Here is a 71501-nt window from a genome sequence, read left to right as displayed (position 1 = left end):
TCACTTTACAGCTGGATGAGCAGCGCGGCAGCGACTACCTACCTGGCCCTGTGATTGACTGTGCAGCTGCTGAGCGCGCTTCACTGTATCTGCGCTGCGTTTATTGCTTCTTTCACCTTCACCGTAATTGAGTTCCCTTCCCCATGCCAAATATGCACTGTCAAAAGGGCAGGTGTGTATGTCGAAGGAATCTGTAAGAGGTGTGTGTGTGTGAGAGAGAGCAGCAAGTTGACTGACAGGCAACATAACTCAATTCAGGAATTCTGGGGGAATCTGATGTCCGTTCTTCTGCATGCTTTGTGGGCGAGACTGTTTACCAGGTCTCACAACTTCTGGAACCCAAATGGAGTTGTGTGTTTGAACTGCAGACTTCTGTGTGCTCACTCAGTTTGTGTAAACAGTTGTAAATTAAGAAAAACTTTCAAAAACTATTTTAAATCAAAAAGAGCAATGTGTAAGCCTTCTACAGTGAAATAACCACAAAACTGTCTAATGTCCCAATCATGCTGGAAGGAAAATTATACTGAAACAGATTTCATTCTCAACCGGTTGTCATTTTTTTTCTCCTTTCAAAAAACAAAAGAGACATAGTTGCTGTTTACAATCACCGGGTTTGTGGGGTTGCCTAGCCTGCACCAAGCTAACGCAGCAGTGCAGGCGTTTGTAATTCGAAACCGCCAGGCATAAATCTCCAGAGCTGTTTAAAGAACTGCAGCCAGTAAACTGGAGCGACCCAGAAGTTATTTCTTGTACCCCTAAGAGCCACAACATCACTTTGTTTTACTCTAATATCGGGGATGAACAGGCTAGGAGCTAATGTTGAGCTAACATTGCTAATGATAAATTACAAACAAATCTCTAAAGCTACTTTTTCAATGACCAACATGTGTGAAGTAAATAATGAGCCAACATGGCGTTTTGCATCCTTTAATGAGTCGTTCTCAACTGTAACAACAAGCTAACAGCAAGACGGCAAATAACCAGACTTCTAATGCCGGAGAAATATTACTGTAGTAAGTGCTCCCTAACCTAAAACACCCAAGAACGCTAAAACCAGGTATGACAACGTATCTGTTTATCAACTTAATGTGTATGGCTTGTCTTTGCTTGTCATCTAAAATCTTCTGGCGCTAATCCGTAAATGGAAACAGCCATGAAGCGTGCTGATCAGGAGAAAAATAGCTTGCAGTAACCAAATCTGACCACAGGATGTAATTTTTACTTCTTCCTTACATATTGCACCTTTAAAAGATGTAGCACTCTATGAAGGATTGCACAACGTCTGCAGTTTTCATGTCAGAGCTTTAAACTCGTCATTTTAAGATGTGAAGACGTTTTTGGTCTAACCTTGAAAACAACATTAGGCAGAATCCCAGCAAATGAAAATCTCTCAACCTCGTGAAGTCAAGGCTCAACACCAATGCAGTTAAATCCCTTCTTGTGTTTGCTAATCTATGTCGGCAATCTTGATTTTGATTGGGTCTAAAGGTTGTTCAGATGTAGATGGAAATCTAGTGATTACTTTCTGATACTGTTTTATTAAATTCTGCTCAGTGGTTAATGAAACAGCTTGCTAACGCGAAAGAATCTGTAATTGCACAAGCTTTCATCCAGCCACAGGTGTTTTAGGGGAGTAAAACCACCGATCCCAACACCCACCACTGAAACAAACCTTTTACAAAGAGTGGAGGTGAATTTATGTATGTGATAAATCGATAAACTAAAAAATATCAAATAACAGAACAGAAAAGAAAACGAATCAAATGTGAATTGGTGTTGTGTGAGTGATGAGATGAGATTTAAGGGCAGCAGAAAAGAGAATCAAATTTGAAGAAGCTAAACCAAGTCTTGCTGCAAATGTTAAAAGCTAATGTGTGTTTTGGGCTTTTTGGAGACTTAAAAGACAAATGGAAGATGTGGGTTGGTTAAAAGCAGTCATGGGGAGCAAGCTGAAGTAGGTGGGAGATGGCTGCGGGGACTGAAAGTTGTCTGAAGGGCATGCTCACTAAAAATACGCTTCAAATGCCAGAATATTGCTGTGCGCAGTAAAATGCAGAGTTCAGCAAGCCCAGAGCAAGAGATGGTGAGAGAAGGTAAATCTGGAAGCAAAGCTTTATAGACGAGAACAAAAAACAGCAATTGACTATTAGGAGGAAAGTGAAAGTTACAAGAAAAAAAGGGAAATGGAAATTTGTCTCAATCTGAGAAATGGGAACTGTGGTGAGGGAAGAGGACGCAAACAAAAAATACTACTGGAAATAAAACGACGTGATCTAAGTAAATGAAAGGAGAGTGCAGAAGAAAAATGAGTCCGATGATGGGAGAAAACCATTTTGTCTATGCAAATGGGAAAATGGGAAAACAGCAACACGGGCGCACAACTAGCCACCTGGGTCCCGTCAATCCTCCGTCTCTCCTTTTCCTTTTCTCCCTCTTCATCTCACGTTCTCTCTATTCACACCTGGCCCTGCCGTCTCTGTAGCCTGCAGCGACAGTCAGAGAGGTAGGAGGAAGGAGGAAGAGGAGGCAGGGACGGGGTGTGAGCAGCAGGGATGCACGGAGAGACTGCCAAAATATCCATCAGCAAGCTACGCTGGCAACAAAAAGTCCCTTTTCCCCTTCACCAAATCATGTCTTTCCAACTATCGCTGAGCTTTTGCTGTCATTGCAAACTATTAGGAACAGTTGGAGCAGATGCATGCGGACACACGTGCACCTGGAGCTCAGAAGTGGCGTGCATAGCTATGGGTTGGGGCATTTAGCCACCAACAAGGTTAGTTGGAGAAAGACCGCCACATGGGGAGAGGTCGGAGGGATGGAAAAGGACTTGTGTGATCATGGTGAGCTTAAATAAAAAGACACTAAGTCGCAGCTGAGGCCTTTGAACAGGCTTCACACCGCGGGAGAGTCGGAAAAGAGGGATCAGAGGAAAAAAGGAGGCAAAACCATAAAACAAGAGGTACAAACGCGGCTGAGGGAACGAGAGGACACCAAACAAGCCAAAAACCGGTTTTGCTTCAAATCAAAGGGCTAAATTGAGAAAGAGCCAGTTTAGTGGGCGTGCCTACGCTGCAGTAAAGAAGTTTAAACCTTCACGTTTTCACAACAGCCTCCGGAGCATAAAACAATCTACCGAATATTCCTGCAGCAGCAAATTTGTCTGAGTGCGCAGTCCGTAGCCAACCTGTCCGTCTGAGACGCCACACATTTAAGCACATTTCTATAGCGCAGTCAGTGATTTATACCATTTCACAGTCATCATTTAGGATCAACCTGCTTTTTAATTACCAGCGGTTTATGTTTGTTTTTCATTTTTCCCATGAGCTCATAAATCGTTCCACTCACCGCAGCTCAAATCCATCTCAACGGCAAATCTGTTACACAAGCGGTGCAGTCAGAAAGTAAGAATTCTGGATCTGCCAGCACTTGAAAAGCTGCAGAAATCATAAAAAATAAACCACATGGCGGATTTTTGTCTTAGACGTGCAAAAAAAAGTGCATTCATAAGAACTTTTGTTCCAATTTTGCTATGACGACGTCCAGAGAAATCTGTTTTAAATTAGAATTTTGTCTTCGTCTTCGTCTTCCTCCGCTTATCCGGGTCCGGGTCGCGGGGGCAGCATCCCAATTAGGGAGCTCCAGGCCGTCCTCTCCCCGGCCTTGTCCACCAGCTCCTCCGGCAGGACCCCAAGGCGTTCCCGGACCAGATTGGAGATGTAACCTCTCCAACGTGTCCTGGGTCGACCCGGGGGCCTTCTGCCGGCAGGACATGCCCGAAACACCTCCCCGGGGAGGCGTCCAGGAGGCATCCTGACCAGATGCCCAAACCACCTCAACTGGCTCCTTTCGATCCGGAGGAGCAGCGGTTCTACTCCGAGTCCCTCCCGAATGTCCGAGCTCCTCACCCTATCTCTAAGGCTGAGCCCGGCCACCCTACGGAGGAAACTCATTTCGGCCGCTTGTATCCGCGATCTCGTTCTTTCGGTCATTACCCAAAGCTCATGACCATAGGTGAGGATTGGGACGTAGATCGACCGGTAAATCGAGAGCCTGGCTTTCTGGCTCAGCTCCCTCTTCCCCACGACAGATCGGCTCAGCGTCCGCATCACTGCAGATGCTGAACCAATCCGCCTGTCGATCTCCCGATCCCTCCTACCCTCACTCGTGAACAAGACCCCGAGATACTTAAACTCCTCCACTTGAGGTAGGACCTCTCCCCCGACCCGGAGGTGGCAAGCCACCCTTTTCCGGTCGAGAACCATGGTCTCAGATTTGGAGGTGCTGATCCTCATCCCAGCCGCTTCACATTCGGCCGCGAACCTACCCAGCAAGAGCTGAAGGTCAGAGCTGGATGAAGCTAGGAGGACCACATCATCCGCAAAAAGCAGAGACGAGATTCTCCTGCCACCAAACTCGACACACTCCACACCACGGCTGCAAGGAGGAATTTTGTTTTCATCTAAATAAAGATAATCAATCAAAAAGGTAAAAAAAAAAATACTTTAATCATTTGCACACAGTAAGTAGCCAGATGCAGGATCCTTCCCCTCCATGCTCGCTTCACTCAGTCACGGCACGGAGAAATTAACTTCGCCTTCTGCTCATTTTTGCAGACTCAAGCATCCCTTCATCTCTCCGACTGTTGAGCCTTCATCCTTTTGAATTAAGACAGCCAGCAACATACATCAAAACCTCTCTGCCTCACAAGTGACCTGACATAATCGCATATACATGCAATTCATGTTTACATGTACTTTGTGTTATAAGACTCTTTATCATCGTATTTTACTGTATGTCGTCTTTCCCTTTTAGCACTTAATAAAACATCTTACTTGTTATGCGATGCAGATTTATCACATGCAGTCGTTTTTCATAAAAGGAAGGAAAAGTCCTACGAAACCCAACAGTAAACCCAAGTTTTTGCTCGTTTTAGATCTAATGCAGAGCAAACGGGAATCTCGCTGACTAAGTCAGTGTGCAGAGCTGCTCTGAGAAAAGGAAGAGAGATGGTAGCCATCGTGGCCTTTGGGAAAAGAAAAAAAAATAATCAAGAATGAAAGCACATTCCCCCACAGCTTTCTTTTATTAGTTTCTCTGGCAATAAACTACGTTACCGTATATGCAGTCGGGAGGCGACAGTATCGTGCTGTTTCTACTCCGTCGCTCTCCACACTGTAGGATCTATATCTAGGAAACAAAAAAAAAAACACTTGCTGTCCATGCCTACAGAGTTGACAAAAGCTAAAAATGACTTTGGGAACATCCACAGAACCCCACTGGCCCCTCCAAGCTGCTTCACAGCTCAGTTCACCAGTGTGGCCAAGCGGGAGGCTGTTGCCATGGACCACCGTTCCTCTACAACTGCGCCCAGAGCCCAAGGTCTTTGTCAAACTCACTCAGCGTCACAAAATGTGGTGCTCCACTTCTCCGCGGCATTGGCCAGAAAGGACAAACATGGTCTTACTGTGGTTAGCGACAACATTATTCACCCAGCAGATGGACACAGAGATAGCGACACATCTGTAGACGTGACTCAAGCCCCACTTCAATCCGCCGGTGATGGTTCAGAGAAGGTGAGGCGAATGGGGCGCGCCAGTTAACGGCCATGAGGTGAATCAGCAGCCGTGCACTTGAATGATCCTTCAGCCACTCAATAGAAAATGAATCCTGTGAACGAATCAGCTAAAGCTTTCCTCAAGGTCACTGGTGCTTGGCCACTTTTTAAATGGTCTTGCCAACTGTAACAATGTGTGCAGAAACAATTGCAGCACCAATCCAATTTGGCCGAGTGTCTTTTCCTTTTCCTTCACTGCAGGCAGTTTTATAGCCTCACTTTTGTTTAGCCCTGCTGAAAGCAGAGCATCGCTTCATGACCTTACGAATCTCAAAAGGGCCCAGCAAATCTTTACGGCGACTCTTACACCAGCACATTAACCACGACCACAGGCTTTTTTTCCCTTTCCTTATAATGCAACTTTTCCAATCACTCTCACGCAGTCGACCTGCAAACACGTGGGAGGGGGTCCAATGTTTTTTGAGGATTGTTTTCATGCGATCCTAATTAAATGCTTCTAATTAGTGGTTGTTTACGGTTTGTTAATTAAGTGAATCCAAGCCTCATACTCCTGATGGGGAGGCGCTTGTGTTAGGACAGAGAAGGAAATGAGGAGAAAAACAGGAAAGGTAGTTTTTTTAGGTAGTTGCAACAATTTATTGGCTATATTCTAAAGAAAACCAAACAATCTGCTCCATCTAATCTACATTTGCTTGTTATCACGTTCCTGTACGTCAATAATTGCATAGATTAAAGCTACAATGGCAAATGTGAAAAACAAGCTAGCATAAAACATTTTTTCTTGCCTCTTAACAACATTCAAACACAGCATAGCTATAAATGTATTGGAGATTTATAAAAGACAAAAAAATGAACAAAGTGGTTATCTCACGTTTGTCTAAAAACCTCAGCCAATACCACGGGTTGGTACAAAAACACAATCCTGTTGTCTTTCTCGCCAAACCACCACATCTGCAGTTACTTGTGTCCACCACTCAATATATGCTTGCGTGTTTTGCAACAGAACACCACTGGTGTGAGAGGTTTTCCGCTCAATAATATCAAAGGAGGAGAAACAGCTAGCTGCTACAAACTACCGGAGTCCAAAAAAGGAAAACACCATTTGAAGTCACGGACAACAAAATACGTTTGGACCAAGAAAATGGCCATTGGTGTTTAGCGCTCTCTTGTTTATGGCGGCAATGCGTGTTCCGGTATAAGGCAGACAGGACCCAGGGATGATAGCCAACAGAATGGAGTGTGTTCCTTTACTGTGTTTGTGTGTTTTTTTAAAAAGCTTGTTTTATAGCTTTGCTATTGTGGCTTTAAAGTTGCAGTGTGTAGTTTCCAGCCACTAGAGGGCAGAATATTAATACATTTCAGGGTAAATTTACACCACATCTTCCCGACTGTTGCTAGTTTGAAAAACATTACAGTAAATGTTACCTGTGGGGCAGAAATAATGCAACCTTGCGTGACTCCTCAGACTTTGATGGTTCTTCAGGTAATTCCATAAGAGAATGCAATGCCAATTGTAGTTTTTCAGGCGCTGTACTTCCCGGATCTGCTCGGGGGCTTGCGCCTGCCGATAACCAATGGCACCCCCCAAGGGGTGGCCAGGGGTGGCTATGCCCCCCCACCCCCACCCACTCCAATCTTATTTATTCGACATAAATGTAAAACACAATAAAAATTATACCATTATTGAGAAATGCGCACTAACCCTAACCCAAAATAATCAGAATTAAAACAAAAAATACATGTTTCTGCTTCTCAACATAAAAAAAGTTTTTATTTCCATAGTTTTTTTGTGAACACAGCAACAGGTAAATTCAACCAAAAAATGTTTTTAAATACATTTTGAAAAAACATTTTAATTAACTGAAATGTTTGTAGATTTAAGAGTTTTGAATACATTCGGTGTTTTTTTTCATATATATATACATATATATATATATATATATATATATATATATATATATACACAACGATTAAAGGAGCAATCCAATGCATCGCCACAGGCTAAACATTCCAAGAGTTACCACAAGGACAAATTTGGTGTGCCACCCCAAAAATGTCTTTGGCCCCATCTGGCCATCTTTATCAAAATTTTCTGGAGGCGTCCCTGCCAATGACGTCATCAAACTACGGCAATACTGCTCGGCCAAAATATATTACATCCCCTTTGCAAACCAGTTCTTTTGTGTATGTTTTGGAAAGAGTTTAGCAGTTTTGTTAATAAATTCGTGTTGCTTACTGCCTAATTGTTTTTGAACAAGGTAACGTTACTTCCAAAAGTTGTATGTTCGGCCAGTGATCTGGTGTGACGTCATCGACAGGCGCAGGACCCCAAGTTGGCGTAAACATGGTGTCCCCCGAAGAGGCTAGAGCCACACCTTATGTTCTTTAGACCTGATTTTTTTTATTATATGGTAAGAAGCCACCAATATGTTTCAACAACTGGACATCATTTGATTCATTTTCAATGTTGTGATGGATATTTCCAGAGACTAAAGGTAAAAACTACTGATTGTCTCTTTAAATGTTACGATTCCACGTCTTGTAACATCTCTACGTAATCCCTACGAACCTTTTGCCTATTTCAAAACATTTTCACCAAATGATTCCTTTTAGAGTGCCAGTGAAATATTCCCCTTACTAGAACGGTTAGATCATGTTGGAGTGGGGAGGGGGGGGGGGACTAAAAAGTCACAACAGAAATTTGCATCTGCCACTACTCCTTTATCTAAGCCGGACGCGGTGATAATGGAGAAGAATTTGTCTCTCGCAGGAGAGACGTTTCAAGAGTCTTTCTAAGATAGAAAACTCATCCGAGACCTCTTTGGCATTGTTGTGTCCGCGCTCTGAAAATCTCCATCTGATTTCCCAGTAGATAGTGCACTGCTTTGACTGGCAATTTCCAGCATCCGACAATCTCATCAAAGCAAACCTATTAATGGTGAATATATGAAGAAGGATTCTAAATGGCAGACAGACGAATTGCCCCGTGCGTCCGGGGGTGTTTAAATCTCCACGTAGCTCGGCTGGATGGGACAACTGGCCATAAGCGGTGGCGGGAAACATTTTCAACACTTGTTTGCCCGAGTCTGTGTATTTGTACGTGTGGGTGTAGGAGCGCACGGGCATGGTGTGGCCTCATCGATCATGACAACTCGTCCCTCAGGTGTGGTCACCTACACAGTGTTTGCCCCCTCTCCATCTTTATCTTTAAATATGACCATCCATCTCTGTGTCTGAGAGCTCCCCCCTCCTCCTGTCACCAGCACCCTGTATTTTCCCCACCTTGCTAATGCCACTCTTCTGCCTTTTCTCACCTATTTCAGCCTTATGTATCAGTCATTCTGAAGCGCACCGGTGGGCTTCTCTCCCTTGTCCATTCTTTTCCCCTTCACCCTTCTATTTTAGAGCTGAAGTCCTGCAATCATTCTCTCGTCTGTTGGGCTCTTCTCCGCCTGACTTTCTCTGCTCCACTGGGCTGTGACACATGCCCCTGGTGCTTTCCCTCCCCTCTTTGCCATTTTTCCTTCACTTTTTTTATACAGTGTGCAGCCAGCCGGCGCTCCTCTCTCTCCTCGCGACGCTTTCGCTCCCCGTCTGTGACCCCATCAGTTCCTCAGTGCCCCAGCTAAGCCTGGTCACTCTTCATCAACCAGCCTCCTCTGGACACACAGACCTCCCACGGGTAAAGAGAAATAGGGTCTTGTTGGCAGTTTCTGTGCCCAGTCTCAGTGAAGTTTAAGTCCATCTCTGATCCTTCTTACCCCTGAAGGAAGACCTCTTTACCAGCCATCCTTCCCGCCTCTTGTCTCTGCATTAAGCCTTCCAGATGGGATGCACATTAGCCTTTGCACTGGCAAAGTACACAGCTTCAAGCTCTTCAATTTTAGGCGCTTGCCCTTTTCAGCTCAATCAGCCTCTCTACTCCAATCACAGCTGGTGAGGGCTCCGTTGCACCTCCTGAGTGGGGATAATCACCTTGGTTACTGGCGTTACCGGAGGCCGCTGTCTAGCCATGTTAGCACTGCGCCCTGCGGGAGCCGTGGACACAGGTGTCACAGCAGCAAGGGAGGCTGTTAAACAGGTCCAAAGCCAAAAAGGAGACCTAAACGTTTCCTCTCAGTCATGGAAACCGTGTTATTACTATGGAGGAATGCTCGCCCCATGGTGTCAGTGTTTTCTTGCTTCTTCATTCTCAGACCCCCTCCCATTACACCATAATTCAAAGCACTGTGTTGCTGTGACATTGGTACACCTCGTACCCTTGCAGAAGGAATAACGGCTTCAATGCCAAGAAGCTACATCACGGCGATTGCTGTTGACTGTTTACAGTCCTACAGCAAAGTCAAACATCCAGTGAGAAGGGTCAGCCATTGGAGAAAAGCTGCTGGCTCAGGGGACACCAGGTCACCGAGGAGAAAGCTGCACACCTGCTGGGGCATATCGCTTCCGCGCATAGCCAATCAGATCACATGAACTCAAGAGCGCCGGGCTGATTGGCAGGCTTCAGATGCCAGCAAATGGAAGCGACGTCCTTGGAATCACACTCAGCATTAAAAAACTGGAGCAGCAAAATTGGTGAAATGCCAGTTGTTCTCAGAAAGCGACACATAAGGACGACATAGATCACCATTATGATAATCGCAAGCAGCAGCGTCTGGGGAATAGTAATGGGAAGGAGATGAGGTGGCAGCCATAAAGAGTGTTTCGACATTAGCGCGCCTCTGATTAGATTGACAGAAAGTTTCACTAATGGACAATTAAACAAATGGTCACATGAGAAATAAGGATTCAATTACCAATTGGTGTCTTTGTGTGACCCTTTCAATCATCGAGCTTCGTGCATTTGAGTTTGCATGAAACATAAGCACAATGGTTTGGACAGGAAGTGAAAGATGTGTGAGGCTGATGCTCTTGAAGGAGGCTCTAAATGACTAATCCGGATTATTTTAGTTTTCTTATTTAATTTTCGCGGAAAAATTCAGTTTTCTTTGCGCCACAATGTGATCCTGGAGGAAATAATTGAGACGTGGGGAACAACAGAAGCTCAAAAATAGTAAGTTCTGGACACTGGAGAGCAGATTAGCAAATAATTACAATAAAATACAACACCTGTACAAAACATGAGGCCTAAAGACTTGTGCCTCTGAGTAATGGACCCATAAAAGCCCATAGGAGAATAAAAACAACCCGGAATCAGCTCCGTAACTCTTCCAGTTGTGGCTTTCCCCAGAAGCAACGCAATTTTTCCACAGAGCTTATGCTGAGGCAGTTGTTGGGCTGAGATAGCGGGCCACCCTGTCAGGACCCCTTAAGACTGCATCATTTGATCAAACTGCACAACAGCAGCAGGCAGCGTATCTGGAGAAATGAAAAAATAAGGCTCATTTCTCCTCTTCCGTCGACGGGCATGCCAGCTCAGGCTGCCAAGTTTAGGTTGTCCAATTATTTAGACTTACAAAAGACAGCGAATCAGAGGGGAGGAAAATAAACAACAACATGGCAACACTGAAATCGGATTTTTGCACTGTGCTCAGATTTACACCGTAAACCAGCAGATGGCAGGGCAGAGAGCAAAGAGGCAAGGTCTCACTGTTTTTAATTAAATTGTCGATGAGTTTATTTCATTTCGGGGGCGACTCATCCTCCAAGGTTAGGATCAAAGGATAAAACCTTTACTTACGCTGAAGGCTTTTTCAGCACATTAAACAACAAAGACAGACAAAAAAAAGGCAAGACCAGCGCAACATGCAAGAAGGTAAAAAGGCAATCTCAACTCCAGCTTTCTGCAAACCGTGCCTGACAAGCATCAAAAACTGCAATTGGATTCTGACAAATTCTTGCATAATGCTGTTGTGCTCAAAACAAACTCCAGTCCGTGCATTTTTTCTGCACCTGTGTGTGCGTGCACGTAGTCGTCCGTGGGCTCGGTTGTATAGCGTTTACCTTGATGTTTGTGCTTACACGCCAGGTCTCAATTCTGTGACTTACAGCGACATTGATTTATGCGTGGCTCCTCAGAGTTTGTGTGTATGTGCGTGTGTGCCTTTTGTGCACGTTTCCCGGCTGTAATTGGTATTCAGATCTCCTCCCACAAGTACGTCCAACTGCTGCTATTTTTCAACTACCAGAGCCAAAGCCAAGGTCCAAGCGGAATGGTGGGGAGCATGCTCCAACGGACGGCTCTCGGGGCGTGCAGAAAAAGAAAAAGAGGGGGGAAAAAACACAAATGGAGGTGATTTAAAGCACACAGCGATGGGGCAGGTGGTAATGGAGGCATGGGAGAGGAATGGGGATGAGGTGTAAGAATGGGAGTGATGGAGGGTACTGATTAAGAGTGGCCGAGCAGCAGAGGTGGAGTAAGGAGTATTTGTTACGTTGTGCTGAAGTTTGGCCAACAGCGGCTGTAGATCAGCCACCTCCACAAAACTGTGCATGCAAACAGAGCGCTGACTCTGTGTGTGTGTGTGTGTGTGTGTGTGTGTGTGTGTGTGTGTGTGTGTGTGTGTGTGTGTGTGTGTGTGTGTGTGTGTGTCAGGCCCGCCTGTCAGACACACTGTGAAGTCCTTCTGTCTTTCTTCTTCAACTGTTCCTCTCCTCTTCCTTTCTTTCTCTCTTATTCTCTCCATTACTCAGCCTTCTAAAGCAGAGGGCGGCCTCTTTCAGTCTCTAGATGTTTCCACACAACCCTCTTCGTTTATCCATTCATTCATGCAAATAATCTGCCCTTAAGTATCCCGACATAATAACAACCTTCTAATGCCAGCCCTGCTCATCTCCTCTCTCCTCAAAGCCACGAGTTGGAGACACAAAACTGTGAGAAAATTGACTCATTTTCAGTTGGAATCAGACTGAAATGCAGCAATTATAACACAGATGTCTGCATTTGCAATTAGGTTTGGGTGAGAAATATTTGTGCTTGGTCATTTTTTTCACTTCTTACTGAAGCATTTGGAGACCAGAAGTCCAACTATACTGTCATCGCTGTGGTCAGATTAGCTGGTTTGAGAAGGAGCCAATATCTTTGTTGGCTGTGATTGTTGGGGACTAGTTGGGTGTCACAAAACTGTGAGCATATTTTCTATTACGGCCAGAATAAACTAGCTTTTTAACTCATTCACTGCCATTGACGACTAAAGTCATCATTTGCATTTTTTTACTGGGCGGGCGTCGGAACGAGCCGTCGCACCTTGAGAACAAGCATCACTGCTCTAAAGCTGATCTTCATCGGCGTATGTCACAGGTCACGTGATCAGGAAACAGAAAATCCATGTGTTAGGAGATCATTTTGGGCCGCTGCTGTGAAAAAAGTAACACTACAAACACGCGGGTTCTTCCTGATGTGAGAAGCGAGTCTACTCTTTGTTTTGGTAGTTTTGGTGTTGACATCATCATAGAGCACAATATTCTGGGACTTTTAAAATAAAACTGTAAAAAGCACTCAAAACACGCTGGCAGCAAGCTTTTCTGATCAGGAAACGGCCGGCAGTAAATGAGTTAACGTTGCATTGGTGCAGTCAGCATATTTGTTCACATACCTGCTACTGCCTGTCATGTGGTACTGGAGGACTCCAATAGGGGGCACAGTAGAGCACTCAAACCAGATAGAGAGCCAGGTTTATGGGATACAACTAAAACAAACACGGCGTCAGTAGAAGATATCAGTAACTGGTTCATTTTGAATTCACTGCATTAAAAACAGACAGCGGCGTTATCGTAGATAGCATTAAAGACCTCTAAACCAGAGACGGAGTCACCATGGTGAGTGTGTCTGGCCCAGTTTCGCAACTCCACCTACTGGTTACATGTATATTGCAGCGTTCGAATGTGTCGCGTTCATTTCTGGGGACGAGCGCAAATTAAGCTTCAAATCCACACACGTTATGCAAGGCAGCTGTTTTAAACACACGTATGCATCGTCAAACAGCAAGTATATTTCCAGCTTTGGGTTCATTCATTTGTTAATCAAGACACTTTTGAATGAGTTGAAACGGCAACCTTTATATGTAAACAAAGTCTGGCCGCAACCCATAGGCAGAGCTCAGCGGCACTCAACTGGACAGCGCTAGTACCAATCAGAGCAACGAGCAACACAACGTGCTCATCACTACGAAAATCAGTCGGCAGGGCGGTCCGCCACACACCATCAAAGAAGTAGAAGGAGAACAGTAAATGCCTCAAAGAATGAGTCTAATTTGCCCAAAGATGATGCCAACGCCATTTCAAATGAGCGCCGTTCCTTAGCCAACGACATTGTTGTACTTTTTTTCCATCGCAGCTCTGGCGCTAACCCCTCCCGATGTCTTTCTACAAATGTAGAGCGCTGCGATTAGCCCGAGCTAAAGGCTACAATGGAGCGTGGCTACACCATCCTACAGAGTTTCACTGCAGGTGCAGTTTGTCTGGATGATAGGAAACTGATAAATATTAGCTAGATTTGCATAAAATTTGTCCCGCAGGTTTAAAACGGCATTTTTGTTGCAAACGTGTCTTCCTCTCCACTGTCGCCGCATGCTCGATTAGCTGTTAAGTATCTAACACAATGAGTCAGTGACTCAATGCAATCTGCTGGGTTTTCCACACACAACTAACACTTTTAACTAATTGGCATAATGAACTGAACTCAGTGCACATATAAGTAGATTCAACTGGAAAGTCTACTTTGTAAAATGCCTTAAGATGAACCTTGAGGTTATTTGGCACACTCAGTTGGGTATTTTACAGTTTTGTTTGCAATGTTGTTGCACTTGGGATATCAGATTCTCTTATTTCTCTCCAATCAGTCTCGGATTAGTTTCACGGGTCACTTTCCCAAGGATTCCTCAAATGCATCCTACTTGTGAAGCGTTCAAGACCAGGTCCAGACGTCCATGTCGGCTCTCGAGAGGAAACTTGTTGCAAAAATACCTTGAACACATTAAAAATATATCGCAGGGAACATTTAAAGACATTCTGGAAACTCGAGCAAAGTTGCAGCACAGTGAGATCAATGACTAAGGGAAAATAGCCAAAACAAGGTTAGATTTTCTTTATCAGAGACAGTTTATAAGCACATGCAGCTTAGGCGCACGTTGTTTAGAAGCATCCTTGCAGTTGCCTCTCTCCTTCTCTCCCTCTTTCCTTCATCCACCTTGTGCCTTTAACATCCCAGAAACCCCCAGCCTCATGTTTACCCCGGCTCCTGTCAGTGGCTAGATTAATGACAATGATCAGTGAGCAACCCCCAGCTGAGGCTGCCTGCAGCTTAGCCAAAACCCTGCACTGTAAGCAGCACACACAGCAGCAGCATCAAGCACATTTACCTGCAGCGTGCACGCATTTTCATAAATGGATGCCCAAACACACGAACCTTTTACACAGTACTCCATTTAGACTAACATACTTACACCTACTGCTCGTGCATATCAATTAGCCAGCCCTGTTCCCCAGGAGCAGACATACAAAACGATAGGCACACACAAAAATACTCTCCAGGGAGGAAATCAATACACAGGAAGCGGGTCTTATCAGTGCAACCAAGAAAATGGCAATACGGCAAAGGCAGAGCGCTGTGTGAAAACAAAAACACATCATCACAGCAGCACAGGTCTGATTGTGACTGTGTTTGACCTAGAGTTTAACCCTTTCACAGCTCCAGGACAGAGCAGAGCCAAATCTGTGTGCAGCTCCAGCTCAGTCCGGATCACTCACGCTTTAGGAGGAATTTTAGACTTTATGACTCAGCTCAGGCTGAAGTTGCTCTGAATCATTGTAATCCACAATCCCGCTTTTGCAGCATGTGCACTCTGACCACAGATTATTTTTCTGTGCATGAGTTGAATGAATGAATGAATGAAGGCAGAAGCATCCTGAGCAGGAGGTGTCCCCCTTTCTGCAGGGGATAAAAGAAGGGATCTGCAGGAGTGGGTTGTTAAATATTATTGTGTGTGATAAGGAGATGTCTCAAAGGTCCGATCAGCTCCTCAGAACAAACACTTCACCACTGATCCACTGCGGAAATGTGCTTTGATGTGGAGACTTGTCACAGACTCCGGTCCCGTCTAAACGCAGCTGGGAAGCGCTGAGCCTAATCAGAATGCTGTGACGCACCAGGGTCAACGGAGCATGGGAAGACCCGTAAGCAAATCACGTCTGCGGGGACAGAAATGAATTTAAAAGTGACTAGGAGCGCGAGTTTCACTTTTGTTTTTCCTCCGGAGGTTATTTTGGGGTCTTTCCTGCTAATGCACGCAGTGACTCAAGGAGCGGCGCGTTGCGCAAACGGGTTTGACTCCATGATCTACCATTTATGATTATTTACCAGGAATATTCGCTGGAACGTGTGCACGTGCTCGCGGCTTCGCGTGCGCTCTTCTTCCTTTAAACAAATTTAAAAACTCGGATTTCCTAACCAGCCTTTATGTCGGGAGGACTTCGGGAAAACTTGCGCACGGAACCAAACACGTCGCGCTTCCACGCGCGCACACACTCACTCATTCACTCCGTCTTACCGGTGTCCACCAGGCAGGCAGCGGTGATGAAGATGGTGAGCGGCACGCAGTAGGTCCACACGGTCGCTAAAGCCATGGCTGATATTCCTCTCTCGCCTTCTTTAGTATTCCTCTTCCTCGGAGAAACCTGTGTCATGAACCCGCAGGTTCACACTCCCAGACAGAGCCGTCAGCGACTACGTATGTGTGCGAGGAGCACGCGCGAGCGACTGCGCGTGAGGAAGTGTGTGTGAACGTGTGTGTTTTCTGAAGCGCTCAGAGCAGCTCTTTACATAGAAGTGCTCGCTCTCACACACACTCACTTTCTCTCCTTCTGTTTGCCCTCTGAAGAGAGATGATGGCACTGGCTGCTTGGTTTTTTTTTTTTTCTCCTGGTTGTTTTACATTGTAAATATATTTAAAAGCTTCCCAAAGGGGCGGGGCTACGCTCTGTCCGACCAATTAGACAGCCAGAGCAGGTGGAGGGAGGGGGTGGGGGTGGGGGGGAACAGGAGGAGGTCAGTGATGATGAGGGCGGCATCTTCCAGATAATTGAATTCAATTTGTTCGAAATGTGATGGATAATATATGTTTGTTTGAGACCAGTTCATTACTTTATTCTTTTTCCCTGCTGAATGATGACATTAGACACTTATGGGTTGGCAGTTAAGATAACACACTGAGAACCGCTGGGTTAAAATCAACCCAATTTGGATTCTTGTGGTAACCCAGTAAGGCCTAGTCCACACGTAGCCGGGGTTTTTTTTAAAACGAATATCCACCCCTCCAAAAACTTGCATCCACACCACCTCGTTTAAAAAAAAACTGTCCACACATACCCGGAAAAATACGTTGTTAAGGACATGCCAGACCTGTAGGCGGCAGTACTTCCCCCATTCTTAACCTCGTCCTTCGTCTGTGGTCTTCCGCAAGGAGCAGTAATTCCGCTTGCAAAAACAAACAAGCAAAAAGCGCTTGGACAGTTGATAAAGCGAGTGCAGCTCTGAGGGCATCCATGCTGTCGGCTAGTGCAAACACAGGTCGCACACGTGATGTCAGCACTTTTTTGTCGCGGAAAGTGACGTTGCGGACCTTAAAACTCCGGTTTTGTCTGTCCACACGCAGACACCCAAAACGGAGAAAACGCAGATCTTCACTTTGGCCGGAGTTTTTAAAAAGATCCGTTTTCGTGTGAAAAAACTCTGTTTTCGTGTGGATGACAGGCCAAAACGTAGTAAAATATCTACGTTTTGGCAGATCCCCGGCTACATGTGGACAGGGCCCTAGTCCACACGTAGCCGGGTTTTTTTAAAAACGAATATCCACCCCTCCAAAAACTTGCATCCACACCACCTCGTTTAAAAAAAAACTCTGTCCACACGTACCCGGATAAATACGTTGTTAAGGACATGCCAGACCTGTAGGCGGCAGTACTTCCCCCATTCTTAACCTCGTCCTTCGTCTGTGGTCTTCCGCAAGGAGCAGTAATTCCGCTTGCAAAAACAAACAAGCAAAAAGCGCTTGGACAATTGATAAAGCGAGCGCAGTCGGCTAGTGTAAACACAGGTCGCACACGTCATGTCAGCATTTTTCTGTCGCAGAAAGTGACGTTGCGGACCTTAATACTCCGGTTTTGTCTGTCCACACGCAGACACCCAAAACGGAGAAAACGCAGATCTTCACTTTGGCCGGAGTTTTTAAAAAACTCAGTTTTCGTGTGGATGACAGGCAAAACATTGAAAAATATCTATGTTTTGGCAGATCTCCGGCTACGTGCGGACAGGGCCTAAGCCCAAAATCTGGGGCACACTGGAGGCAGACACGCCGCGTAGCGTCACGCCCGCAGCCTTGAGAAGTCAAGTGGTCACACAGGACGCTGAGCGCCTCTTTGAAGTCACGCGATAGTCACATCACGCGAGACTTGAACATAGGAAGCGGGAAGTGACTCTATTGTTTATACGCAATCAGACTTGCCGTGATGTTTTGTGAGACTCTAATTCATAAAAATGGGTAAGTACGCTATTTATTAAAATATTTTAAGATCAAAAGTACTTTAAAAGGATCAAAACAGTGGCTGGGTTTGTGCCATAAAGCCGTTCCGCGTCTTAATGTCTGTTGTAAAGTACTCCACAATGTTGTAAACAGATTGAGATAGAACTGGCGCCTATTTTCAGCGCCTTTGTGCGGCGCTTCTGGGACGAGGCGTGGCGCTCCCCATGTGCCCGCTCTCATTAACTATAATGGCTTCTATTTAAAATGACGGCACAAGCGCGACGCAGTACGGCGAGCCCGCCTCTGGTGTGCCCCAAGCTTAAGTCACGCCCCTCCACTTCCAGACCGTGGGTCCCCAACTGCCCAAAAAATGAACAAGAGTCTATGAGAGGCTAAAAGTTATTTTCGGATCCTGTTTGATATACAGTAAGTCGTACATAAGATGTCCGTGAGTTTTACAAGCACATTTTGATGCCAAGAAAGTTCTTTTTTTCAAACGGTGGCAAAAGTTATTTTAGGTTTTGTGTGAAAAGACGTACAGGACTACAAATGTTCGTCTCACCAAATAATGTCATCAAACCAGACGGGGAGAAGAAGAGAAGATTTAGCGAGCTCTTCTTCCAGGACGACAGAAGGAGCATTAAACATGGAGAAAACCACTAAAAATCTGACCGAAGTCATAGCAGCTATGTTTGGGTAGAGGTTATTCTGCAGTGATGTCACATCTACGACGTCTGATTTGTAGTCATTTTAATTACGAATTTTTACAAGCTTAATAAATCTCACAATATGTGACAAATATAGTCAAAACTCACATCATTTCTTTTCATTTAAACTGAAGTACAACACACGTGTGATTCAGGGCGTAAAGCAATGCTGATTGGAAAATATCTTTTATAGCCTCGTTTACTTGCGTTCGTTTTTCTTTGTTCCACAGACCCATGAGCCAACCGGAAGGGGAGGAGACTCTGCAGGGTATTGGGTTACCACAATATCGCTAATACCGTGTCTGTTTGCCAACTTTACAGTTTATGTCTCCGTGCAAGTGCTGCTGGGTGCTAATGCTAATAAAAATCACGTGCAAAGCACTTATACAACGATAAAAACAAATTAACAGAAAACATTTCCAAATTTTATGCTCAGTTATTCGTGACTCACATTGCTCGAGTAACAACTTCTCTAAATTCTTCTTTTTTTACTCTAAGGTTATTATTTGTGCCGCTGCTGTTTACATACCAACAGCATTTTTCGTTGTCGTTTAGATGGGCATGCTTTTTGGCGAAGACGTTAATCCGGACCCCTTCGATTACAATGCTTCCTCCTGTGTAACTCCATGGGTATGAGTGTTGCTAGTATCGGCTCGTCGTTCTCAGACATAGGACCTTTTCTACTGGCAAAATGTACGCCATAAAAATATGTATACCCTTGATCTGCTCCACACTCTGAAGCTCTGCTCTTCCACTCAGATACTGTCACCGATTTGCTTTGTCTCTTTAGCTTGGCCCCTTTTCTTTCCAGCTGTGTCATATTGTCGTGGACAATACCCGGCTTTGGAAAAGGGATATCAGACCTGGGTACCTAGAGTCTGATTTGCACAACCCCTGACAGCATTGCTTAGCTCCTTCCTGTTTGAAAATCTTTAGTAGACCAAAATACAAGCTAAGTGATTCTGACCCATAGGCACACATGCAAAATGCATGCTTTCTTGTCTAGGGCTATCTCCCAGAATGCATAGCAATGTTATGTCAGAAACTATTTATAGGTACTGTAATTGAAATTGAGCATGACAGGTTGGGTAATTGGTTTGAATTAGTCAAAAGTCCCTTTGTTTCACCTAAATCCTGATTTTAAAATAGCTAAACACATTTTATGAGCTAAAGTTACAATAACAATAAAATCATCAAAATATGTATAATATCAATTTCATTTAAATGATGTAAAAGGAATGCGCATGAACAATTTGTTTTAAGAATATTGCTCAATATTTAGGCAAACCCCCAAAAGCATTACTTGGGTTCAAAAAATAACCCATCAGCTTTCAGAGTGTAGTTGATTAAATGAAAACTATGGAAGCAGGGTTTAATAATGGAACTAAATATTTATCCATCTTTAAAGCAAGAACTTGAATTCATCTTTGTAAAAAAATTTTTTAGAAAAACTGTTTTTCATCTGTTTTGATTTATCAAAACTAGAAAAAACTCAGTTGAATCAATTTTTAGGAGCTTCTTTGAACGTAAAACACATATTTTTGAGTTCAAAGTCACATGCAGTAACTGATTTTTGTTTGAAACCATGCAGGGCTCACAAATGCTGGTAATGATTCGGAACAAAAACTTGTCCTGGGGACATTATCTGCAGAGCAGACCTTTTTAAGTCCTGCTAAACAGGGACTCTTTAAAGTTTATTCTCGTGTCACTCTTTGGCCACAATTGTGTTTTCCAGTCAGAGAGCATAGCTCTATTATGAAAATTGTTTTTCTTTCCACATCTCTTATTTTCCCCTTCTGATTCCATGGATTAGTTCCCTCCAAGGCTCTAATCATGCTTTCTCAACTGCATCTTTGTCGCCCCCTACCGGTGACAGTTGAATTAACACGTCATGGTTTTCCTGAAATCTGCCTCCACATCTCATCAGTCTCAGGTCCTCCAGCCACTGTCTTCTTTTTTTTTTTTGGGGGGGGGGGGGGTTCAAGCTGTTGAAAATTTTCCATCAGGCATTAAAGCATCAAAGCAATATATTTATATTAATATTAATGTTTCTACCTTTGATTTTCATAAAGTTGCTCTGAAATCTCATATCTCACCTCCTCTGATGGATCAGTGTGAGTTTGAAGTCTACGATTTATGCCTTCCTCACTCAGCGACTTTATTCTGACACACGTTTTGACCGAGATGTTTCTGCAGTGATAATATCTGCCCTAATCAGCCCCCAGTTCCCAACCCATTCCATTTGTTCCTCCATAATACGAGTGTTTGTTCCCAGGTTGGCAGGGAGTTGGTGGCGGCAGCTCCCCCGCACCAGATGGGGCATTGTCAGGAAGTAATGAGGGGAAAACACCTGCTTCTGCAGCAAACTCCAATCCTTCATTTTCAGCCGTTTGCTGCAACATATGCACGACCCACTTCCAAAATCAAATGTCCATGACGAGAACAGCAGTAGGCAGTGACATACAGTAGCAAATGTCTGGCACCACAACACATTAGTGAGTGGAGTATCCTGTCTGGTATAAGTCACTCCTACATGGAGGCTTTGAGTGTGGCCAAGAAGGGTTGGACTCAGGAGAGGAGCGGCTGGGTTTTAATGCCACGGATCTCTGTTGTTGGGAGCCTGCCTGCATCAAACTCAACATTTGGAGCTGCTTTGTATTCTTTGCAGAGGCTCAAGATGTTTGTCCTGTGGTTTAGCGAGGAGGCACCACCGAGGTCAAAATGTTATTGTAAACTACTCTTTCCCTCTCTCTTCAAACCTGAGCCTCGCACTTTGGGGTCAGCTCCTCTGAGGAGAAACTTCTGGTAAATAACATCGTCGTCTGTGGTCATCCAGCTGAAACCTGGAAACAAAGACGACTCAGGAGCACTCAGGATTTCACTCATGACTGACTCAAAGGCCAAAAGAAGATGGACCTGGCTGGCATTTAGCATGCAGGAAGGAATTTTGGATTTAAGACTAAGTTGTTTACTGTGCTGAACTTTACTGAAAGTTTTTTTTTAATTCTATTAAACACCAACTCAGGCTCCAGATGAATACAAAAACATTCTAATCGACAAAATATTCAATCACATAAAATATGCATTTTGTCACTTTCCACTCTCTAAGCATGCTCTTATTTTGTCATGCCATCTAAACCACAGATATCGTATACGTAGATGACCCATGGCCTATTGGAGCTGCCACCTTGGATGGGTCCTCATTTGCCCACAGTGCATTTATTTCTACTGAGGAATGTGTTTACCCCACTAAAAACACATGTTGCCATGCTTTTTCACAAAACCATACATGTGGTATTGCATGATAGTTAAAATATAAATATAATTTAAACATTTGTTAAAATAAATAAAATATTAAGTCCCAACAGGTAGGCGAGAAAAGTCTAAAGTAATCCAAGTGATCTGTTTTCAATAGTGTGCCAGTTGTTGTAATCTTAGGCTGCACAAAAATGAGCATATTACCCTCCCTGCGTTAACTCCAGTCGGGTTTGAAGAGTGAGGAACCCACCCAATATGGTGGCGATGGTGTCATGCTCTCCAGGGCCTAATGAGTCATCTATATATTCATGTCTACGTTCCAAACGACATGCGCTTCTTCCTATTCTGGAGGCTACGCCCACATGCATATGCTGTAGTAGGGTTTGAAAAACGAGGACAAGTTAAAAATGGCAGAATGAGGGCAAAACAAACTGGCAGTGTATGGCATGACATTCTTTTCTATATTGTTCTATTTCCAAGCATCTACACTCATGAAAAAATACATTTTATTTTTGGAGTGATCAAGGATCCAGGTTCTATAGCAGCGTTTCTCTGCTTTTATAGCAGCTGTCGGTCCATGTTTTCTTCATGCCATGAAATATTTTTTTTTCCTAAAAAGGCCGGATGCCAGGCTTTTTATTGTAGTATAAATTGAGTCTACAATGATGAAAGTAATTTTTGTCTCTAAATTTATAATCTCATGTTTTAATCACTTTCCTGCCTGCAGGCTCCTTAAAATGTGAACTCTGAATGGTGTTTCGCCACTCAGAAATGAATCCTGTTAGAAAATTATTTAAACATTGGCGAAAATATATTTTTTCTTCCCTACTTTCTTATTTTTGTTACCGTTTCTCTGTTGTGTTTAAGTCATAAACTTTGTTGGATTCTGTGAAGTTGGAAAACGGAAAAACACATAAAGACAGCAAAAACCCCAAGAAAGGATGTCTGCAGCAGTTGTACAGGAGGGCTTGAATAATCAGTTTAATAACATTATCCGGGCTGTGCTCTGTGGCGCATGCAACAGTTAATGGAGTGTCATTGTTAAACTGCCGCTTTGGCCATTATTAACAACGGCCTACGGTCAACCACACACCGATAATAAAACCACATAAAATCCGACATAACTTCAATGGACAGGCGTAATGAAATTCTCAGCATTGAGAGCACAGTTCTGGTAATAAGCAATGGTGGTGCAGCAAAGCGTTCAGGGTTACAAAGCAACAGAGGAGTAAATTAAAAAGATGAAGTTGTTGCATACCATAATAATTTTTTTTGTAACCGGGTTGCGAAGATTGGAGAAGATGGAATTTCAAGACCAAGTTCACTACTTTTTAAATATAAATTTGAATACGTATTTCCTGATATTTGGACATCTCACTTCTGATTGGATAACGGCAATGCCACTCTACCTCTGCATTACTGATGTTTTATCTCCACAAACAACACAAGCCTGACGGAGTTCTGCCATGCTGAGTTGCTAATGCTAATGGTTAGCTTCTACTAGCTAAGATGTGCTCTGCTGTTTCCTGGACGCTGAAACAACAGCCTGCCTTGTCGCGAGCCAAGATGAGTGAGTCCATAATTGCTCATTTTACAATGTGATGTGCAACTGACTGGCTTTTCTAATCCGAGCATTTCCTCGTCTATTTTTTAATGAGGGTTAACAAGCAAATAGGGGTAGAAAACTGTTTCCACATTTAGCCTGAATGTTAAAGGGGCGTTATGGAAGTTTGACAGCCAAAACATGTATAGAAATAATAAATTTCTTCTTCATACATTCTCCTGCAATGCCCTGGCCTGTAGAATGAGCCCTGGCATTTTTACTGTGATTGCCTGTTTTTCTGTAAAATCACAGAAAAAGAGAGATGCTCGGGTCGAGCAGGCTGCTTCATGCTCGTTCACGCTCAGGCATAGCCCGTAGCATTTGCTATCCGTAGCTTTAGCAGCAGAGAGTGAGGTAGTGCCAACTCAGCGACTTTGTTGCTGTTCCTAACGCCTAGTGATGAACCTAGCTACATTTCTGAGGACCCTTAGCTACTTTCTGTAGAACTTTCTTCTAGATATTTCCTGCAAATTAGCAACAAAATAGCCATTTTCGCTTCTAACCGTTCTTTGGTTTGACGTTGTTTCAGCTGTCATTAAGGATATAAAAGTTACAGATACTATGATTGTTACTGGTGTGTTGCTCACCTTGTAAGATGTCTGACTCCCAGGTAGAAGATCTGGGTTCGATTCTGGATGTGAACATAGTTTATTTAGAGTTTATTTTTTACATTAATGGTATATTTTTTTACAGTAAGATGCCCAAATTTTTATTTGAGACTCGCCGAACGGCATTGAATTCACAGATAAAAAAGATGTGGGTTCAACTTTCATTTTGGAACAATTTTTCAAGCAAGGGAAGGGAATGATCTGAGCATGCAGGAGGACTGACCCATCATAAACCTTTGTCGGCTGTGCTGAAGAGAAAGGTACAGAACCAAATTATTTAATTAATTAGCTGCGCGTTCTCCTGTCCTCTGTCCTCCGGACCACACACACACACACATGGGACTGTCTCAGCTGTTATTTTCGTTAAGGAGTGTGCACGCCTCGTGCACGAGCCTACTATTGAAGGTGCTGTTACGCTTTTGGCCTGAGGGGGAAATTGCGTGCATAAAAATTAAAAAGTCCCGTAAAGTCCCTTTAAACTCCGAGTGGCCGACCATAAAATAACAATTAACAGATGGTTTCTCAGCGGCCTTGGTCTCTTGTCAGTTTAAACAGAAGTAAAGCAGCAGCAGCTAACATGTCTGCATTTGTAGTCGATGGTCAAAATACCAAGGTTACGCAACTTAACAGCTATTACTAAAAGTGTGAGTCCAAATGTGTGAAAGCTACTCAGTGCATGCATGGTCAAACTCACTGAAGACGACTTGGTGCTTGTTGGGAAACTCAGGAGTGCAGAAAACTAAGTAAACATCACTCCCTCAGAAGAAGGTCTCAGGGTCAGTAAACAAGATGATGCCAACCCAAGTTGACACGGGATCAAGAGGATGTGCGACCAAGCGAGCACCCATATCCGGCTTTCATCGCATTGTCAATAACCCCCAACCACTTTTGCACCTCTAAAGTGGAAAAAAAATAAATCAATGACACGCTGGAGGACAGCAAATATTATTTTACGTAAGCCATTTAATATCAAAGAAGCTTGATGTACAGGTTTTACAGTGCAAAGTGCTCGAGTGCTGCCACAATATAGAGATCATAACAAGCCCTTAAAATATTTGACTTGTTTTCAATTGTGGAACAAAAAGAAATAATTTAACAGAAACAGATCATTAAAATAAAAGCTTTCCCCGTCACCCAGATAGTTCATTTATAATAAAACAGTGTGAGCGATTCCATCTGCAACTGAAAGGATTGCATGCGTGGTGTTATTGGTCCGCTCTTACAACTACACGAGATTCTTCATCATCACTTTGCAACAAACGTAGCTCGCCGTTTTCACGCTGCAGAGTAAATGAAAAGAAAATTGCCAAACCTTTCAGTTCGAGACATGCAACTGCAGTCCCAAGCAAAGCCGCTTCGGCATCTATAAAGCAACCATTTGCCGTTTGCTATGTTTTTTCTTCCTTTTATGCACCCAATTTGTCTGATCTCCACGCAGTCCAATATCCCCATTTGCCTCTCCTCTCCCTTTCTCCTGACACATGTATCCCCCCTTCTGTGGTCACCCCCTCCCTCCCTCTCCTATGCACCTGCTGGTGTGGTCACACCAGGGGTTGGTTGTCAGCGCAGGTGGAGGGAAGGGACTCTGCACTTGTTTTGTAGATGGGCTTCTTCTGAGAGTGGTCATCGCTGGAGAGATGAAGAAAGAAAACAACAGCACACCATTATCAGCGTATCGATCTGGCAGAACACTCAAATAATATAAGTGAGAGAATTATGGTCTAGAACTGAGCACCGCAGCAACACCTGGTTGTAGAGGGGTGAGTCGATTATCTTTTCTTTTGCTTCCTGCATTTTTTTTGCACACAAGGAAGTACAAATTCATCAGGAGGATTGATTTATTTTTTACACCACCAGAAAAACCACCATTCTTATCTTTTTAACTACAGCTTAAAGAAAACCCTCTTCAGTACTGGGTGTAAATGAAGCTGCATGGGGTCATGGTGGGCATTATTATGTTGTCAGCTAATGGAACTATCAAGAGTTCCTTCGACCTCCATAACTGTGCTGATATTTTCTGTCTTTTATACAACACTCACATAATTCAGCTAGCTGCTGAAAGCTTTTCATAAACAGCGATGGCGTAGAAACAAGAGAGAGGAGAGAGATGGAGGATGAGGTCAAGTGGATCCGATCTGCTGCGATGGGTTTTAATATTCAGCGAGGAAAAATGCTTTTTCAAACGCCGGCCTGCACACAAGGGTGGATTCCAAACAAAAGGGTTTTAAAATCTGCAAACGCCGCATACGCACTCTTGTCAGTGAAATGACCTTGGTTCTCTCACACCGGCCGGGATGACATATTGCTTATTTTCAAACGGGGGTTAACGCTATTTTAGGTTTTGTGTGGAAAATAAGTCCAGGACTACAAACGGGCTTCACGAAAGTGACGTCATCGCACCAGGCACGGAGAACACCAGCGGGAAAATGGCTGTAAGTTTAGATAACTTCAAATCCATCCTTTGCACCATTAAATATACTTCCATAAAAGTAAAAGCATTCATGAGGGCTGCATTCCATGTAGAAGTCCTGCTCGCTCTTTTGCAGAACAACCAGCACACCTGTGTTCTTTTAAGTCAAAACCTTTTGCTGCTGTACACGCCGCGGATGAGACTCAAATCGGGGGGGGGGGTCGAGCATTTGTGCATGCTGCCCCAAAGCTATGGAACTCATTGCCCATTGGAGTTCGGCAGGCTCCATCTCTGGCGGTTTTTAAATCTCGTTTAAAGTCCCACTTTTACACTTTGGCTTTTAGACAGTGACTCGTTTTAGTGTTTCAGTGTATCAATGTTTTAATGTGTTCTTAGTATTCATCATGGTTTATCTGCCTTTGATTGAGATTTTTATCCTTTGTTTTAGCTCCTTGTAATGGTTGTGTTTTGTTTTAGACTGTGCAACACTTTGGGCAGCTCCAATGCTGCATTTTAAACGTGCTATATAGATAAACTATGCTATGCTATGCTAAAACATCTACGATGAAATGGGTCTGCTCTGTCATTTCTTGCAGTTTGCGCGCCTCCACCTTGTTCCCAAACGTCTCAGCCCAGTGATAGCCTCTCCTCAGACAAGTTCATCTGCGCGTGATGACGTGAGTTTAATCTGGCTGCAGTGACTCGGTAACACGTATGAAAAATAGCCAGACACAAACACACACAGATTCCTTACATCGGGCCCTTGTTGGTCCTGATCCTCTTGGCCCTGCGGCAGAAGAACACACTCACAGCCACGATGAACACAAGCAGAGGAACAGCCACGGCCAAGGTAATCAACCAGAGGCGTCCGTTTGTAGTCTCGTACCAGGCAGCATCCTCTGAGGGACACACATGGAGGGAAACGTGTTTGACACAGAATCTGGAATCAGCAGAGCAGAATGCCTCTAGGCAAAGTGTCTCCCGGCAACCTCTGGCTTGTTTGTACAAGAGAAAGTTTCTGTTGCTCGGATGAGTCTTAACGTGGCTCTGACCCACAGGAAGCCTGTGTCAGAATGTAAAACAAAAAAGGGGTGATTATTATCCCCTTCATGTGCACGGATTTCTAATTTATGTTTGATGCTGGGAATAAAAAGGAGAGAGGGGATTTTGTCAGTGTGTTCTTTGGAGCTCTAAACAAAGCTAAGGCTTAACAAAATAAAAGCTTGTGAAAATTTAAAGCAGCAGAAAGGAAATGTCTCCTCGTATGAGCGTTGCGAGGATTCCTGAGCCTCTGGAGTCACGGGTTCACACAAGAAACGCTTGCTTAAGGTTTGTGCCGCCTATGTAGAGCAACTTCAGAGGTGTTTTCTTACCATAACAGCAGGAAGGAACAAACATTCATCCTTGGTATTCATTTATTAATGCTGGAGAGACACAAGAGCTTCATGTTGACCATTCGCTAAATTATCACGCTATCCTGGAGATTGCATAATGCAATTCGTTAAAGTGAAATGGAGGAGCGTGCTTTAAATATGCAGTAAATTAGCTGTTATGATCTCACAGGTCGGTGATGAAGATGAAACTGATGAAGTGCTGTGATTGGATTCGGTTTATCGCTGTAAGGAAAATTACTGCCTTGCTTTAAAGATGGAAACAAACTTTTTATACAAGTTCGTCCACAAAAAGATTCTTGTTAGGCTTTAAGATGGCCTATAGTTTAATACAGGTGTGGACAAGATTAGAAAATCATACGTGTGAATAAACCATTGAAACCATTCAGACTATAGAACGTCCACTGCGAGAACTGGTTTCTAAGAAAGCAAAAGAGCCTTTTTTTAAACACATTTTTTTTATTTTTAGTCAAAAGAAAAATAAATTCTTATCTAGAAAAACAGCGTTACATAAAATAAGGCTAATATTCTTAAATATGATCTAAATTGTCTTGTTTTGAACTTTTAAAAAATCTGCCAGTGGGGTAAGCAAAAGTAGACTAGCTACAATTCTTAAAACTAGCAAAAAAAAAAAAATTCAACACAGAGACACACAGGATAAACAATCATGCACACACACTCACACCTAAGGACAATTTAGACAAACCAGTCAACCTAACAGTCATGTTTTTGGACAGTGGGAGGAAGCCGGAGCACCCGGAGAGAACCCACGCATGCACAGGGAGAACACGCAAACTCCATGCAGAAAGACCCGAGGCTGGGAAGCAAACCCAGGACCTTCTTGCTGCAAGGCAACAGCTCTAACCACTGCACCACTGCGCAGCCCCGTATATATATATATATACATATATATATATATATATATATATATATATATATATATATATATATATATATATATATATATATATATATATATATACATATATATATATATACATATATATATATATATACATATATATATATATATATATATATATATATATATATATATATATATATATATATATATATATATATATATATTTTTTTTTGAGCTGCAAAGCCACAACCATAGCTGCCGATCAGTCTGCCAGGACAACAAGCACATTGCCAACAACTTCCTATGTGTTGCTTTTGGTTCCAGCTTTCTTTTCGCCTCAAGGCAAGAAGATTAAAAAAAAGCCTTTGAAGGTCAAATGTAGCCATTACTTCCTTGAAATCCTATAATTACTATCTTATCCTTTCAGGTAAACTCAGTTCTGCTCTTTATTTTCATATTGCATATTTATCCTATTACATGTTTGACATTTTAGGTGTAATTTCAATTCTCACCTTCCTAGCGGAGGCATTTCAATAAATGTCTCTCCCTCTTCTGGATCTCACCTTGTTTCCTGCTTTGATATCGAACTTCCGTTCGCTTCCCATAAACTTTGAACGTTTACGGTTGCATGCTTGAAACTGATAACCTGTGGCTACACGCAGCGTGGTGTAACAGCATCTGGAAAATACCCTGACCTTTAATGTGACATTTGAGTGGCTGATAAAAGAGCGAACAGATTAAAGGACTTTCCAAACGAATTCCCCACACTTCCAAAGAACTCTCTGGTTTTTTTTTTTTTTTTTTTTTTGGAAGGTGGAAGTGGTGTACAACCTCTCCACACTCCATCCTACGGACAATGAGCCTTAACAAGGTGAAGTCTCGTCTTACTGGGCAGAAGGGTGATGGTGATGGTGAGCTTCTTGCTGAGGGACGCAACAGAAGGATGCTCGACCATGCAAGTGTACTGTCCTTCATCCATAGCACTCATCTTCCTCAGTGTCAGAGTAGAAGAAGGCAGGATCCAGTCATTACCCTGCGAGGAACAGACATGAGAGTGGAACAAAAGGGTTGTTTGCGGCCCTGCAAGAATACAAACTAAAAGTGGTGGTTGACAAGAGTGAGAAATAAGGAAACATGGGGAGATCAGACTCAATCCGTGCAGGAAAAAATGAGATAAACAAGTAATAATGGAGCCGAAAGTATATATTTTGAGTTTTGTGTTGAGGGAGAGACAACAGAGGACAGTGATTTACAACAAAATAGAAACAAAATGAGGACCAGGAGGTGAACAGAGACACAGAAAGAGAAATATGTGCAGGTGTGGCCTTCAGAAAGCAGTCCAACATGTCCTAAACGAAGTGTATTTACCTGAGAAGTAATCCTAGTGAATGAACATGCATCGACACAAGTCAATAACTCAGATAGCAGCAGAATGATGCTGCAGCAACACACTGTTAACACAGCCCGTAATGAGGTGGCAGGGGAGCAGAAGGAATTGTTGACACAGAAATAGAAATACTTATATGAGATGGAGTCCAACATGGGAGGAAACAAATCACAAGCCAATGACAAGGAATGGAGAACAAATGAATTTAGAGGAGGGGGGGTTAAATAAATAAAAAACAACAAAGAAAAAAAAAAAACATTACACCATGCAAATGATTTGGCTCTTTGGGAGCGGGGTGGTTCCTGCCAAGAAAGTCCATTTCAGTTTGAATGGATCTGAATTAAGAGGATTTCCCATAAAGGCCAGGTCTGGCCAAAGCAGCATTTTGTATGCAAATCCACTGGCTGGAAAGGCGGACCGCCGTTTCTGCCTCTGTCCTGCTGTCATTTCTCCAGCCAAAGCGCTCACGGCGGCTGTCTGTCAAACCCGGCCACTTTCTGCTTCACATCCACACTTGTCAAACACACACGCACGCACACACACACACACACACACACACACACAGAAACATCAACTTTTAATAAACAGAAGCAATCATTTGATCACTCGCTAGAATTTCCACCATTTCATTAATTACCTCCACAGCGATCTGATTACCACCTCCTGTTCCAGGTGACAGCACTAACTAGAGGACACCCTAAAGCCGTACACGCGATCGTGTCGAGGAGAAACGGCGTAAGCGCCATGGCAAGCCCGACGAATTGGGTTTGAACTCGTAAACCCCGAGATTAGCAGCGACCCTTTAACAAGCATTCCAATCCCGAGACAATTTCTCAGGAAAGCTAAACTAAAAGAGAAAATTCCACTACATCTGCCTTCCCCAAAATAGTGTTCATGTGGTTATGTTTGAGGGGATTTTTTTCAGTAATCTAAAAGGGAACCAAAATCATCTTCTGACTAATCAAGTTCTTCTTGTTCTACATACCAGATAACACCTCGAGACATCTCCATTTCCTTTCAGAAACTGTTTCTTAGTTCATCGAAGAGAGCCCGGTTGAATTATTCAATGACAGTTAACCAAACACTAAGGAAAAAAATAATTAGAAATCTATCCACATAATTGTTTTCAGGTTGACTGGTTCTTGTCTAGACCTCATTAAACTATTAATCCTCTGTAAATGGGCAAGCTGCAATTCCCAGTGAGAGGTGAGGCTAAGCCAACCAGTCACTTAAACACAGAGCGCTCCTTTGGTTGAGGGAATAGAGAGCAACGACAGAGGGCAAGGCTTGAGAAAGTCAGGAAGGGAAAAAGTACAGAACAGAGATGGGTTAGAGGGTGTGTACAATGAAGAAAATGTCTGAACAAAGCCAAGAGGTCAGCAGAGACCTGCTGAGGCTGGAAGGAGATGGTAAAAAAATAATAAACGAGGGACGGGATTAAACAAAAATAATGACAAGGTTCCAAAAGTCAGTGTGGCTCGTCCAAAGGGGGCGCTAGAGCACCGCTCTACCTGATTTGAAGAGAGAGAAAAAAATCTAACAATTCAATTAAACTACAATAGATATTCAAATATTTTGTATGAATGTGTCAGATTTGCTTAACTCATTCACTACCAATGACAACTAAAGTCATCATTTGCATTTTTTTGCTGTGTGGGCGTCGGAACGAGCCCCCGCACCGTGAGAACAAGCATCTCAGCTCTAAAGCCGATCTTCATCCGCATACGTCACACGTCACGTGATCAGGAAGCAGAAAAGCCATGTGTTAGGAGATCGTTTTGGGCCACTGCTGTAAAAAAAAAGTGATGCGCGAACCGGAAAAACTTCTGCCGATCACAATTCAACAACGGATTATGAAAGAATGGATAAAGCTCGAAACGTGCGGATTCTTCCTGATGTATGAGGTGAGACTCCACTTTATTTTGGTTGTTTTGGTTGTTTTTGCGTCAACGTCATCCTAGCGCGCAACGTTCATTGACTCTTAAAAAAACAGTAAAAACGGTGAGAAACGCTGGCAGCGAAGGGCTTTACCGATCAGGAAACGGCTGGCAGAGAATGAGTTAATTGTGTGTGCCTACATGTAATCTGAATTATTTACACATCATTTTGACAAGCTATCGCTCATTAAACGATGAATTTCCTCCACCAGACTCAGTAGTCTCACTCCTGGAAAGCTGGGAAAACCGCCCCTGAACTGCAGCTAAACAGCCAATCACATTCAGTTGCTAGGGAGAACTGGTGAATTTTGGGCCAACCAGCATCTGTGAATTTAACCCCTCTGGGGCGCTGGCCGAAAGCACCCTAGCTGCAGAAAACAGCTAGCTAGCATGCTAGATAGAAGGTGCTGGACCTCCTTTTCTTCTCTCTCTGTCGTTTCCTCATCCACACACATTCACTGTTGGTTTGATACATATTGAGCTGAACTCATACCTGTAGCTGTTGCTGTGAAATGTGTGTATTTGTTCTCATTTTGTGGGTTTATAATGTTTAGGATGTTTAATTCAATTTCAATGTTGTGGTACTGTCACCTACTGGTTGAGTTGAGTATTGCACTTTGAGGCGGTCATGCTTTGAGCAGATTGAGACTGCTGGAGACTGGAAAAGATAGCTGGAAAGCCAACTAAGAACATACTTAAACTTAAAAAAAAAACAAATAAAAACAAAAATGGAAAATTTTGACTGCATTTGCTCTTAAAGGCTCACACGGTAGGCTTGTGTATTTATTTGAGTATTATCATCATCATTACTATTATTAATATAATATATTATTAATATAATTAATGACATAATTGTGCATGGGTATGTTGCGTTGGGTATCCCTATGCTCTTAAATATATACATGTCATATAAACTGAAACTATAACGAGGAATGTCTGTAGGCTATTGATTGTTAGAGTGGAAATGGGGTGGGATTAAATGAGTTTAAGCTCCTTTTTGAACATTACTTGTAGTGTGTTTCTTTTTATTTTTTTGTTTTTTATTTGGTTATTTTTTTCTCTGACTATTTTCTTCCTTTATTTTTATGTACTGTTTTTTTAATATGTTCAAAATAAAGATTCAGTCAATCAATCAAATAATATAGTCTTGTTTATCTTTAAATTTGAAAACTGACTATTTGTAATACTGCTTATTTGGAGAAAGTAAATTAATGTCAGTTTTTTTTTAAATGCACTCATTTTTCAATGGTTCAGTTTAATAGTTATAATGGACTAAGAAGAGAAATATTACACATGCAGCCCCACCAAGATTTTTTTCAGCAGTTGCCGCCGCTGTAACGAGGACCCCACCTCTGTGGGTTAACACCCGAAGCCTTCTCACCTCTTTCAGCCAAAAGTAGTTGGGTTCCTCCGATGAGCTTGCTGAACACTTCAGCACTACGTCATCTCCGAGTCGCACCCTCAGCTCGTTGGGGACGCCCAGGTAGCTGGTGTAGCCTTGCCTAGTCAGTGACGGCTGTCTCAAATCTAAAGCACAGGTGCAGATGAGAAAGCATGAGCAGGCATTAATGAAGCAAGTCATTTCATGCACGCGAAGACAACCTCTTGAAGCGTTTGGGACGTGACCAACAATATGTTTGCCGCTGCAGCATCTGCTAAACAATCACAGCTTTTTGAGGACACTTGAGCGCATCATGTAGGCTTAACAATGGACGCCTCCAATTGGTGCACATTGTAACCAGCAATCAATAGCAACGATGAAGGGCTTCATCTTATCGAAGTCTTTTGAGAGGCAATGTTGTGAATAATGGCTCTTTTTCTCTTCCGTCTCGATAGACGGCCCACATCCGTCCAGCTCTCTGCCTCCTGTCGTCCTATAGCCCCTTCTAATCTTTTCCTCTTATTGATTCCTCCCGTGAGGCTGCGGAGCCTATCAAACACCATCAGGGTCGATATGATGGCCACCAAGAAAGGAGAGGACACTGCTAATCTGACCAACTTATGCTACAGACAGCTATCACACAGCAGGTATTTTAGTTTTGCATGGAGAATACAAATGAGACAAGCTCTCTTAGATTAAAGTATTTGCATTGAATCTTTATTATTTGTTGTCATTTTTTGCGTTCTCTCTGCAGCCGCCTTCAAAAGCTTTGTTTAGTTTTATTAATTATTAATGTGTTTTTCTATCCCTCACTGTGAAGGAAGCTGTGTCTACACAGCCTGGATGATCGTCTTTACCGCCTGCTGGTTGCAAATAAGAGAAAATAAGTTTCAGGCTCTCTGTTTAGACTTCCATCCAAGGGGATTTTCCCCATATATGTTAAAGACCTAGTTCACTTGTTTTTTCAATGCCTTTGCATTGGTCTCTGGTATAAACGAATGCCTTGAGAGTCAATCTCTGTGGGAACAAAGCTCTGGCGTTCCTGTTTCAGGAACTAGAAGTTCACCGGAGGAGAGGGAAGCAGTAAATAGCAGGATCTGGAGTATTTGTTACCTGATGTTCAGACATCTCGTCTCTGACTGGCTAACAGCAACACGACTCTACCACTTACTCTGTTTGCTTTGCAACGTTGATGTTTTATCTCCACAAATTGCTCAAGCCTTGAGGAGTTCTGCTGTGTTTTGGAGTTGCTAATGCTAATGGCTAACTAGAAGAAACATGCTTTGCTCTTTCCTGGATGCTAATCCAACATCCGCCTTCCTTATCGCAAGCCAACGTGAGCGAGTCTATGAATGAAAATGTCATTGTGGGATGTAGATGTCGTCATCTTCATCATCATGTATTTACTTGTAGAGCGCCTTTACACCAACCAGTAAATATGCTCTACAATGAACCAGAGAAACAAGGTCACCATTTAACTTACTCACCAAGAAAAACCAATGAAAAATGTCCCCCTTTTTTATTTGAGGCAATGAAGACTTTAGTGTATTTAGTGGTATATGTATTTAATAATAGTGATACAATAATAATTGTAATAATGATAAGGTAATGATAATGCTATGTAATAATGTTCATTTTCTTTAAACATCTACATATTTTTGGAAATTGTTTGGTTTGGTTTATTTATTTGATTTAATGCTTCAATGAGACATAAGGAATTAAGATATGCTACCAGTTGGCTGACCAGACAGGTAAAGGGCTTACAGCAGATAAAAACATTTAGTAAAAAATTTAAAACAAAAGCATAAGATATAAACAAATGATCCCAAGTAAATAAAAACAAGAAAAGAAAAAAGAAAAAGCACAGAAGCCCGACTAGATGACAAATAACAAAAAATGCAAAACCAACTAAGATTTAAAACTCTGCCCTGACGTAGACCACCAGCATCAGGTGATAGCTGGTTCCATAGTTTAGGCACATTCGTCTCGTTCTTGGAACCAACAATAAGTCAGCTCAGATAACCGGAGAGGTCTGGCTTCACGGTCACTGGTAAAGAAACGTATCGAGGTGCCGTACCCGACCTGAGGCCTAAAGGCATCGACCAGACCAGTAGCTTCACGTAAATCCTGCACTGAACAGATCTGTGTGGCTTTTTCTAATCTGAGTGAAACGGGTAAAGACTCGTTTCACATTTTAGTCTGATCCATTGTATTAAAAAAACAAGTAAAAGGCAGAGGTGTGACCAAGTCACTGCTTCGCAAGTCACAGGAGGTCTCAAGTCTTTCCAGTCAAGTCTCAAGTCAAGTCCAAGTCAAAGACAATCAAGTCCAAGTCAAAGACAATCAAGTCCAAGTCAAGTCCAAAGTCAATGATGTGGAAGTCCAAGTCAAGTCCAAGTCCTTAACTTTGAATTTTCAAGTCATAATCAAGTCATCTGTCCAACTTTAGTTTAATGACAATGATAATAAATAAATTCCAGGAATAAAGCTTCTTAAAGCTTCATTTATTTGCTCAAACAAGCAGAAAGTGCAACTGAAACTGGTAATAAACAAAGAGCTGCTGCATTTAGCAGAACAAAATAAAACCCAGAACGAAGAATGATTTATGATAATAATAATAATAATAATAATGCATTGAACTTATATAGCGCTTTTCTAGACACCCAAAGACGCTTTCACACACTCTCACATTCACACACTGCTAGTGATGGTAAGCTACTTGTAGCCACAGCCGCCCTGGGCAGGTCTGACAGAGGCGAGGCTGCCATTTGGCGCCATCGGCCCCTCTGACCACCACTAACACAGGCAAGTTGGGTGAAGTGTCTTGCCCAAGGACACAACAGCAGGATACCCCTGGCGGGAGCTGGAATCAAACCCATGACCCTCCGATCATGAGGCAACCCGCTCTACCACCTGAGCTACTGAGCCCTGATGATTGTCCATGTCGTGCCCAAGCCCCCACAATGCGGGTGAAAAATTGAGGCCAACGCGGAAGTGACAAAAATTGCAGTTCCACTCTCATCCACTGGGGGCTGGTATCAGAAGCGAGCAAATCCTCATTGACTCCCATGTTAAAAATACCAATTTCACAGCAGAAATAAACATGTTTACAGCCTGGTACCAAAACATGTTTTTGGTTTAAATGATCTAGTTTACCCTCATGACAACTCTGAGGGGGGTGAATTTTTTCTCACTCTTCTGTTTGTGTATTAAAAGCCTAAAATTCTGTATAATTAATGAGCATCAGACCCATGTGACCACAAAGCTAGCTCCGTGGAAAGGCCTCAGTAGAGCCTCGGTCTGGCCTGGAAACTGTTCCGGGATTTTGAGTCTCTGTGTTTGTGTATTCTTGTTTGGATATTATTTGTGCAATTGTTGGACAAAATGACTTGCTGTTGCATTAATTGCACTAATAGAGCGTCCAAGTAGTCTCCACTTCATTTTTTTCGGTAAGTAAAATTATATTTATGTATTTTAGGTCACTGCCGAGCTGAGCTTAGATTTTAACATGTACTGTTTAACCATGAAATTTAAATGTAATAGGGTAAAACCATAGGCGTCATTTTAACCGGGGACGCCAGGGACATGTCCCCGGCAAAATTTGTGATTGGCAGCTGTGTCCCCCCCACTTTCAAAAACGCCTGCTGATGAGGATTTTTGTTTTACCAGCTCAGATCTTATACCAGGGGTCGGCAACCTATTCCCATCAAAGAGCCATTATTACCCGTTTCCCACGGTAATTTTGGACGGACCTTAATAAGCAGTGACTTAAGTGAAGCAGGCAGGTCGCGCTAGAAAATTTTGTTTAAAAAGGCGTCATAAATGTGTTCCCCCGTCCTTTTTATTTCTAAAATATGACGTAAAAACTCCCAGTTTAATTTTCATTCATTTGTCATTAATATGTAGTCTACACCCGTGCGTTAAGTGGACCATCTTCCAGTAAAAGCAAAGCATCCAGCCCTCCTCTCCAAATGCGTAAAATGTGCATCAGCCGCTAGTTAGGCGCGTCGCGCGCACCGTCAGCTGATCAGCCCAGACAAGAGCAGAGCAAATAGAGAAAGAATAGAGGATAATTGTGTCTGGATGTGGATGGAGATTACATTTTACAGCAGCCTGATCATCATTTAAATACGTAAACCATCACCTGTCTTCTAGTCCACGCTATCAGCATTATTTTAATTGGTGTGTGTGTGTGTGTGTGTGTTTGTGTGTTTTCCACTTCCAACACTGGTCTAACCAACCAGACCAGCGTGTCCAGTAACACATTAATGTTACAATTAAACAGTTTCACTTCATGTAGGCTAGGAACGTTTCACCTGCCGTGGCCCGACCGCTTCTGCTCCACATAAACTTTGTGCGTAATCAAATGTCTCTACGCGTCATGCGTCTCCATATTAGAGACGGAAACAAGCGCTGTTCAGCCAAAGTTTCATAATTTCATAAAAAGAACATTTTTCCAAGTGACACATCCCTCAGAGAGACAGGGTTTCCAGACTGTTTCAGTGGGAGGAAATCTTATCGCATGCACCGTGGTTCTGCACTGCGCTGTGAACCCCAGATCTTCAGCTCACTGTCCACCGTGGGCGCTCCGAGCCGCGCTGAACACAGTGTCCAGTATAAAGCTCTGATGTTCTGATGGGAATAATTTACCTCCGCGATGTGCGTTAACGATTAAAATGTCAGCTCATCCATGCACATCAGTGTGCGTCGGGGTAAGTCTTTCAAACCAAGCAACATCCTTGAGTTCATCTGTCAAAATAAACAGTCAAATGGAAATATATGTAACCTGCCGTTTAACTGTTTTGCCTTCCTGTGAAGATTGTTGCAAAGAGAAACAATTAAACTTGATTAACCCCAGAGCCACCCAGAGAACCAGAGTGCATGCGGGAAGGTTCCTCCCACTGAAGCGAGTGTTTTCCAAACCCTGTCTCTCAGAGAGACTTGTCACTTAGAAAATGTTCCCTGATTATGAAACTTTGGCTGAATAGTGCTTGTTCCTGTCTCCAATGTGGCGACACATCCAGGAGCCGTCTGAGGAGAATCCCAGAATCTCACATCCTCGTCAGCTCAGAAAGCGCCTATACGATTACGCACAAGCGTGACGCGTCAACCCGGTCTCACAGTAAGACCGGGTTGGACCTGTTCAGGTTTACGCAGACAATCTTTACATTTAGAATTGGCATACAGGTGAAAAAATAATGCAGTAAAATATAAAGCATTTAATTTAAATATCCATTCATTATTTTATAAGCACAGAGAGCCGCATCAGATGGATGGAAGAGCCGCATGCGGCTCCAGAGCCGCGGATTGCCAACCCCTGTGCTAGCCTACTTTATTGTCCCCAGCAATTTTTAAACCCCACTCAAGTGTATGGTTATTGTCCCCAGCAATTCTGAAAACAAACTGACGCCCTTGGGTAAAACCCAGTGCATTTAACATAATGCTGCATTTTAGAAAATGGGCTGAAATATAACATGTTGGTGGAGCTGGGTTCCTATCGGCTTGTGGAGCTCTCGGGCAGGGGCGGATTAAGAACTGAAGAACATCCGGGGCTTAACACACGCACACACACGCACGCGTGTGAACACACACGCACACGTGCGAACACACACGCACACACACGTGACACGCACTAGTCAACATCATATATGTCTTGTACCACACAATTTTTAATCTGAAGCTACATATTAAGCATTTTCAGGGCAGAGTATTGATCCTGTTAGTGTTTAGTGTGAGATGATAGTAAATATTCCCTTTCTTTCCCCAACCACTTCACCTGATAGTAAGCTAACTTTAGGCAAACCAGCAGCACAACAAATATTTTCAAATAAGACTCACAAGCCTGAGTCAGCACCAGTCTCATCAAAGCTGGGGTTCTGTTGCCGTACTTTTGGTCTAAAAACGTCATTATGTCCATCTTCACTCATGTGTTTCAGGCAGAGACTGTAGAAGAAATTGGCTGCTGAAGGGCTTCTTTTTCAGTGGTGGAGGCTCAGGCAGGCTGTATACAAACTACTGCCAGCTGCTCCCTCTCTGTTGGACTTTGGTACTGCATGTTACTTCCGCGATTTAGATCCGGGGCTTCAGCCCAAGTAGCCGGGCCTAACGCCGCCCCTGCTCTCGGGAGACCGATGTTTTCCACCCGTTTCTCCCCTCCCCGCAGCTCGGCGCATCTCTGTCTGATCGCGGCTTCTGTCTGCTGCGCGGGCTGCCGGCTTGTGGAGCTCTGGGATGGAAACCTTTCCTCCCGGTTCTCCCCAGCAGCAGCTCTGCACATCTCAGATCGCAGCTGCGCTTGTCTGCTGTGTGGGCTGCCGGTTTGTGGAGTTCTCGGGAGACCTCTGTTTTCCACCCGGTTTTACCCAGCGGTCAGCCCGGCGTATCTCTGACTCAGAAGCTCTGGTGTTGTGCACAGTTAACTCCGGTTGTAGCTAGGTTGCTACCTCCGTTAGCTTAGCTCCCACCTCCGCGTTAGCTTTGGGTTAGCTTCAGGTTAGCTTGTAGCTAGTTCGACCGGGTGTCGTCAGTTGATCCCAGCCTTACAGCCCCACCCTCAGCTCCACCTCTCTTCCCTTTTGTGGAATTGTCTGGGCTTGACGGAACCTGTAACACGGTCAAAATGGCGGTGGTAGCCACCTCCCATTTAGCCTCAAAAACGTGTTATTGGAGCCTATGGAAACCCACTGTCCAATATTTATGTTGATGGTGGTGCCACTTTTGTGCTAAAATATCAAATATGCTCAAGTCATCATCGAGTCAACAGATGCAAGTCGATTCAAGTCGCAAGTCATCGGCTTTCAAGTCCAAGTCAAGTCATAAGTCTTTATATATAGACTTTATCAAGTCAAGTCAGAAGTCATTAAAATAATGATTCAAGTCTGACTCGAGTCCAAGTCATGTGACTCGAGTCCACGCCTCTGGTAAAAGGTGGTTTCTCAGTGAACTTGGTCTTTCTCTCTGTTTGCCACATTTTGCCGATGAGACTTACATCACTACTTTACTCATAGACATAGATTTGTAAGAGATTAACCAGGTTTAAATATTTGTGAAAATCAAAACGAGTTACTGATGTGTGGACAGCTTCCACAGGACTCAGTCCCATATCGACCCAGAAACTCACACTGGACTTTGAAGGTCAGCGGCTCGGAGGCGTTGTCCGGTGCAGTCACATTTTCAGCTTCTGACACACAGCGGAAGGCCACTCCGGAGTACCTCGTTGGATAGGAAATCAGCAGTTGTCCGGTGTTCTCCTCCTCCGTATCCGACCAACGTCCTGACATGCAGTACCAATCCCTCATAGATGAGCCCCAAACACGACGCCATGAAGTCATGTACTGCTTCAGAGAAACAAAGAACACGCACATAAAGCATGACTCAGCTTTCAAAACACACACACCAAGGGTTAAAGCAGAAGTGGAACATTATTAATCTTCCTGTTACTGGTTTTTGTTTGTTGTTGTAGATTATTTTAAATGGAAATTTCAGCAAAACGCCACAACTAAATAAACATGAGTTTTCCAGGTACCAACCAATGCAAGTCTATGTAACATACACAGAAAACCCCTGAAATGTCACTGCATTCTGTCAAGTAAATAAAATATTTTTGATGTGATTTTTCAAATCTTGTAATTAGCACAAGTGGCATAAATAATCTACACATCTGAAAAGAACCACATAAGCTCGACGGGCAAAATGATTATTATAAATTATGAAGAAATCCAGAAATAGTTTTCATGCAACCTGTGAATAAATAAATAAACAAATAAATAAATAAATAAATTTAAGTGTATTTATATCGCCATGACTCAGCACAAGTTTGTCAGAAAGGCATACGCAGTCAGTTCAGAAAAATATAGAAAACAAACGGAGCGCTAACCCAGCCAGTGTGCATAGGTGAGCCCCATATGGATATATATAGGCAAACCATATGGATGCCAACAGGGTTTTGTTCATGGTTTCCATGGACCCACAGGGGTTTGCCCACACAGGTGTTCTGACGAGGCACCATACATATCAGAGCAGCATACCAGCAGTTTCTGTGCATTCATCTAGCCTCTGCTACGTTCTGAGGCGCCCTCAGATCGGCTTGCAGATGGCAAAGCACCAGAAAATGTTTGTCAATTGTGTTCATAATGTTTCACCATCCAGAAAAATGAACTGATGAATGTGCATCAAAATTCTTTAGTAAATAAAGCTTTCAAAAACATCAAATTGACAAGTCACGGTATCATAGGGTTCTTAAAGTGTCTGATGATCTGACAGGTGAACTGGACTGTCAGGGTGTCGTGCTGTCAATAAAAACAAAGTACGTGTTGATCTGACTGGTAAAAATAGCACATCAGGGCGTTGAAAAGTTGCTAAAACTAAGTGTATGATGATCTGACTGGTAAACTGGCCCAGTGGCTGTATGAGTGTCATACAGCTTAACAAAGGTACGATGAGCCGACAGCGTATGCCTGTCTGATACACTCGTGCTGTCAGACAGGCATACACTGTAATAAGCATGGCGACTGGGCAGAACACCGGCCCATGTCAAACCTTCTGGGTCCCTCTGAAAACTGTACGGCCTGTTAACACATATTTGGACAAAACTCTATGTGGGCAAACCCTTGTGGGGCCACCATGCAAACCACGGAAATACCCTGTTGGCACCCATGCGGCTTGTCCATATATGTCAACATGGGGCTCACCTATGCATGCTTTTAAAATACTATAATTCACCAGGATAAAACTAAACATTACTTAATATGAATGTGAGGAGCAAACTGGTGGACAAGGTTCATTTGCATTTTTAAAACCCAGACATTTATAACATTGTAAAATTCAGATAAGTGCTCATTTGTTTCAGCTCTAAATACCATAATGACTGTGTTTCATAATGTTATACAAAGTCTGGTTAGCTGCTTCCTCAAATAATTGCATTCATTTTTGATAATCCTTAAATGACAATTACAGATTTTGTTCTTGCGATCCCAAGAGGGGAATTATAAGCCTTTGACACATGTCCAAGAACTCACTGGGTGGAAGTACTCAAAGTGGACTTGGGAGACATTGAAGTCAGACTCTGAGGAGAGACACTCAAGCACGACCGGCTCTTCCTCCAGAACAGGCTCAGTTGGCCCTTTAATGGTCAAAGTTGCTGCATAAAAACAGAAATAATGAAGTTATTGATCAGTGAAAGCATGTAGATTAATAAGTTTAAACCATAGAAATACTAGATACTTTGATCACATGACCACAAACAGGTTCCATCTATTGGCGCCAAGAGTTTAAGTTTGTTGATGTTTTTATTTTTCTACTAAAACCCAGTAAACATGAGGTTATATTCTATATACTTAATTTGTTTAATTTTCTGAACTCTGAACATTTGCTGTTTATCTCTGCGTGACGTAAGCACCAGTGTTTAGAACAGATGAGACGCAAACAGGCAAGTAAACACGACTCTGTAGAATAAATCTATAACAAAAAGATAAAAAGTAAAATGAGAAAAACTAAAAGAGTAAAATCCTAAACCAAGCTTCCTTTTACATAAGAAAAAACACACAGCTTTAAAAACAGTTGATGAGAATTAGAAACATATTTACCGAAGGTGCCATGAATCAGGACCACCAGTGAAAACACCAGAAAGGTTTTCATGTCTGTGGAAAATCTTTTCACCACTAAAACTGAAGTCCTGAAGTGCTGCGCAGCTCTAAACTGAAATGAAAGTTTCCTTTGTATTAGTAGATCAGAGCGTAGGTGTGGCTTTCTGTTCTGCTTTTGTCCAGGAAGTGTGATATCAGATTATTAAGAGACTCTGAAAGATCATAGCCATTATTTTCATTTTATGCATGAAAATAAATGACGCGGAATAGGTATGGTTTTGCAACAGCGTTGCTCTAGGGATTACATTTCGGTTATTTGCTCAACTGCGCCAGACAAAGGGACGCTTCGCTCCTCCGCCAATGGTATTATGTAAACTCAGCGCGTCATTTGTATCCACGGGGGAAAGCGCTCAAGGTAGGTTTGAAAGTTCAGGGGTTTCCTGAAGAACTTGTTGTAGTTTTGCTTTTGTTTTACTATTACTTTTTATTTGTAGGGTGACATGTAATACAAAAGCCAAGCCAGCACTATGCGCTTCATCGGCTTTGATCCCTTAATTTGTTTTATTATGTTTTGGCACGAAATCTGGTCATTAACTGATTATGTGTGCACACGATATTTACAAAACAAATAAATTCAATACAAAATAAATTTGGGTTGATAAAAAGCTCATATTCTTCATTAACTTGTGGTTTAAGAGATGTTTCATTTAGCAAATTATTCCACAGAAGTGTTTTAGATTAAATTAGGGAATGTTTGGGGTTTAAAATAGAAATTCTGTTGTAATATATTTCAATTAAGTACAGTTTATTTATATTGTTTGATTGGATTATCACTATTTTATTGGAAAATTGTTCATTTATCTGTAAAATTCAGTAAATCCGTGAAGTTTTAACCCGCTTGTTTGTGTAATACTTTGAATATCCAGCAGGAGGCGACATAGGAACAACGCCTTGACACAGGAAGTATAACCAAGCTAACCGGAAATGCTGAAAAGCACTCGCTCGTTTGTTTTTATTGTATGGAGACACAATTTTGGATTATCTTTGTAACTAAAACACTTAGTCGTTTTTGTATCAAATAAATATGGACAGATAGTGTTTATTTAACGTGGTGAGTATTCGAATTCAGATAATTTTTGAGTGCAGGGTACATAACGTTCTTCCGTCAGATTAGCTGCTAACGTTAGCGTCTGTGGCTAACGTCAAAAATGGATAGCGTTTGTTTTTAGTATCTGGATTTTCTACTTTTTAAATCGCTGCTTTTTTTTTGTCACAGATGCTGAGTCGCTTGCTTGCAACCGGAGAGTTTTAGTGAATGTTACGAAATGTTCTGCTTTTTTGGTTTCTGTCTGTAATTTGTCCAGGGCTAACTCGTTGTTTGACTGCTAATCTAATCAGTCTATGGCGAATTGAAGCTACAGCGAGCTCACAAACACTTTTATTCCACTTCATATTATTTTATGTCAGTATTAGGTTACCTTACATACTTTCAAGCACATATTTTTCAACAGCTGTGCAATGGTCATTGTAACAATCATTAATGGGTAGCAAGTCAGTGGATCAACATTCATCACGAATAGCAGCAATTAAAAACAAATATCTGTGCTGGAAATAAAAAACTGTTATTAATTTGATTTATTGAGAGGAATTATGTCATGGAAATTTCCTTTTAAAATCTGTCACTCTGGTAAAACTTGTGATCAAGCTAACTTCACTTGGGACTGCTGTTTATTTTCTGATTCTTCACCTTAGATTAAAGGCCGTGTTCCTCGTACGAAGGTGATCTATTCTACCTGTGCCCAAGTTGGACGGTCACCCAGGACTGTTGCTTTCTCTGAAGGACTTCCACATTTTGGGCACCTCAGAAACCAGTGGATCCCAGTACGCTTGCCTGTGTTTACCAGCATGGCTAACAACACCCCGATAATAGTGAAGGGTCTGCCCTCGGGTCCTGCAGGTAGAAGCAGCCCAGAGGGCTCTCAGGTTTGTTCCTCCTCTTTGCTGTCTTTGTCTAATGTCATTTTGAATAAAGTGTTTATCTCTAAATAAAAAAACAAGAATTCTATTCTAACACACATTTCTGTGAAAATTTTCTCCAGGTGCTCAGTAAGAAGAAGCTTCAGGACCTGGTGAGAGAAATCGACCCAAATGAGCAGCTGGATGAGGATGTTGAGGAGGTTTGTTAGTGGTGTTCAACTTAAATTTCCACTTTCATACCCAAATCTGCTTCAAAATACACGACTTAAACATAAATAAAGCATTTTTTCTCATTTAAAAATAGTTTAGAAGTCTGATTTCAAGAAATAATGGGGCAATTGATAATAATTATCCTTTTCGAGGTTGAATAGTGTCGCTTGAGTTCTATAAATGTTTTTGAAGGCATCAGAAATGTTTCTCTTCTCAGATGCTGCTTCAAATTGCGGATGACTTCATAGAAAGTGTGGTGACAGCTGCCTGCCAACTAGCACGCCATCGCAAATCCAACACATTAGAAGTTAAAGATGTTCAGCTACACCTCGGTAGGTTTCGGGTAACTTAATTGTAAAATTCTAAAATGAGTACAATTTTGGGACTTTTGCACAAGGAAATCAAACCTAGAACATAATAGCATTACTTTCAAATATTCTTTCTAATGAAATATCGTGAGGTCTGAGGTGACATATTGTCTTCATGTAATCATTTCATGCTTTCAGAGCGCCAGTGGAACATGTGGATACCTGGTTACGGGTCAGATGAAATCAGACCGTTCAAGAAAGCATGCACCACAGAGGCTCATAAACAGGTAAATATGAAAAAAAGTTGGTTTCTGTTAGAATCAATAGTGTCTAAATATTCCTTTCAATATCGTACGTGAGTCTGCACACGTAAAAAAAACCTGACTGAGATCATCTCTTATTTTCTGTTTCAGAGAATGGCGCTGATCCGCAAGACGACCAAAAAGTAGCATCAGACTCTGTTGTTCTGAATGTTTTTTTGGTAATAGACAATGTACGTGGTTTTGACGAGGGGTGTATATCTTTTGAAATAAATCGTTTTTGTCACGTCTCTTGAGACATTTGCGTGCTTTGCCAGAGCACGATAGTATTTGTGTGTTTTACTCTGACGTGTTACCGCTGCGCTACGACCGGCTGAACCTCATTGTACTCTGTTAAAAATATTGTTTGTAACGTCATCGTCTAATGTGGTTAGATTTTTGACACTCTTGATCATGGAGATGATAACCATACTGACTGTGTTTACCCTGCTTGACTTTGTTTTTCCCTTTTCTTTCTCTAAATCAAAAATAGAAAGATATGGTATTTAATTGAATTTTACATTGTCAGAAATAAAGTAATAATACCACGATACAAGTTATGCTTTGGAGTTTGCATTCTCCATGCTTTGACTTGAGTGTCATTCATTTGAAAAGCAAAGAAAATGGATGTTTTATGTGAGTGTAGTTGAGGGTTTCACGAGTAAAAATGTCTCGGTGTCAGGCAATCCCAGCACATTTAAAACTGCATCTAGATGAACGATGAAGTGGTTCAGAGGCTGAGCCGATATATCAACAAATGTGATGGATTCACTAAACACGAGGATGATTTAGGCTGTGGAATAAAATAAAGCAACAGCTGTTAAGTTGTTTTCTTTTGGTGGATGAAGGGTTTATTAGAGGGATCACAATGGCTGCAGGAGCAGTGCATGAAAACAAGTCAGTCACTTGTAGAGTGATGTGCAGTTATTGTTACAGCAAAGCATTTTATTTGTAACTACTGGCCCAAGACTGGATCACATTAGGGAAGGCTTCTAATCAAAACGGACCTTTCGTACCGTCGCTGCTGCCACTTACAGACCAAAACGGAAACAAATAACTCATTTGTTTCTTCAGCACTGATTCTTGTTCTGTTTGCAGTTCCTAAATTAAATTCAAAAATTAAAACCCAATTCTGGACACGGACAAAAGACGTTCATTTAGTTTATTTGAAAAAATAATACCAAGTGTTTCACTAAATGATCCCCTTTTATTAATGTTACTTAGTGCATGATGAGGCATTAATAAACTGAAGTATTAACAAATGCTTAATAATGTTATTTAAGTAGTGCATTACAGACCTCTAGCCCTTTGTCCTAACCTTAAGGACACTTAATAGTTAATATCAGGAATGTTAATAAAAGGATCTTTATTGTAAAATGGTGCCCAAAGATTATTTTGTGTACTCTTGCAAATCATTTCTCCACAGTCGCCTACAGGTCACGAGATAAAAAAACCTCAATGATAGAGAGGATGTGATGTCATCCCTTAGCACTAAATTGTGTATTGGATTTTTTACATCTAAAACACTGATTAATGAAAAAAGATAATAAAAATCCCACTAGACGTCACTTTTACAATCTGCTTCCTCTGAGGTAAGCAATGACCTCATCAGTCCATTAGCATGATAGGCTGAAGCATAAAACGCATACACACATTCAAGTAACGTGGTCACACACACAATTTTAGCAAATAGTGTAGTTTTTGCGTTCGCTTAGGTTGACGCTTGGCAAAGCTTTCTTTTAACAACGAGGTCCCAAGTGGAGGAGTGGAAGTATCTTGGGGTCTTGTTCACGAGTGAGGAAAAGATGAAGAGAGATCGACAGGTGGATTGGTGCTGCATCTGCAGTCGTACCGGTCTGTCGTGGTGAAGAGAGCGCTGAGCTTAAAGGTGAGGCTCTTGATTCACCAGTCGATCTACGTTCCTATCCTCATCTATGGTCACGAGCTTTGGGTAGGGACCGAAAGAACGAGATGATAGGTACAAGTGGGTGAAATAAGTTTTCTCCACAGGGTGTCAGGGCTGTCCCTTAGAGATAAGGTGTGGAGCTCAGTCACTCAAGAGGGGTTTGGAGTAGATCCGCTACGCCTCCGCATTGAGAGGATCCAGTTCAGGTGACTCGGGCACCTGCTCAGGATGCCTCCTGGATGCCTCTCTGTTGAGGTTTTCCGGGCACATCCAAATGAAAAATGATAAATGACCCGCACTTGTGTAGCGCCTCTCAGAGTAAGGACTCCAAAGCGCTTTAGACTACAGTGTATCATTCCTCCACACACACATTCACACACTGATGGTGATGAGCTACAATGTAGCTACAGCTGCACTGGGGCGCACTGACAGAGGCGAGGCCGCCGAACACAGGCGCCACCGATCCCTCGACCACCACCAGCAGGCAAGGTGGGTTAAGAGTCTTGTCCAAGGACACAACAGCAGAATTCTCTGTCCGGAGCCGGACCTTCCGATTACTGGACAACCCGCTCAACCTGTTGAGCTACTACTGCCCAACCGGAAGGAGACAATAAAGGAAGACCCAGGACATGCTGGAGACACCAGGGATGTTTCTCAATGTCAAGAAACCTCACCTTGATGTCTTGGCCCCGCCCCAGTTGCCTAGGAGATACGTCATCAGGGGCCGCCAAGAAGTGTTCCAATGTTCATGTTCTACCCAGGCGTGTTCTCCATTTGTTAGCTGTTTAGCTAGCTGAGCAAGTATACACAGGAGGTGTCTTGTAGCCTAGACTTGGTCAAAAATTACCCAGAACACACCACGGTATTTGCAAAAGGATGGTGAATCAGAAGCCGGCAGATACTTTGGGGGCAAATTTCAAGTTTAAAAGTAAGTCAACTAATTTAAAATGTTTTGGGGTTTTTTTTAGATCCAAAGAAGTTATCTATGGTTGGTTAGTTGTTTAGTAGTTGCAGCTTCGGTGGCTAGCGCGTAGTAACTCACTTATATATTAATTTAACAAATATAAATGCAATTTAAAAAGTAAAAGGCTCATTATATATTTATATTGAAACTAATATGTATAAAATATAACGTTATCTCCCGTGTCACGTGATGTTACGTGACCGCCGTGGAAGCCACGGTCACGTGATGCAAGTCTGTTCTATTTAACCATTTTCTTTGACCAAGGAAGGACAGTGTCCTCGTAAGCAAGGCGCCTGGCCTCGCAAGATATCGCCTCGCGAGACCAGGCGTCTTGACATTGAGTAACACCCAGGCACCTTGCTTACAAGGACACTGTCAACACATTCTCAAAGAAAATGGTTAAATGGAACAGACTCGCATCACGTGAACATGGTGGTCACGTCACGGGACATGTAAAGTTATATTTTATACATGTAAGTGTCAATCTAACTGTATAATGAGCCTTTTACTTTTTTAATTGTGTATATATTGGTTAAATTAAATGTGCAAGCGGGTTAGTACCTGCTAGCCACCGAAGCTGCAACTACTGAGCAACTAACCAACCATAGCTAACTGCTTTGGATCTAAAAAAAACATTTGAGGTATCAGCTCGATAGCTACAGTTAGTTGACTTACAGTTAAACTGGAAATTTGCCCTTGAAGTAGCTGCTGACTCCTGATACCCAATCCTTTTGAAAATACCGTGCTGTATTCTGGGAATTTTTGGACCAAAGCCAGGCTACAAGACACCTCCCATGTGTCCTTGCTCAGCTAGCTAAGCGGCTAACAAATGAAAAACAGAAACCTCAGAGGTTGATCACAAAGTAATAAGTTAAAAAATAAATCACTTGTTGCCACATTTAGCTCAGTAAAAATCTGGTGTGAACTTTTATTTTCATCACTTTTATTTAAGTAATTAAAGTGCTGAAAAAAGTCAAAATACTGAGTAACACTTTACAGTAAGGGTACCTTTATTAATGTTACTTAATGCAACATTAGGCATTAATAAACTACCTAATAAAGTCTTATTTAAAGTCTTGTTTCTTAGTTAACAATACTGGTAACATTATTACAGGGACCCTTATTGTAAAGTGTTACTCAGTATTGAGAAAAAATTAAAATCAAATTTCAATATATATTCATATATTTCTATCTCAATGTGTTGAATTAAAGCTAAATGTATAAAGTTACATCTAATATTGAAATCCTAATTTTAATTATGGTTTAAAACAAAATATTTAGGTGACACTGAAATTCAGAGTTCAGTAAAACAGAGGAAGCCTATCAAAATAAAAGCAAAGGGAACTTTTTATTCTTATTAATCCTTTAAACTCCCCCCGACACTGATAATGAAGTATGGTTACACAAACACTCTCATTCTGAACTTAAATAGACTCTGAGACAATTGGATCGGGAATTTCTTTCTTCTTATTTTGAAAGGCTACTTCCATTTTACGATAATAAAAATTTGCATGTTAGCTAAATATTCAGCTTAAAATGTTATATTTAGAAATTAACACTGAGATATAATTTTAAATATTTAGATTTGATTCAAAACATTAACTTTTTAAAATTAAATAATATACATTTAGTTTAATTTATAATATTTAAACTTAAACCTTTTTTATTTGATTCTATATAATTAAATGTAACTTTATATATATATATATATTTTTTTTTTTTATTCTAAATATTTTGTTTTTACATTATAATTTAAAGCAAAATGTGCTAGTTTTTAATTTTCTTTATGTATAACTTGACAACCAGCGCCCCATAGAAAAGCAGTCGTTCCACAGCAGCGTGAGTTCATATGTCTAGCCGTCACGAGTTAATTATTCACCCACAGCACTTTTTGTCATTCTTGGGCGTTGAGCTAGGTTGAGACATGCTGGCTCTTTGTAACTGAAGCGCCTGCGGCGCAGCGCACTTGACACCATCCCAGCCCTCCAGCAGCTTCACTTCTCCACTCAGCAGACCCTGGTAGATCCGTCGAGTCAGGAGCTCGAAGGCCTCCCTCACATTTTGTCCAGTCTTTGCAGAGGCCTCCACGTAGGGCATCCCCAGCTGCCCCGCCAGTTTCTCTGCTTCTTCTCGGCTCACCGCCCTCTTCCCGTGAGCGTGTTGGTCGATCTTTTGACCCACCAGGACGAACAGAACCGTGTGTGGCTGCACTCGCTCATGCACCTCCGCGTGCCACTCCTTTACATGGTCAAAGGAGGCTCGGCTGGTGATGTCAAACACCAGCAGGCCTCCAACCGAGTTGCGGTAATAAGAACGGGTCACTGATCTGAGGAAAAGAGGAGAGAGAGAGAGGAATGTTTACACAAAAACCACCCGAGCCAGATTCCGGACTTCCTTCTCCACCGTGAGCAGCTGTGCTGCAGGAGTTAAATCCTTTCAGACGAGCAGACTGACACAGAATCTGCCTTTGTTGAAAACAAATATATTATATTTGCACGTATTTCCGTAAACAGAAATACATGCAACCCCAACACACACACATTTAATTAAATACACTCATTAAAACAACCTCCGCTCAGGTTTAGCTGACTTATGGGGCTGCAGATATCTCGAAGGGCCGAGGTAAATGCACCCAGGCGTGATTTGCTTTTTCTTTTTTTGCAGTTCATTCAACTGAACAACCGATAAAAAATGAACAGAGAGACAGAATGAAATGTGCAACTCCCAGAACTTTCATTAAATATGCTGAATGTGGAGAATACTCCCTTCTCCAAGAATCGCACACGGTGCACTTCTGTCCACGCTGGGATGTCTGAGAGGGGCTGCTAGAGTCAGAGCTGAAAGTAAACACGGATGAACAGCTTGGAGGTGACAGGAAGGACCATGGGTTTATTTGCATACACAATGTTTCTATTCTGCTCAGGATACGAAAGCTGTTTCCATTTGTGGGTCTGATGAATGCAAATGAAGCACAGGAGCTTTGGAATTGTGCAGAGGTCACGCACGAACGATCTTTAACAGCAAGGTGGATGTCAGGTGAGGCCTACCTGAACCTCTCCTGCCCGGCCGTGTCCCAGAATTGCAGCTTGACGCGGACCCCCGGTTCCACCTCCAGGAAGTGAACGTAGAAATCTACGCCCACCGTCTGGTTGATGGACTCCAGGAACAAGTCCTCAGTGTAGCGCTTCAGCAGGGACGACTTGCCCACCGTCGAGTCCCCCAGCATGATGATCCTGAACTGGTACTGCCACAAAGTCAAGTCCATCGCTGTGCGAAGCTCTACCGTCACAGAGAAGGCACCTTCTGGGGATGTCAAATGTGAAAAAAATTAAAAAACTCAAAACAGGCGTGTTTGATTGTTGAATGTCTTGATGAAATCAGGAGAAATGAGCACGCCAACGTCAGGAAGGCTGATTCCTTACCTCAGATGTTCCAAATGTTGAGAAACAACTAAACAGCCACTCCTTTTTTATTTCACAAACAAAAGACATAGTCTGAGTTCATAGCCACACCAAACAGCTACAACCTTTACAGCTGCAGAGCCTCGGTCTCATTTCCATGTTGGCTCTTCAAATCCTCCAGAAAAAAACACAGGTGAGTGAGAAGGTGTGGAGTTAATCCCAGTATCACAGATCTCATCTAAATGCTATAGCATGTGCACAAGAGGAGCTGTGCAGGGGTGTGGACTTTTAAAGTGTGCCTGTTGATACTTGACAAAGGGAGGAGCGAGCGCACGAGAGCGCAGGGAGGGCCACTCTGGAGCGAGAGTGCCAGACGTGGGAGGCCGTTTTTCTGAGCTGCTCTATGACCTTATCGAGGGCAACGGTAGTTTCCTGTTGTTTAACGACTGAAGAATTTGTTTGGAGCGAGACAGTTCGCAGCAGTTTTATGATCCACTTCTTTGGATTGAGTCTGAAAAAAGGGAAGTTGATAATGATGGAGCTGGGGAAAGGCTCAGAGGGTAACTGTTATGAGATCAGGCTTAAGGAACTGGATGTGTGCATCTATATTTAGAAACAATGTCATGCTTTTTTACATTTTTTTTGCAAAAGCAACCCTGTTGGGGGTAACGTTATGAATATGCCACTTCTGCCCTTAACAGCTGCCCTTTGACACAGTGACAGTGTGCATAAATTGCCAAGGTCGTGCGCTTGCTTCTGATGTTTACATTCCAGCAAAGAAGACAGAAGAAGGACGAAGAACGCTTTTCATTAGTTAATCAAATAACTTTATTCCTAATAAAGCTAATCAAAACAACTGTTGGTCAATAATAATCAGGTAACTGATCTGTGAAATCACATTGTTATGATTTATGTGTTTAATGAATAACAAGACTTTGGGCTAACTGAGCTAGACATCCTGATCCACATAAGATAAACACATGACACATTGTTCACTCATCCAATCAGAACTTCCTTTCTGATGCGCGGCAGAGTCCTTGGGTGTTTAGTTAATCTGTCCACTCCGATTGGCTAAGAACCAAAAACAACTACGCTTAATAAAACAGAACAACGCCATTTTAATTCAGTTCCATTGAGTTTCAACGTAGTTCAACTTGGTTCAACGCAGTTCCAACCAAGTACTCGACCAGCTCTCAAATCCATCTGATGTCCATCATTGCTAAGTGAAGTACAGACTGGCCAGCTGTATTTTCTACTTTTAAGCTGAGAACTGTCAAGCTGGAAAATTCTGTCGTTTTATCAACAAGACGACGGTTCCTTCAGAATAAAAGCTGAACTGTCTCTACGTGACGCTGAACCCTGCCGTCGTACCGAGAGGCGATCCATAGACTGGTTTGTCGTGCTGCCGACGCTGTTTCACCAGTTCCAGCACAAGGAGGGTCCGAGGACCTGGCATCCGGATCTAACACGGAAGTCTCCGCACGGTACGTAGATCGGCAAGATCGCGTCTCATGTCTTCCTCCTGAAATCCATCGTCTGTCAGTTAGTAACAAAACAACATCCCGCACTCAGACTCGCCTCCACCAGATGGAGATTCTGAACTGACACACACACACACCACCACTTCAGCATTACATTCATCTGCATCCATCATTAGAGAGTTAGTCCTGGGGATTGTTTCAAATAATTATAAAATAAATATTCTTAAACGTCCCATCTCTCTCTCTCTTCTTGTCTCTAATTCAATACAAGGTGTTTAAATAAAATTCCCTGTAGTAAAAACAACCTCTTTTGATTCTAAGGGCCCGGTCCAGAGATTAATGATCCAGCTCAGGCTTGGATCAGTGATATCTCTGTACCTTAATGAAAGTGTAAGAATATACCAACTATATTCTGTTACATGGGGGTAACGTTGGAATGCCTTTTCCTCCCTCCTCCCCGTACCCCTTTTTACATCGGGAGCGCGAGGTGCGCTCATGCCCACAGTTCAGCCTGATTGTGTTATGTTGTGTCTTGTTTTTGTTTTTGTACGTCAAATCTTGGACGGGTCGTTCTGAAACTGTACTTTCGTTGTACTGGGACGCTAGTGCAATGGCAATAAAATATTAATGATTCTTGTTTGAGCTAGAAGGGATTCAAGGAGTTGAAGATTTGCCCTTTAAGCCATATTTTCCAGAGTTGTCCGTGAATTTATTTGCTGCTTCCTGTTTTGTCCTCTGAAGAAAATCAAACTAAGAGGCCAAAATGTTAGTTTGTATTGATATTTATTATTATGACAATTGGTTGCTGTGAATATTCCTATATCCTCTAGAGCAGGGGTCTGCAACATGTGGCTCTGGAGCCACAAGTGGCTCTGTGGGTCTTCCACAATGGATCTTAATAACTTTGGCTAAAAATCAGTAAAAAATAAATGAAAACTGCAGGTTTAAGCAGCTTTTCATTCACTTTATTTCAACATCAGATTTCTAAAACAGAATTAGATTAAAAGTACCAGTAATATATTTTTAGATCTGTTTATGTTTATTTTACCTAATTTTTCACTAACACCAACATCCATACTCTTTTTGCAAGTTTTCCCCCCCATAATTTTAAAACTTAAAGCTTCCTTCGGGAATATTTCTCTTATCCGATAGCACCATCTAGTGGCTGACAAGCGTATCACACAAAAACGCAGTTCCTCTTTTTTTAAACGGACTTTACAGAGTTTTGAATTTTTATGCTCGCGATTTTCCCCTCAGGCCAAAAGTGTAACGGCAGCTTCAATAGTTGGCTCGTGCACGAGGCGTGCATGCTGTACGTGCACACTCCTTAACGAAAATAACAGCTGAGACAGTCCCGTGTGTGTGTGTGTGTGTGTGTGTGTGGCCTGGAGGACAGAGGACAGGAGAACGCGCAGCTAATTAATGAAATAATTTGGTTCTGTACCTTTCTCTTCAGCACAGCCGACAAAGGTTTAAGATGGGTCAGTCCTCCTGCATGCTCTTGAAAAATTGTTCCAAAATGAAAACTGAACCCACATCTTTTTTATCTGTGAATTCAATGCCGTTCGGGGAGTCTCAAATAAAAACTTGGGCATCTTACTGTAAAAAAAAATACCATTAATGTAAAACAGAAACTCTAAATAAACTATGTTCACATCCAGAATCAAACCTGGGTCTCCAGCTCGAAAGCCTAACATCTTAGTAGGTGGTCTAAAGCGCCAGTGACGTCTTTTGTATCTGTAACATTTGATGACAGCTGAAACAACGTTCATGAACGGTTCGGAGGGCGATGCCTGAGCGTGAACGCGCATGAAGCAGCCTGCTCGAACCGAGCATCTCTCTTTTTCTGTGATTTTACAGAAAAACAGGCAATCACAGTAAAAATGCCAGGGCTCATTCTACAGGACCAGGGCATTGCAGGAGAATGTATGAAGAAGAAATTTATTATTTCTATACATGTTTTGGCTGTCAAACTTCAATAATGCCCCTTTAAAATGGCGACTTCACGTTTCTGTCCATAAATGTGCTTCTGTAGCTGACTAAACAGAGCTAAAACACATTATTTCATGAGTATTATTCTCATGTCATGTTGTGTTTTCATATATTTATATTTTAGAGACTTACTTGTCTGTGAAAAGTTCATCAACTCTGCATCAGCCGAGGTACTTCCTTAAATTTGAAACGTCTAAGCGGCAATCTAACACTATTGGTTAGTTCTGGTTGGCGCTCAGTTTCCGATTGCATGGAGCACTGCCGGGCAGGGGGCGTGTTTAGAAAAAATAAAAAAAGACGTATTGCTTATATTATATCACAGTACATGATAGGATAATCACTTTTTCGGATTTCTGACAAATCATACATAATTTCTGAAAGAGGAAAACTCCGGAAAGCAGCTTTAATAGAAGCAAAATTGTGATTTCTTTCTCGTCTATGTTACAAAAAACCACTACAAATTTAAAGGGACACTTTGCTACTTTTTCATATTTTAAAATTATTTTCTTGAGCCAATATGTGCTAAAATGACCCTTTACTGGGTGAATGAAAGGCCACCCAGCCCCCTGTCGGCCCCTGTGGCCAGAATATCCCACTTGCAACTTCTGAGTTACTGGACCGGTCTGTTGGAGCTGACGCACCTGGCGATGTGGTCTGCTTTCAGCACATTTCCTGCATGTTTTAGGTCATGAACATAGCTGAAGTGTTTATTTTGGTGATGAATCACTCCTGTAGAAACTGTGGAAGGCTGTCGAGACATTTAAGCTGTTAAAAAGATGAATACACAGCAAGGAGATAGGTTTTGCTTCCATAAACTTACACCAGGGGGCGTTAAAAGCATAGCAAAACTGCCTAGTCTCCTTCTGTAACGTCCAGCAATGGTCAAGTTTGACCATTCAACATCTGGTCATAAAGGAGACACAAGACTGCACGTGTTCCCTTTAAATCAGCCTGCCTTCCTCACACCAGCTGGAGCTCAGAACCTGCAGCTCTGACAGAGATAACGAAATCATAACATTGACATCCTGTTCTTTCCAAGGTCCCTCACAGAGCAACCCTTTTATCTAAACTCCTCGCTTCAAAGAAGAAAGAAGATTTTTAAAATTAAACATGAACTTATGAAATTTACAAGCTAGATAATCATTAAATAAATGTTTGTTTATTGCTACTTAAAATAACTATAAAATAATGAAATGTTTCCTTAATCTGTGCTCAATGATTGTTTCAGCGTGTTTACCTGACAAGGTCATAACATTTGCACTCACACAAGGACAAAGTAAGATAAAGTTAAGTCCATGACACATAATTAAACTTTTACCCAGATCAGAACCTCTGGATCAAAGAAGGAGTGTGTCTCTGAGATTCTTGGTAACATCCAAACTTGTCAACCTCTGGTTGGCTACACAATCATAACGTTAAAACCAGATCACGCTGGTGATTCTTCAGTTCTAGAGAAGCTTCAGGCTGGCCACCTGAAGCCAACACCTGTTTAACCCACCCAAGGACGTAATTTTCACTTTAGAAGTGGGGGGGACACGGGGGGGGGGGGGGGGGGGTATCTTTACAGTATGTTCTAATGGGAAACAGGCTTCAACACAAACGGTTGTTTTCCGCTTGGTCCTAGAGCTCAACCAGTGTCAATTTAATATAGCGTAATATTGTTTTTGGATGGTAAAAAGTGCAGGGGTCAAAACTTGACTTTGGAAAAAGTGGGGGGGACATGTCCCCCCTGTCCCCCCCCAAAATTACGTCCATGAACCCACCAAAGCTTTTGACACGTCGTCAAAAAATTTTTTCGCACCTGCAAAGCTGATACAACAAGATAGTTCCTGCAGAACAAGCTGATTTTTTCAACTCCTTAAGAGTTATTCCTGAGACGCAAACTAGTTCCAACTGTCGTTACCTGGAGATGACTCTGGACTGACCTGGTCGTACTGCAGGCTAGTGTACGGACTTCGGTACCGGGGTCTCTGACTCCGACCCCCCCCCCATTTGTCAAGTTTTAATTGTTTGTAAAATACATTCTTACTTTTATAAACCTGACTGTTTCCTGAATCAAAACAAAGTGTGTACAATCTCCTAATAAATACAGACTCCTATCTTCTGATTAAACACAATAAAGACCAGGCAGGGTGATATTCTATATTTAGATTGAGTATCACAGCTTATTGGTCACAAGTAGAGTTAATATATACTGAGGTAAAGTACACAGTTTACCTATCCGTATTAGAAATGTGTCACTTTCATGCATCATACAAGAAAAGCCATTGCTCGGTTCCACCGTAGACCTGTGACTTGCAGCCCTGGAGCCTCATTAAAGTTTCAGCAGTTTCCCCAAACAAATATATTTGCAATACCTGCATTTTTGGGGTGAAATTATACCATAATAATACATACTGGGCTGTGTGTGAACTTGGAGCTTTAAAACAAATTATCCTGAAACACAAAGGTGTCACGTTGTGAGTAGGGGGGAGGTTAGGACCCAAGATGCAGAACCAGGGAGACACGAGGCAGGAGTTGGAATAAACGTAAAAATCCTTTATTAGGAGCGATTGTCCAAAAGTAAATGCAATAGGGCTGGAAGCCAAAACCAAAATACAAAAATCCTAATGCGTAAATCCTAAAGACAAAGTGCTCCTTTAAAGAGCAGACCTGGAGATATCCAAAAACCAAGAGACCAAGAGAGGGAGCGAGAACGCTGACACAAACAATGGAACGACAAACACAGAAAGACAGGGCAGGGTTTTGTGCTCAGGGGAAGGGTGATTAGGGGGATTGGGCACAGGTGATATTAATAACCAAGAGGAGGAGCAGAACAGGGTAGGTGAGGAAAGCCCCAACTAAAACCAGTTAAACCAAGCTACTGAACTAAATAACTTAAAACACTGTGGAAATAAGACACTGGAGAACTAAAGCTTGGTTTATGCTTGACGCGTCCGCGAGGTTCACACGGGCTCCGCGCAGCAAAATTGCATCATTTTAACAACCACGCCCCTTCACCGCGCCTCCGCACGGCCAAAATTTTCCGCACCGCACACCTAGGGAATTTTCTAACCACCCGGACGGTCGGACGCGGAAAAACATGGCGGACTGGCAAGAACTAGTATGGCAGAGGTTCGTAAATACAGACATTTGTATGATTCAGCTCTCAGAGATCACCGTGATCAACATGTTGTTAATAATTCTTGGAGAGAAATGGCTCGCACTGTCGGAAAAGACGAGGACGCTGTTAAAAATGCTGGAATGCCGTGTTGTAAACAACAGTAATTTTTACTTCTACTATGGTGTAGTGTTGGATGTGCTCATAACCGGGTTTTTAAAAACCCGATTACTACACCTGGGGTAACCCTTTTCTAACCCGAATGTTTGGTCGTGTAAACGCATATCGGGATATCCCCATCAAAGCGTGTGTTCTGCGCATGCTCTGTTCGCAAGGAATCTTGGTCTTTTGAGTAGCGAGACGTCTTGTATGCGCCAGAACACCGGAAGTAAACAACAAGTTGGGAGCAACATGGCGAGTCGCGGCACAGCACCACACTTTTGGAGTGACGAAGAAACTAAACCACAAACAAACGCGGTCGCTATCTCTTCCGAACTGGGAAACATGTTGTTGTTTTCACGGATACCGGAACAAGAAGAACCGGCATATCGCGTCTGGACGTAGTCCATACTTCCTGACGCTACCCCAACGTCCGCATTTAAATCGGGTTATGCAAGTTAGGGGTAACTCTTTCTATTTATGCTTGTAAACGGGTTATTCTGATCAACTCAGAAACCCGAATACCGACCTTAACCTGATCATAACCTGGATATTGGCTGCATGTAAACGTAGTCAATGTCACATGGTTCCGGCTAATGTCACAAGGTATCGCTTAGCTAATAGCGATGGCTGATTCAAATTTAAATGTGAAGACTTTTAACCTGAAGAGGGTGCTACACTGGCGGTTTTAGGCAAAATACTTATATTTTAAAGAGACAATGTGTAATTTTTATTGTTAATATCTGGAAAAATCCAACAAAATGACTGAAATGATGTCCAGTTGTTGAAAAATATTGGTGGCTTCTTAACATATAGCCATAAAATTGGGTCTAAAATACATGGGAGTGGGTCTAAGTCTCTGGGCGACACCATACTAGATACCATGTTTCCTTCTAAGGAAGCCCTTGAGGAAAAAATGCATTTACTGATTTGTAGCATTATCATTACAAAATTTTCCCCATTTATGAACGTTGTTGTTTTACACATTTACCTCTTCACTAGTTGCCAGTGATGAAAGGGGGTCTGATGTGCTTGTTATTTTTGCTGAAGTTTGCACTCCCCAGGGCCTTTTGACCCTAATGGGCATCCGTTGCAAGGTCTTACTCCAACACAAAAATGCAGCTTGCTTGCAACAATTTAGGTATCTACTGCCCCCTATCGTCAGGAAATATACACACTGTCACTTTAAATAAGACTACACATTCTCTACAGTACTATTAGACACTCATTTAAACAGTTTATCAGCAAAAAACTGTTTAATTGGGGGTGACTTACTCTTTAAATGTCAAACTTTTATACACTATATGCTAAAGCTGGTATTTACTGTTAGAGAAACACACTAATGCAGTAACAAGCATTTAGATTTAATTAATAAGGTGTCAAATCAGCATATTTCATGATTCCAACAACAATCGACCTCTTGTTTCTGACTGTTTTACATAAATAAGATTTGAATGAGCAAGATGGCCACAAGATAAAATCTGGATGCAAATACTGACTCCTGCTGATGCTTTAACATTTATCATAGCTTTCCAAAACATTCATAGGTTTCCTCCTGAAAACTGCATCCCTTTGTTCACTGAAGAAACTACTCAGTAAAAACTTTATATATTTGTCGCCTAAACATTTAAAACTGCACATGGGAAACACAACAGCAGCTAAAGAGAGGAGACGTTGAGCTCATCGATATTCTCATCAGACGAGCTGCTGCAGCTGCCATTGCTGTTTCTGTCCCTGAAATGAGACAAACGCACAAACGGAGGACTGCAGCAGTAAAATCCATCATTAATAATTTTTATGTGACTCTCATGGTCACAGATTTCAGTGTAAATTACCACTGGACTACTTTGTAGTCCTCAGTTCTAACCATAATTTATATCAAATGCTCAATTAAGTAGCAAGGCCACTGCCGCTATATTTAATATCCTACCCAGAGGTCAGTTGGATTTATATTTAATAAAAACAGCATTCAATTTGTACCGTTTAATCACAATGTCACCTGTGTAGTTCAAACCTGGGCAAAGTTTGAAATTAAAGGACGTTTGTTATTAAATGTATTTCTACTGAATCCGAGTCTGCTCTGAATATTGATTAAAATGTAATTTTAGTACTTTCCTGCAGAGCTGATTTCAGGATCTGGATGATTAGTTAAAGGCAAAGAAAGCTTAAATATAAAAATAGTCGATGACCCACGCTATTTCATCTTAAGAGTGAATCATGGAGGTGCATTTCTACAGGTGGTCCCTTTTATGACCTGGCTCTAAACCGTGACAAAAAATGGGAAGACACGCGGGAGTTTAAGTAAAATAATTTTAGTTTAAAGCAACAAAACTGTCCCTCGGGAGCTCTCTGAGCCCACTCATATCAGGTTACCTTTCTCCTTTCTTCTGGCAGAGATGTTCCAGCTGTCTCCAGTCAACAATCATCAATCAGCTTCACCTGTAAACGATCAGGCACCTGATCCACACCATCAAGGCTATAGGCCTGGGGTCGTAACATTTTTTTTCTTCTTAATATCTAATGTTAAGCTCTAATTTTACTCCCAATAACACTTTTCTGTAAATAATTACATAATCAAATGGAAAAAAAACATCAATAATGCACATTTTTGCTAAATTATATTCCAAAGGTCTCCTATAGGCTCAATGTTCCTATCAACAGAAGAATACAAGATTTAAAGCAATAAAATTAGACAATGGAGTGACCAGCTATATAGCGCTAGCTTGGATTCTGTTTTTCGCTTTATTCCAAGAGGATAAAGCGGTTCGACGGGTACCAGGAGGATATTTAATTGGAACCAACCTCTGACGATATCCCAGCGACCAACCTGTGAAGTCTACAGGTGATCTCTGAATGACTGCACTCCCACAAAGTAACAATAATCTGAAATAAAAAAAGGAGCAGATTAATATGGGTTTTATGACATATTTTACATTAGGACTTCACTTATTATGGAGATGTAGCTGAATTTTATGGACAAAAAGGTTCAAATCAATATCAGATGGAGGTTTCATCAAGATTCTCCTATAGAACGTGTTTTATGAGTTGTGTGTAATGATGGCAGCACATGGGTGCTTTTTCTCCATTATCTGCTCAACCCCTATTTCAATGACCTCCATTTTCTCTCCTTTAACATCCTCGCCGTCGAAATAAAGTCCCTTTTTCTCAAAGTGGTGCTTCAACTCTGGATTCACCAAAAATTAGATGAGCTGCAATAAATCACAGTTTTTTTAAGAAACAGCTATAAGGAGAAGAAAGGTTTTTCTTATATCGAGCCTTTCAAGGTAAAAATCACAACTTTCTTTTACTATTTAAGAAATTCAATATTATAGATAAATAAGAAACGACAAAGTACGATTTTGTTACTTAAACTTTGAAGTTTGCAAAATTGTAAAGTTAAAACATTAAATTCTTTGTCTTTAATACAAAGACTAAAAGTGACTTTTGGTCTTCACGCGGGTTGTCCGACATTATCTGCCTACTATTATTATAGGATGACATTGGCAGTAATTATTCTTTGATGATACAGCTCTATGGAAGAAATCCAATCTCACCAGATTATGTGACAGAAAAAAAAGTGTACAAGCAATAAGGAGCCTAAGACTACTTCTGGTTGGCTCATGGCAGTGGCGGCTCCAGAATTTTTTTCTGCAGGTGCTATGAAGGAGCTAGTCTTTTTGTTGAGGGTGCTATGAAGGAAGTGGTCATGCGTAGGGTTGTCACGGTAACCGGTATAGCGGTAAACCCCGGTAAAAAAGTTGACAATAAAAATAACCGTCCAGTTTTTAAAAATCTAAATTATCTCGGTGGGTTTACCGTGGCTGCGGTTTCGGCGCTGTGACCCTTACCAGCCACCGTCGCTTCAGCTGAAGTTCCCGCGGCGCGCACACGCACTGTTTAGTTTGCAACGGCACCAAAACTTTGAAGCTGAAATAATGGCGGAAGGAGGAGACGGCAGCGCCCAGGACATCCATCAGCCCTCAAAGAAGACTAAATCGGAAGTATGGGCATATTTTGGATTTCTGAAAAATGCTGAGGGACAGTTAATAGAAGACTGCTATCCCGTTTGCAGAACGTGCAGGAAACAAGTGTCTGCAAAAGGCAGCAACACTTCGAATCTAATGGCACATCTGCGTGACCATCACCCACGTCTCTACAGCCAGTGCAAGGTAAGTTAACATTAGCATTTTAGCTTAAATGCATGACGCGAGGACTTTTGGCTGAGGGAGAATGCAACGAGTCACTATATACTGCAGCCGCAGCGTCCTCTGCCAGCATTTAAACCGTGTCACGGACACCCTGTTGCTGGATGAAGCATCTTATTTGTTGATGATGAAGAGAAATATACAATTAGTTCCTTGTCATTGATTTGTTTACTTATTCAATGCCATTTATACTTGAACATTTGGATTTGATTACATAGTGTAGTAGTTATTTTAGTAATTTTTTTAAAGTGGCTATTTATTTTAAATACATATTTTTTTAAGGTTGACTTGTACAGTGCTCAAGTCAAGTGTGGACTGGAGTTTTAGATTTTCATTTTGATAATGAAGAAAACAAGTGGTGTTTCTTTGATTTGTTTACATATTGTTTATGGTTTGAATGTTTGGATTTGTATAATTTAAACCTGCACTGATTACTGTAACATGTTCCAGAAAAAGAAGCTATTTGTTCCTTTACTTGTGAAAAGTTGCACTTTTGCTAAGGCTTTGTGTTATTTTAGGTTTAATAAACACTGTTAAACCTTTTCAGAACTATTTCACTTTGTGTAGAACAGGACTATCAATGCTTTCTGAACATATGCAACACCGTTTAAAAAATACCGCGATAATACCGAAAACCGTGATAATTTTGGTCACAATAACCGTGAGGTTAAATTTTCATACCGTGACAACCCTAGTCATGCGTACCTATTGTTCTCTAAAACACCTTCAACACTAGCAGATACACATGCGTGCACAAAACCTCAACAACACCTGAAACAATCATTAATGTACATCATAAACATATGAACAATCACTGACATTTCCATGAAATCATAAACACATACAGCCACACAGAAAATCATCTATAGTGTTGCAAGGTTAGCTAACGTTAGTGTTAGCATTTCCAGCTGCAAAACCCTCGACTGCTGCGGCAGTTGAGGGTTGACTCTCTTCATCCAGATCCGTAGGTTTTTGTGGGTCTGAGATCAATTCCAAAGATTCATTCATTTCTGACTGAACCCGGTGGAAATGTGGGCAACAAAAACCGATCCATTTTACCACTAGCCCTACCTTTCACTCGTTCGCAGGTGGAAAATGAGGTCAAAGGTTAACATCAATTTCCTGTTTTGGTTTAAGTTTTTACTATCTATATGATAATTTACTGATTATTTTTGTTTTGTATGTTAAATATTATCACATCCACACATTAAATTAAAATTAAATTGTAAAAAAAAAATCTAATATTTACTTGGGGGTGCTATGGGGGTGCAATATCCAGGTGTAGCTATTGCGCGCCCTAGCACCCCTCTGGCACCGCCACTGGCTCATGGGTCACTGGAAGAACGAAATAAGGAATGCAAGTCAGGTAAAGGTGATAATGCTGCTGCTGGAGTTCATAATTTATCCTTCTCAGCAGCAGCGCTGCAGGTGCTCTCCATGTCCAAAATGTGCGTAAGCCAGGTCCATAGTCAACTTAAAGAGCAAGTCAACCCCTACCAGATTCTAACTCCATTCCCATTTCATGTTTGAAAAATGCAACAAATGCTGTTGCCTGGAAGACCGAGAGGGCGGAGCTGCTAACAAATACACACACACAGGCTCACAGCAGCATTGTGACATCATAATGTACCAGTTTACATCATAGCATACCTCTTAGCCAATAGCGTGGCAGATTTAAATTAGAATACAGTGCAGAGTTTTTACCTGACAACAGCACAACACTGACAGTTTTAGACAGAATATTTCAATTTTAACTAAGATGCACTGAAGTGCCAAATTATTGACGACACGTGTCTGCAGCACGATTAGACACTCGTTTATTTAGTTTATCAGCAAAAAAAAAAATTTGGGGGAGTTGCGCACATTTTTCTGCTACGTTTTCTTTTATGAATCCCAAAGTTTGCGTGAAAAGTTGCTTACGCAGTTTTTCGACCCTGTTTTGTGCGTGAGCAAGCTTGATAAATGAGGCCCCTGCACTTGTTTATTGGTAAAAACTGCAATATCGAAGATACCTTGTCTTTACCTCATGTCTGTGTATCTTTTCAAAATGGCAGACTTCCAATTTCCCTGCAAAAATAAAACACGAGTTATCACAAACACAGAATAAAAAGCCACAATTTGCACCAGAAGCATACATACTCGATAGCCTGGCAAGCCAGACTATATGTTCACATATATTTTGCAAAGCAAGAATTTGGTCTAGTTCACTAGGCTACGCACTCGATACACTAAAGCGGAGTTTGAAATTGATCTGCCTCTTCCCCAAACTCATAGTCCCTCCCATCTTCCGTGCGTTGTGCTCCGGCATGTCAGTCCCATGTCAACAATCGATGGGAGGTCACGCCACATCGCTGACATAATGAAATCTGAACTGAGCGAAGGGGAGAAGACAACCTGCCACAGGGTGTTTGGTTTCCGGATGAAATTCTGTAAAGTTGGCATCTGCAAACGATAAATGAAAGTGATCTCAGCTCAACGCTGTTTCCAAACACTAGTTTCATTTTCTTTCATGTGTAATTTAAAAAAAAAGCTTTTTGTTTCATTTTGATGACCCAGCTGAAACGACTCACCTTCCCAGCCAAGAACACTTAGAGCAAACTCACAGACGGCCAGCTGCATGCCCAAACACATCCCTGTGAAGGAAAATAGCTGCTGCATAATTATAAAATGACTCAAAAATAACAGACTGGCTGAATCAGATCCACACGGTGCTCAATGCTTTCATACATATGTAGCGTCCAGCAATGGTCAGTTTAGGTACAGCCTGACCTTTCAACATCTATTCAACATCTGGTCAGAAAGCAGACACAACATTGCTTGTGTTTAAATCTGTCTGCTGCACACCAGCTGGGATTCAGACTCTGCTAGTCTGAAAGAGAAACAATAACTTACTTTCCCCCAAGGTCCCACCTGTCTGCCTCCAGAAGAAGAACTCCGGCTCGAATCAATTGCTAAATTCAAGAATGAATATAATAAATCAATATGAACTTCTCCTATGACTTATAATCTAGATAGTCATTAAATAAGCATTTGTTTATTACGGCTTATAATTAAAGTATAATGAAATGCTTCATTAATCTGTGCTCACTGAATGGATGCTATGTTATGTTTGTCTACTAGACTGCAATGTGTTCACCATGTTTTGACGACAAGGTCCTCACACCTGCTCCACACAATAACAAGTACGGCTAAGTTAAATCCATCACACATAGCTAACCTTTTACCTGGATCACAACATCCTGTATCAAAGAAGGCGTGTTTCTGAGATTCTTGGTAAAACAACTCCAAACTTGTCAGCCTCTGATTGGCTGTCCAAATCATAACATCAAATCCGTAAAACTAAATATCTTTGAGTGATTTGACAGTTCTAGAGAAAGCTGCAGACCGGCCATCTTTAGCCAAATCTTTTTAACCATCAAAGATTTTGACCCGTCGTCAAAACCTTTTTGCACCTACAAAGCTGAGACAGCAAAACTAGTTCCTGCAGAACAAAGCTGATATTGTTCAACTCCTTAAGAGTTATTCCTGAGACACAACCCGATTCCAACCTGTGCTTCCTGGTGACAACTTTGAACTGGAGAAGTCGGTGCTTGTGGTCAATCTACCGGACCAGGGTGTCCCGAGGTCATCCGACCTCTCTGACCTCCGGATCCGTGACGAGGGTCATCAAGGGTGAGGTAGAACACAGAGAGATTGCATCTGAATGTGTTTTTTATTACAATCAACCTCATAGTTTAACGTAGGAGTGGGGAACCCTGGTCCTCGAGGGCCGGTGTCCTGCATGTGTTTGCTCCAACCCTTCTGATTCAGTGGTTGATTCACATGTTCTGCAGCTTTTCAGGCTCTGCAGAAGCTTGTTAATCACCTGCTGATTGAAATCAGGTGGGATGATGCAGGGTTGAAACTAAAATATGCTGGATAGCGGCCCTTGATGGACCAGGGTTCCCTACCCCTGGTTTAACGCCATCCAAATTCTTTTACATCCAGAACTCAGCTCTCTGAAATACGGAAGTTCTGACCAACGTATGCACATCTATTGTTATGACTTTTACCTAATCACTGAGACCTGCAGAGTTTTTGCCACGCTTTGTGATATTTAAAGGGAAATTTTCCAACTTTTTCATATCATTAGATCGTTTTCTTGAGCCAGTATGTGCTAAAACGACCCTTTACAGGGTTAATGAAAGGACACCCGGAGTCTATTGCCCCCTGTGACCAGAATATTCCACTTCAGAGCTGCCGGTCTGGTCTTTTAGAACTTAGAAAAAAAATTAGCTGTATTGAGTGATGGATCACCCCTCTAGACACTAAGGATGGCTGGGGAGACATTTCAGCAGTTAGATTAAGGTGTTAAAAAGACAAGCTCACACCAAAGAGATAGGTGTTGCTTTCGGTTCTACAAACAGGCACTAGGGGGTGCTAAAATCAAGCCTAAACGGCCTAGTTTGCCTTTAACTGGTTCAACTTCAAAACAGTAAGTCAAGCTCATTTCCGGTGAGAGTTGGACTCCGCCAAGGCTGCCCTTTGTCACAGATTCTGCTCATAACTTTTATGGACCGGATTTCTAGGCGCAGACAAGGTGTTGAGGGGATCGGTTTCGGTGGCCTAAAGATTGAGTTTCTGCTTTTTGCAGATGATGTGGTCCAGTTGGCTTCATCAGAACGTGATCTCCGGCTCTCACTGGAGCAGTTCACAGCTGAGTGTGAAGCAGCTGGGATGAGAATCAGCTCCTGTAAATCTGAGACCATGGTCTTGAGTCGGAAAAACGTAGAATGCCTTCTCCAGGTCAGGGACGAGGTCCTGCTTCAAGAGGAGTTCAAATATCCCGGGGTCTTGTTTACGAGTGAGGGAAAAATGGAGCGTGAGATCGATAGGTGGATTGGTGCTGCATCTGCAGTGATGCGGGCGTTGCACCGGTCTGTCGTGGTGAAGAGAGAGCTGAGCCAGAAGGCTAGGGTCTCGATTTACCAGTCGATCTACGTTCCTACGCTCACCTATTGTCATGAGCTTTGGGTAGTGACCGAAAGAACGAGATCCCAGGCACAAGCGGCCAAAATGAGTTTTCTCTGCAGGGTGGCTGGGCTCTCCCTTAGACATAGGGTGAGAAGCTCGGTCATCCGGGAGGGGCTCGGAGAAGACCCGCTGCTCCTCCACATCGAGAGGAGCATCTGGTCAGGATGCCTCCTGGACGCCTCCCTGGTGAGGTTTTACGGGCACGTCCAACTGGGAGAAGGCCTAAAGGTAGACCCAGGACACGCTGAAGAGACTAAGTCACATGGCTGGCCAGATAACGCCTTAGAATTCCCCCGGAGGAGCTGGTCCAAGTGGCTGGGGAGAGGGAAGTCTGGGCCTCCCTGCTTAGGCTTCTGCCCCCGCGACCCGACCCCGGATAAGGGTCCGAAAATGGATGCATGGACGGATCTTTGAAACTTGTTTTCTCCAAGTCTGCAGAGTCCACACACTTTAACAATAAATTGGAAAATGAAATAAAACCATTCAGTCAACGCTGTGCCAGCAGGCTGTTTGCTGTGTAAATACAGACGTGTTCAGGTGCACAGCAAGTAACTGGTTGCTGTGAAAAAGAGTTAAACATTTTCTTACCCTGACCTCTAGTTTGTGATTAATGGTGAGGGCTTTAGGTATTTTCCCACCAAGGCTATGGAACCATGCTCCAAGAGACAATCAGCCCTAAACAACACAAGACGAATTTTAGAGTGGAACGTCTGTCTGAGGACAGGAAGTGACATAAAACATATCAACAAGAACACTGACTTGGTAAATTGTGTTAAACATTCTTTCGTCGGCCCTGTGGTGACATAATGACTATAATAAAAACCTCCCCACCTGTCAGCAAACTCCTTCAGCTTCATTAGCATCAACAGGAAGCTTCAGCTGCTGCCACAGATTGTTCACAACCCCCCGATCCTCCAGCAACAGGGGCACTCCATAAATCCCAGAGACACATATCACCTGTAAATAGTAAGAAGACAAGGTATTTAAAGACCTTTAGTTCCTTTCAAATTGCAAGGCATGGCAGCCTGTACATAGCCCATTCCGTACACAGAAGCAATTCAATGTGAAAGATCACAGAGGAACATCTTCGTCTTAGTCTTCGTCTTCCTCCGCTTATCCGGGTCCGGGTTGCGGGGGCAGCATCCCAACTAGGGAGCTCCAGGCCGTCCTCTCCCCGGCCTTGTCCACCAGCTCCTCCGGCAGGACCCCAAGGCGTTCCCGGACCAGATTGGAGATGTAACCTCTCCAACGTGTCCTGGGTCGACCCGGGGGCCTTCTGCCGGCAGGACATGCCCGAAACACCTCCCCGGGGAGGCGTCCAGGATGCCTCCAGGACAGAGGAACATAAAATGTTCAAATCAACGTGACAACAGAAAACAGCAGACTATGAAATCTAAGTTGAAACTGCACTAATTAAATTAAATGTAAGAAATAAGATAAATAATAAAAGGTAAAGTTCAAGATGGAGCAGTTACAGTGCAGAGGGTGCAGCATAAGAAACATTCATTCAAAGGCTGATGAAAACATGAAAGTTTTACATTTTGATTTAGAAGTTATTAAAGTTGGGGAACAAACGAGGTCACGAGGAAGCCGATTCCATCTGTGTGCTGCATAGTAGCTAAAAGCAGCTTCACCCTGTTTGGTTCTGACCCAAAGTTCTACCAGCTGACTGCTTCCTAAGGACCTCAGAACCCTGATGGACGTGGATCCCAGAAGGAGATTTATAAATTAGTAGAAGCGATTTGAAATGGATTCTGTAGTTTACTACTAACCAGTGTAGAGATTTAAGAACAGGAGTGATGTGCTCACTTCTTTTGGTTCTTGTTACGACTCTAGCAGCAGCGTGTCATGTTCTCGAGCCGAGGTGAGTGCTCCTGTCCCACTAACCATCTCCGAGTCAATTTCCCACAGGTGAGGAGCGGAGGGGGCTGCACAGAATTTCCAACCAGGAAGTCGGGTATAAAAGGAGGATGGAGACGCCACACTACGCCGCATGATTGCTCCAGTTTAGGTAGCCCAAGCCACTTGTATTTGTTTGCTTGTTTGCTCGCTTGACTCGTTTTGGATTATTGGATTTTGAACTTCGGACTGACTTGGATTACGTTTTTGGATTACCCTTTAAGACTCATGTTTGTTTGCTCTACTCAGGACAACTCCATATCATTCCTCATCCTCGCCGCTAGAACCCTGGATCACCTGAACCCATGGACGTAATTTTGGGAGAGGAACAGGGGTGACATGTCCCCCCCACTTTTTCCAAAGTCAAGTTTTGACCCCTGCACTTTTTACCATCCAAAAACAATATTACTCTATATTAAATTGACACTGGTTGAGCTCTAGGACCAAGCGGAAAACAACCGTTTGTGTTGAAGCCTGTTTCCCATTAGAGCATACTGTAAAGATACCCCCTCCCCCCCGTGTCCCCCTCACTTCTAAAGTGAAAATTACGTCCATGCCTGAACCACGTCTCAATCTCCTCCGTTGTTCCTGTCTGGACCCTCTCCGCTGCCTCACCCACCTCGGTTCGCCCATCCTTTCTCGGCGCTCACCTTGGCTCCCCCACCTTCCTCGTTCACCACAGAACGCTATACAGACAAGAGCCGTGCAGCTCATTCCCCACTGGACTTCCCACAGCTACTTTTGTTCCCGTTTCCAAATAAAGAACTTTTCTTTAACGTACCCAGAGGTGTCGAGTCAATTCTGCATGTCTTGGGTTAAACACCTTCCTCGAGTCATGACACAGCGTTCTGAATAAGCTGCAGTTGCTTTCATGATTTTTTTGGGAAGACAAGTCAAAAGACCAATAGTGATGAATGCATGGATGAGTTTCTCTGGGTCTTGTCTGAACATGAGCGCTCGTAGTCTTGCCATTTGATGAAGATTTAATGCGACCAGTGAAGCTCGTGTATGAATCAATTATGACACAGAGATTTCTAACCTGAGTCTTGTTTTTATTTTTCTGGAGCCAAGGTGAGCAATAACCTCCAACCTATCCTTCTTATTTTCAAAAACAATCAATTCAGTCTTGTCTTTGTTTAACTGGAGGGTGTTTGAATGGTAAATAAATGGTATAGGCCTGTATTTGATATAGCGCCTTCTAGAGTCCTGGAACCCCCCAAGGCACTTTACAACACAATCAGTCATTCACCCATTCACACACACATTCACTCACTGCTGGGGATGAGCTACGATGCAGCCACAGCTGCCCTGGGGCGCACTGACAGAGGCGAGGCTGCTGAGCACTGGCGCCACCGGTCCCTCCGACCACCACCAGCAGGCAACGTGGGTTAAGTGTCTTGCCCAAGGACACAACGACAGCGAC

General features: G+C 42.5%; 4 protein-coding genes across 9 annotated transcripts in view; 1 reads left to right on the top strand and 3 right to left on the bottom strand.

The window, feature by feature from the left end:
- cadm4 (cell adhesion molecule 4) overlaps positions 1 to 16417 on the bottom strand; it is a 287904-nt gene extending 271487 nt beyond the window's left edge. The window contains exon 1 of one of the 5 annotated variants that reach the window (XM_015950119.3): positions 16063 to 16417. In XM_015950119.3, the coding sequence (XP_015805605.1) occupies positions 16063 to 16198 (136 nt within the window). In that variant the 5' untranslated portion in view covers positions 16199 to 16417. The remainder of the gene's footprint in view (positions 1 to 16062) is intronic. The other 4 variants (XM_015950117.3, XM_015950121.3, XM_015950120.3 and 1 more) reach the window with 4 other exon arrangements.
- An 8735-nt stretch (positions 16418 to 25152) lies between these two features.
- si:ch211-79k12.1 (roundabout homolog 1) lies at positions 25153 to 43339 on the bottom strand. Of its 2 annotated transcripts, none has more exons than XM_015950114.3 (7): positions 43165 to 43339; positions 42598 to 42719; positions 40701 to 40917; positions 33581 to 33726; positions 29764 to 29908; positions 27374 to 27518; positions 25153 to 25838 (listed from the first exon to the last, which is right to left on the bottom strand). In XM_015950114.3, the coding sequence occupies exons 1-7, from the start codon at positions 43214 to 43216 to the stop codon at positions 25751 to 25753; spliced, it is 915 nt and encodes a 304-aa protein (XP_015805600.1). In that variant the 5' UTR covers positions 43217 to 43339; the 3' UTR covers positions 25153 to 25750. The 2 variants fall into 2 exon arrangements, with proteins under 2 accessions (XP_015805600.1, XP_015805601.1); XM_015950115.3 differs by having other exon boundaries at positions 40701 to 40914; positions 43165 to 43324.
- A 760-nt stretch (positions 43340 to 44099) lies between these two features.
- Positions 44100 to 46514, top strand: taf12 (TAF12 RNA polymerase II, TATA box binding protein (TBP)-associated factor). Its single transcript, XM_015950116.3, has 6 exons — positions 44100 to 44275; positions 44917 to 45147; positions 45264 to 45341; positions 45569 to 45683; positions 45858 to 45946; positions 46073 to 46514. Exons 2-6 carry the CDS (start codon positions 45070 to 45072, stop codon positions 46106 to 46108), a joined length of 396 nt encoding a protein of 131 aa, XP_015805602.1. The 5' UTR covers positions 44100 to 44275; positions 44917 to 45069; the 3' UTR covers positions 46109 to 46514.
- Positions 46515 to 50538: 4024 nt separating this feature from the next.
- On the bottom strand, positions 50539 to 52465 carry rab42b (RAB42, member RAS oncogene family). The gene is made up of 3 exons (XM_015950113.3): positions 52251 to 52465; positions 51876 to 52131; positions 50539 to 51154 (listed from the first exon to the last, which is right to left on the bottom strand). Exons 2-3 carry the CDS (start codon positions 52091 to 52093, stop codon positions 50704 to 50706), a joined length of 669 nt encoding a protein of 222 aa, XP_015805599.1. The 5' UTR covers positions 52094 to 52131; positions 52251 to 52465; the 3' UTR covers positions 50539 to 50703.
- Positions 52466 to 71501: the final 19036 nt, after the last annotated feature.

The sequence above is a fragment of the Nothobranchius furzeri genome, chromosome 5 (assembly GCF_043380555.1).
Source record: "Nothobranchius furzeri strain GRZ-AD chromosome 5, NfurGRZ-RIMD1, whole genome shotgun sequence".
Taxonomy (NCBI): Eukaryota; Metazoa; Chordata; class Actinopteri; order Cyprinodontiformes; family Nothobranchiidae; genus Nothobranchius; species Nothobranchius furzeri.
The sequence above is the reverse complement of the archived record's forward strand: the minus strand, read 5'-3'. Positions and strand labels throughout refer to the sequence as shown.

What these genes read in the sequence shown, in the direction of transcription:
- taf12 (XM_015950116.3), top strand. Translation starts at nt 45,070, where the DNA reads ATGGCTAACAACACCCCGATAATAGTGAAGGGTCTGCCCTCGGGTCCT. An exon ending in GCAGCCCAGAGGGCTCTCAG is followed by an intron (nt 45,148 to 45,263) that starts GTTTGTTCCTCC and finishes AATTTTCTCCAG; the next exon opens with GTGCTCAGTAAGAAGAAGCT. An exon ending in TGGATGAGGATGTTGAGGAG is followed by an intron (nt 45,342 to 45,568) that starts GTTTGTTAGTGG and finishes TTCTCTTCTCAG; the next exon opens with ATGCTGCTTCAAATTGCGGA.
- si:ch211-79k12.1 (XM_015950114.3), bottom strand. Translation starts at nt 43,216, where the DNA reads ATGAAAACCTTTCTGGTGTTTTCACTGGTGGTCCTGATTCATGGCACC. An exon ending in CCTGATTCATGGCACCTTCG is followed by an intron (nt 42,720 to 43,164) that starts GTAAATATGTTT and finishes GTTTTTATGCAG; the next exon opens with CAACTTTGACCATTAAAGGG. An exon ending in ACTACTTTTGGCTGAAAGAG is followed by an intron (nt 29,909 to 33,580) that starts GTGAGAAGGCTT and finishes TGTTCCTCGCAG; the next exon opens with GGTAATGACTGGATCCTGCC.
- rab42b (XM_015950113.3), bottom strand. Translation starts at nt 52,093, where the DNA reads ATGGACTTGACTTTGTGGCAGTACCAGTTCAGGATCATCATGCTGGGG. An exon ending in GCCGGGCAGGAGAGGTTCAG is followed by an intron (nt 51,155 to 51,875) that starts GTAGGCCTCACC and finishes TCTTTTCCTCAG; the next exon opens with ATCAGTGACCCGTTCTTATT.